This window comes from Solea senegalensis, linkage group LG3, assembly GCF_019176455.1.
Source record: "Solea senegalensis isolate Sse05_10M linkage group LG3, IFAPA_SoseM_1, whole genome shotgun sequence".
Taxonomy (NCBI): Eukaryota; Metazoa; Chordata; class Actinopteri; order Pleuronectiformes; family Soleidae; genus Solea; species Solea senegalensis.
In genome coordinates this window covers 33,127,013-33,197,722 of record NC_058023.1, presented here as the reverse complement: position 1 = coordinate 33,197,722, position 70,710 = coordinate 33,127,013, and the positions used below count along the sequence as shown (strand labels likewise).

Below are 70,710 nucleotides of genomic sequence, written 5' to 3'. Positions count from 1 at the left end.
AATAATGACCGCTTTATTAGTACACAGCTGCTGTGTAGAAACTGCTGCTCACTGGATTTATTTTATCGTAAACATTAGAGAACAAACATATAGAAAAGTGTTAAAATGTACTTTCAACATGTTTTAATTAATTAGATGAGAATTATATAAACGTATATATTTTTCAAACTCTTTTAAACAAAGATTTCTGCCGTGTTTTGGGACAATAAATCATATTTATCTCTAACACAGTTTTTAACGATAAACAGGTGTACCTAATAAAGTGGCCAGATAAGTTTGCGCTGAGCTGTTGTTTTTACCTGACCGGTTTTTAAACCTAGTTAGTTAGACGTAAGCAGCAAGCGAGCTAACAGAGATAAAAACCATCAATTCTGGACGTAAACAATTGACAGATTTTTTAACCTGGTTACTTAGAGGTTAGTCAAGCTAGCTAGCATGTTTCAAATCTAAAGATGCTATATCATGAGGTGTATTTCTAGGAAATTGTAAATGACAGCGTTAATTCTGGACATTAATGAAGACCAAAAAGATTAAATATAGTTTCCCAGGCTAGATTTTGGGGAGTTTACGTTCGTTAAATAGACATTAGCGGCAAGCTAGCTAACAAGTTGACATCTTAAGATGTTCTGACTGAGGTTCTGAAAGTAAAAACGTACCTGTAGGTTTAATGGCATACATTAAGATTTAAGAAGATAAAGTCGTGTTTATTGATAGCTTGTGAAATGTATCCACAGAATATCTGACGTTTAAAATTCTGAGGAAATTGCAACACAGTTTGACGTGATTTATTTCCAGCTGCACGTTCATAAATCACCATTTTTACATTTCATTAACATTTTTTGGGTTGTTTTGTTCATGTTGAAGTTTAATAAAAATGCTTCAGTATTTATGATAAATGAGAAATGTCCGTTTTAAACAAACCAACTCTGTCGTGCCTTAAGCGTGTCCGTTAAAAACAAACACTTTGCTTTTGATTAATGGCCTCAGCTGTTTTTATCCTCCACACTTTAAGGACGGGTCACAGATAAAGGCAGCACACACACACACACACACACACACAGTGTAATAAAATAGTCAAAGTTATTGGTTTCTGTGGGAAACATTTGCTGAGCGAGAGCTTCTCATCTTTCAGCAGTGAACAAAAAAGAGGAAAGAAAACAGGACGTTGTGTTTTCTCGTGGTTTAGTTCAGGTCCATCTTCATCAAGGACGAAGGAAACTCATGGTTTCACTTTTATACAAAATTCATTAAACCTCAGTGTTACAGTCACAAAGCTGTTTATACTGTACATGAATATATTTATATGCAGTGTGTGTGTGTGTATATATATATATGAATATATATTAGTATCTTTCCAAGTTCAAATGCCTTGTGTGAATAATGAGAGTTACTCTATATTTAATTATATATGTGTGAAATCAATTAAAAAACATAAAACTGCAGTTTATTTAATGTGAGATTATGAAGTATTAAATGTTTTTCAGTCAACAATATTAGTGATAAACTGATTTCTGACAACTGTCGCTGATCGCTTTGCTTTAGTTATTCTGAGATAAAAGCTGGGGACATTTCTAGTTCTGATGTCTATTTTTCATAAAATATTCAGTTTTATTGTCTAAGAAATGAAAAGGTCAACACGTTCAGGGTCATTTATTTTCACATTTGTCACCATTGTACTGTAAGAAACTGTAAAATAAAGTTTGAGTGAATCTATAATGAACCGTAATAAAACACCCCATCACTCCTCTAATAAACCACAAATATCACAGTTTTCATAACTTTATTAACAATTTCAATCATTGTTAGTTTATTCAAGTAACATACATACAATACTGACAACGGGGGAAGCTCTGACAGCTTTTAACTAAAATATAATCATGTTACTTTTAATATTTGAGTTAAGGCAAACCTCAGGTCAACCTGATCACGATCATAGCACGCCTTACGTGCGCCCTCTGCTGGACTCTAAGGGAACTGTAATTAATCACATAAAATACAATTCCAAAGTGACCTTTACGTTCAGTGACAGCCCTCAGGCACTAAGTAGTGACATGGATTAATTTGACACTTGCTAATGCTAAAATCTGTCACTTCCTGATCTGTACCGGAAATGTACGTAGCTACTTCCGGTCACAATCTTCACCTTAAGCCTAACTTTAGCCGCACGTTAGCATATGTGTAGCTCAGGAAGCTACAATTTCTACAGAATTTTCCTTTAAATCACAAGAGTGTTGTTTTTTTACCGATTAGCCCCCTCTGTTGGTGAAAACAAGCACAATGCTGATGTAATGCTAGCACTGCTGCTTGATCTTGGCCCTCATGTCCCATGATACTTTGCGCTGGAATGATTAGCGCTTTGAGTTTGAAAGTTTGTTTTTCAAAATGAAAATGTAAACACACGAAAAAACGTCAGCATTCACTCCAGGGTCACATGACTCAGTAATATAATCTGATTAGCTTCAGGGGGGAGCGTAAAACGTGCTAATTGCTTCTCTATTCTGCTTCCTTTCTGATTGATGCAAATTCCTGCGTCATTTTTAAGACATTCATATTTTGGGTGTTAGCATAGCCGTTAGCCATGAATGTCTTACTTTTCTCAAACTGGACTCGATATTTTCAATATTTCTTTTTCTATAGTGGGTTAAAATTAGCTAATTAGCGCTAGTTTACATGCTAATGTGTCCATGGGCAGCGTGTGAATGAGTGTGAAACAGTGAATGATAGAAAATTGAAAGTAATGTCACGTCGTGTAAAGCAGCTTTGAGCTTTGTCGTCGAAACTCGATACAAACTATTTCCCTTTTATTTCATAAAACAAAGTGTGTCGTTATTCCTTTAAAGACACGCAAGTGTTTCCTGTCAGAAACAATAACCAATAATCAGAGCAGCATCATTATTTACTCACAGAGATCAGGGAAGTGAACCTGTGACCCTGACTGTGTTAGTGCCTTGCTTGGACCTGGTGAGGTGTGTGTGTGACAGACAGAGAGCAGGTAGATTGATGATTGATTATCCGCTGCTCTCTCACTGACTCACACTCATTGGCAGCCGTCACTTTGATGAATTACAGTGCTGAGAAAAACACACTGCTCTCTGATTACTGCCACCAACACTGCTCTGTCTGTGTGTGTGTGTGTGTGTGTGTGCTGCTTTAATCGCACGGTTTCTGCCAGCCTTGTTTCCGTGTTAATCCTCCACCTGAAACATCTCATTATACGACCACAGAAGAAGAAGAAGAAGAAGATGAAGAAGAAGATGAAGAAGAAGAAGAAGAGAAACGTCCTCAGAGTCAGAGTCAAGGTCCTCGCCCGGCTCCTCCTGAACAAAGGCCGATTTGTTCTGATTTAACAGGATGGATGACAGGCGCGCCGGTGTTTGTTGTCGTCCCTCAGCTCCTCCTGTCACAGGAACAGCTGAATATTTTAAAGCCGATAAAGGCCACGTCAAAAAAAACAACAACACCCAGAACAGAACAGAGACTCGACTCGGGCGATGAAATAATTGGCGACTTCTTTAATGAGCGAGCGAGCGAGCGAGCGAGCGGGAGGGAGGGAGGGTTTGGACCGACATCATGATGTTTGAAGCTGCTGGTGCTTTAGTTTCTGAGCTGAGAGTGTTTTTGCACAATGTGCACATATTTAATATGAATATGTGACTTTTACTGTGAGAGGCAACAAACTTTGACCCTGAGCTGAGGCCACCTTAAAGATACTCTACGTACATTTTATTCAGGGAAATCTCGTTGTTGTTGAACGTATGTCGAATCAAAACTCAAATCAAAAACTTATGTTTTGCTGTTGATTTACTACTATCGTTTTAAAGTGGGTGGAGCATACTGAGTGAGTGAGGACTGTCAATCTCACCGTAGCCACGCCCCCAAACCACCCCTTTTTCCAGTCTAATTGACTCTCAAACACGATCATATGAAAAAAATGAAAGACTTAAAATCTACAAAAAAATAGTATACATTCGCCCCCTGGTGGACATTTAAGAGAATACACTTAGGCACTTTCTACATTTTCTTATATTTCGATTTTCGCTGCACACGGACCTGTTGTTGACATGTAGCGCCATCATGAGGTCGTCCACGTCTTTGCCTTTTGACCAATTTTAATATGATGAAGGCCTCTTCATCTTCCTCTCTGTCAGATCACATGATGTCAGCGTGTGGCATGAGGAGCGTCTTTACCGATGAACGCGTCATGTTAACAAGTCTGCCATCGACGTATGTGAAGGTTTTTCTATTTGTTCCTTAATAGACGCGGAGAACCACTTCATTTGTTCCTGCTATAATTGCACTGAAGATGAACCACAGTGTGTGTGTGTGTGTGTGTGTTTATGATTCTCTGCGATCAATACTCACTTTGGAGTGAAGTGGAAAAATGGAACGTCAGCAAAATCGACTTCATTTAATATCGACTTTGTTTGTAACTATAAATATGGGAAGAAATGTGACACGTTTTTATCTGTTTGCGCTAAAAATAAGATTATTTCTTCACGTCTTTTCACCGTCTATGAGACGTTAAAGCAGCGTTTTGTGATGTTTGCAGTTTTAACACACAGAGAAGTGAAGTGTGAGGAGGTTTCATTTACATCAGGACACGCTGAAAGTCAGATTATGAAACGCCGGCTTGATTCACCTCCGTGTGTCTGACGCTTTTTTTCTTCCTTTCCATTTCAGTCCGTGAGTGAGATCGATGGACTGTAAACTGGTCCGATGATGTATGAGCTCAATATCTAACCTTAAATATGAGCCGGGCAGCGTCGCAGTGGAGGTTCAGTGAAGTGCAAACGTTCCCCGGGGATGTTATTACACAGCAACACAGAGAAATTCACTCACACCACGTTCCACGTTAACGCAGGTCGACTTAAAAACGTCTCCATTTGTTCTTTGCTCGCATGAAAAAAGCTGAACGTCAGGATGTGGCGCGTCTCATTTTCCTGCTTCATCTGCAGGAAACCGAGCTTCTCGTTCAACACAAGTGTCTGAAACCGGTGCTGTCTTAAATGTCCACCAGGGGGCGACTCCAGTGTTTTTGTATTTAAATTGGTAAGAAAAAGAAATTGACTTTTAACGTCAGTAAACATTTTCCTGACAAGTTAATCACTAGTTTCAGCTCTTGTTGTTCTACAGTCGTCACATGACTCAGTTTGTTTACGCCGCCATGTTGGCAGGAAAAGCTTCAGTTTCAAGATGTCGATGTTGACTGCAGTGATCATTTCGTTGATGAAAATATGAACAATGATAAAGTGGATTTGACAATGACTTAAAAACAAAATTTACCGACTTTTTCGTCAATGAATAAAAACTTGACAAAAAAGGGGCGTGATCCACACCAACGCTGCTTATTTTGACTGAATATACCTGATCCTTATACTGCCCCCTGGTGGTAATCATGAGTATGGACAACACCAACAAACATCAACAATAGTTTCTTCAAAGGTGCATTCTGTAACATTTGGGAGCGTTTGTTGTCAGAGTGACAATTCTTCTGTCTATTTCATCACAGGGTCTTGCTGTACGTAGGCGGCCATCTTGTCCCGCCATGATTCTACGGCAGCCTGAGTGGATAAACGAGCCAGAGTGAGTTTTACAGTTTTAAAGGAATACACTGTATATACATTTATATATAAGAGTGTATGTAGGAGCCTGATCAGATGGTTGATCTGGTCAGTGAACATCGTACCGACATCGTATTTATCCATCCGACTATTTCTGCTCGAGGCGTGTGTGTGTGTGCGTGTGTGTGTGTGTGTGTGTGTGCGCGTGTGCGTGTTTTCCTTCATCTTTGCTGTCCTTCAACAGTTTAACAACCTCATTTACATTCTCATAAATCATTCACATGTGACATCTCCATCACACACACACATACACACACACAGTCACAGCTGTCAATCTAAAGGTGGGTTTCTGTTCCATTTCCATCACTCTCTGTGTTTTTGAGCCAATAAAAATTCTCATCATTATAAAAACCAAACTGTTTACATTAGAGACTGAAGCTGAATTTAAATTGAATCATTTCCAGGAAACAATAAAGGCCGATTCCGTGCTGTGACAGTCAGAATGTGCCAAAGACACATTTTAAAAAAAGAATTGTGTGTGTGTGTGTGTGTCCACATCCATGAATATAAATGTGAAATATTCAACAGTTCATATGTGACTCACCACAGAGAGATAATGTCCCGTCTTTAAAGTACAAACATATTCAACAGTGATCCTGATATTCACTCTCACATGGTCTCGTCTGCTTCTGTCATGCTTAAGTCACTGTTTGATGCTAAGTCTTCATTAGCATGTGAAAACTCTACTTTCATTACATGTAAGGAGAGAAAAAAGGACTTTTAGCTAAGAACAAGTTTAGAAATAAGTTTCATTTAATTCCATCTCACACTGTGTTCATGTTTTAGCTTTGATAACTTACACAGTTACTTCATTTAGCAGTACCAACAGCTAACAGCAGTGGCTGATTCAAACTAACTAACTTACAACAGTGGCTAATTCACACTAGCTAACAACAGTGGCTAATTCACACTAGCTAACAACAGTGGCTAATTTAAACTCGCTCACAACAGTGGCTAATTCAAACTAGCTAACAGCAGTGGCTAATTTAAACTAGCTTACAACAGTGGCTAATTCAAACTAGCTAACAACAGTGGCTAATTTAAACTAGCTCACCACAGTGGCTAATTCAAAATAGCTAACATCAGTGGCTAATTTAAAGTAGCTCACAACAGTGGCTAATTTAAACTAGCTAACAACAGTGGCTAATTTAAACTAGCTAACAACAGTGGCTAATTTAAACTAGCTAACAAAAGTGGCTAATTTAAACTAGCTAACAACAGTGGCTAATTCAAACGTATTGTTTTTTCCTCTAAAAGTGACAGTTAAAGCTAAAAATATGCTTTTTAACGAAACGTCTGTACTTACATCACGTCAACATTATTCTGTGCATCATTTTTAGTTTAATAAAAAAAAATCTTTGACATTCAGAGAAGGAGAAACCTGGAGAATTTAAATAAAGCCGTGTGTGTGTGTGTGAATAATGACCTGCTGCATGAAATTCAAATGTGATGAATGAGTGAATTGTAGAGTGAACATGAGAGTCATATTTTATACTTTATACTAAAATATAAAGCCATTTTTCAGACCTTGATCTTGTTTTCTGTTTAGATCTTTGTTTTATTTACTGATTCTTACCAGCTTTCTATTATATGTACGTCGAATACGTCGTCGCGGACACTGTATTTGTTATTTTGTTGTTAATGAATGATATTTATACAACATAGGAGTCTAAGATTTTTACTGTCACTTGCTCGTGTGTCATCAGTCGTAAACAAATGGACAGTTTTTATTTGTCAACATGTTGTTTTGCTGTTTTTGTGAGTAAAAACTTTTCGTAGTTCCTAGCTGTTGTTGTTGTTAGCTTTTGTTAGCCAGAACGTTTGATCCGTGGACGAGTCACATGTGGAGAGGTGACCAGACACAGGGAGTTAAAGGTCAGAGGTCAACGTCAGGCTTTGATTCAAGGAGAGAGACGGACAGACAGAGACACACACACGCACACACTGGACATTCCAGTGGTCACTTAGTGAAGCAGTCAACCCTGAAGACACCAGAACACTGTTTGATCAGCAGGACAGATACATGAACCACACACACACACACACACACACACACATTTTAACTCCTCGCAGTATTTCTGAGCAGAACTGCTGACTATGAGTGTGTGTCCTCTGGGACGTCCATTTTTTATCCCCACTGAGACAAGAGTCCCCACACACACACGTACACTCTGAGACGAGTCCCCACACACGCACACACACAGATTTTAATGAAAGTTAAAGTTACGTTTTAATCATCAGTGAGCTCAGGATTCACCCGCAGCGTGTATTTAACTACATCTCCCATGATTCTTAGGGTCCAGAACACAACGTAAACGCTCTTGTACGACGTCGGAGGTTTTCTGTCGAGGAAAGACAGAACGTGAAACAATAAAGTTGACATTATTTCTCGTTTAACCTTTAACCTCTGTCTTTATGTACGCGTGTGTCAACTCTCATTCTTTCTAATGGCAACCTGAGAAGCTCCTCCCCTCTGGAATTTTCCTCCTGTAGGCTGAAAAAAACCCCAAACCCAAACTTTGTTAAATTGAAATTCCAAATTTTGGGGATCACCTTTAAAAAAGTGCATTAGGAGCTTAAAAACTCATGGAAGTCATGTAACAACATGTGGACGTTAACTGTGCTGAAGTGAAGCAGAGTCAAATTACACAGGTTTTAGTGAAGAGATGCCTCGGCGACTCTAGTTTGGCACACATATATATATATATATATATATATATATATATATATATATATGCGTATGACGTAGTTTGACGGACATTCGCCCTTCTCCAATCAGAACGAGCTAATGTCCGTCTGGAATGACCAATCAGACCAGTCCTCAAAGCATGCTGGGAAGTCTAGTTTGGTTTTGTTGCGGTGAAAACAGCTCGTTTAGCTCAACAACAAAGGTAAGACAACATTTCCGGTTGTATTTCTTGAAAGTGAGTTGTTGTTTTGCTCTTATTTTGCGGCTGGATCCGTGACTTTTGGTCTTCGAGTGATAGAAATGGTATAAATCTGTGAAGTCTCTATTATCGAGCAGACATGTTGTTTTTCAACATTACGGCACATGAAGAATGTTTTTTCTGAGCTTTGTGTGGGTATGCTGCATGTCAAAAACATGCCTTTGATACGTGCCCGTGAAGAACAAGTGTAACTGTTTATATACATTATATTTGCCACGGTGTCAAATCTTATCGTTACCTCGTCTATTTTCTGTTTAAAAAATAACAGCTGCGGAGAAGACAAACTACTTCCTGTTTATCGGAATAAAAGTCGCGAAAAGTTCACGACTCTGAATATTTGCTCTTTTTTCAGTGTTGACAGAAACAAAACAAATAAAGTTTCTCTGTGTTTCTATCAAAGTTTCCTACTCCATTCCCTGCTCTTGACCTTTGACCTCTCTCTACACACCCACCTCCTCAGAACACACACACACACACAGTTGCAGCTGCAGCATCGCTGTAACATTGAACAGAATTATGAAACAAAAGCTTCAGCTCAGAGTCTGGGATTATTTCTCAGACTAAAAATTCTCCACAAACAAAGTGTCCATTGTTCGGCGCCGAGCGCTTGAATTAACGTCGGAGGCCAGTTCCACTTTCACTTAACTGAGTGTGACAGCGTGAAAAATCACCTCAAACATCTGCAACACGAAAAAAACATGAATCTAATCCCAGTCTGCAGGGAGTATAAATGGATTATTTTCTGTTTAAATTAATCCTTTTTAATAAAGTCTGGATTAGGGCAGAGGCATCAGCATTTTTTTTTTTGTTTCTCAGTTAAAGGAACATTTTTGTGGAAAAAAAACCACTCAGTCGTTAAATGTGTTATTTTTTTCATTTCTTTAAAGACCTACTGGCTTTTTCTTTAATAGCCTTTAATGTAATCCTTTGAGTCCGAGTTTCAGCTTTCAATGTCAAACACAAACAAGGAAGCAGACGCTTCCTCTCACACGCTTTTCAAAATAAAAGTACCTTTCACATTTGTGTTCATGGACCTCAAAGTTCATTCAAACATTTCAAAACAAATTCAAGATCAGAAACTGTTTAAAATAGAAGAAAATCAACAGAACCAGGAAGTGAGCAACGAGAATAAAATCTGTTTTATTTACATTTTAGCTTTGAATGGAATTGAAACAGCTAAATTTAATGTTCAACATAACGGTGCAAAAACAACGTATAATGTAAAATAAACACATGTAATTAACGTAACATAGCGTTAAAATCTAAATGTTAAGTAATGTAAAGTAAGATTATGTCACTTAAGTATTATTTTTATTGTGGTAATTATATATTAATCTATTGTGACATTATCTAACAAAAGTCAGTTAATGTAGCACAGAATAATGTAAATATTGCAACTTAAACTTTACATTAAGCTACATTTTATGACGTCATACTTTGTATGTGACATACATTAAGTTATATTTACGTTGTAAATATGAAGCTATATCCTGTAAATGACATTCTGTTCAAGTTTGTCTAAAGTTAATAGTCGTTAATCATATTGTATTGTACATTCAAAGACGAGAAAAAGCATTTTTATTATTGATTACCTTGAATTTTTAGTTCACGTCTTCATATGGGATTATCTTAAATTAGATTTTAGCATTAGAGAGCAGAAGAAAAAACACAGATTTGAAATGTGAATTTACTGAAATAACGATAGACTCTCATAATATGACTTTTTTCCTCATAATATTGTGACTTTTTCAATCACACAATCTTAATATTGAACGATATTAAGACGTTTTATTACTTTTTAAACGTTCGCTTGTCGTTTTCCTGCTTTTATTATGAAACAAAGTGTGAGCTACATCCGGTGTTAGTGTGATAAACTTGGGTGAGGAGGAGGAGGAAAAACGCACCTCCTCACTCTCTCACTTCTGTCGCGATCACAGCGCAGATCACTCACTCACTCACTCTTACACACACACACACACACACACACACGCGCTGCTGCTGCTGCTGCATAAAGCCGTGTGAGAGTGTGCGCGCGTGTTAATGTGAGAGAGTGTGTGTGTTTGTGTGTGTGTTCCACCTGAGCCTGTTTCCTGGGCGTGGAGAGGAAAAGAACACGCAGAAAAGCCGCTTGTCGACTTTTGTGATTCGTGGGAATTTTGAGTTTGCGGTGAAAAGTTCCAGCTGAGCAGCTTCTCCTGCTTCTTATTCTGCTTCTCCTGCTTCTTATTCTGCTTCTTCGCACCAGGATGTAACTGTGGGAACTTTTCTTCTTCTTTTCCCCAAAGTGGACGAGTTTTACTTGGAATAATCACAGGGAAACAAACGCTGCATCCACAGGGAAACATTCAAAGGTAAGAGGCGACAATGTCGCTACTTTTTTTTTTCTTCTTCTTCCACCGCTGGCAGGAATGTTTGGCTGTTTATGCTGCTATGTTTTTCTTGTGGGTTTTTACCCATAATGCTTCACTCCTTCTCCTAAAGTTCCCCACAACAACAACAACAATAACAAATTATTGCTGATTAAAAAGATTCACGAAGGCCACACGTGATTTCTTATCAAACGAAGAAAGTTTGTCCTCTCTCGTTGAACGTCACACCAAACACCACTCGCAAAACGTCGAATTCAAGAATAGATCGAGTACTGTGCAAACTTACACGCACCCTATGACACAATTCGTGATGTTTCATACATAATGTGTGCTTATTTAATATTCGGCATGTACATAATCATCATAAGTAGAACGTAAGTTGGAGAACAGCGAGTCCGATGGCAGATTTCGGGAACGCCACGCCAAAGTCCGCGTATGAAACCGCGAATTTAAGGATTTATTCACCACTGTTAGAATGCACACGCGCTATTTAACTAAATATGTGTTGATTTGTAAAGGACATGTTGCCCAGTGATAATCGGCGCATAAAGTATCACCTTAAGTAGGGCGTAATTAACAGAACGACTTTAAACATTGATTTAAGCTAAATTGCTGGCTGCCGTGTGATGTAAACCAAAATGAGCCATTCCCTCTCCCAAGATTATAGAACGTCACACCGAACTCCGCGGACAAAACCTCCAAGTTTGGGATAGATTGATCGTTGCGAGAAGGCGCGTGCACCGTGTTACACCGTTTTTCATGGCTCACACGGGGCGTGTTAGTACTTTATATTCGGCATGGAAATCAACCCCCAACCATAGCGTTATTTGGATAACGAGTTTAATCATTAAGTAAACAAACGCCCGCTCCAGTGTTTCTAGGAACGTCAGGCCAAACTCCACTCACTATACACGCGAATTTAACAATGTATCGATCACTGTTTAAAGGCAAACGCACAGTGTCACCGAGTGAGTGATGTTTTACATAAAAGGTGTAGTTGTCTGTTATTCGGCATGTGAGCTGTTCCATAAATGGCACGTTTTTGGGAACAACTTAAGAAAATGATGCCGAACGACCGGCCGTCGCGTAAAGAAGTTCCCTCCTGTGTTTGGAGAACGTTGCGCTTAAATCCCTCCATAAAACTGCCAATTTAAGCATTTATGGATTACAGAGAAAGGCATCGTGTAACACAACCGCCGCTGTTGTACACGGAGGACATTCGACTCCTAAAGTAGAGCTGTTTGGAGAAATGAACCATCCAATGTTTTATTTTAGAGAACCTCCGCCAAACTCCGCTGCTGAAGTCGCGAATTTAAGGATTTATTGTCCGTTGTTAAAGGGCGCGTGCGCGGTGAAACCTAATGTGTGATTGTGTTTTACTACATTGACTACGCTCCCGAAGTGAAACAACAAGCTGCTGTTCTAATACACAGCTGTGTTGCTGTGTGTGTGTGTGTTTAAAGCCGAATTGAAGGCTGGACTGTGTTGATCTGTGACACGGGTTTAAATCCGTGCTGTGGTGTTTGTCTGTGCTCGTGGACGAAGGTGAAATGTAAATTCCAGGGTTTTCCAAGGCGAGTTTGGGGCGGTGGTTTGTGACAGGGGAGGGGAATGTGTTGAGACTAATCAATAGTGTGTGGAACATCTGGAGTCTCAGTGAGTGGGCTGATCCCGTTGAGTGACTGACACTGGCTTCATTAATGTATTCCAGACCAGACTTGAGTGTTAACTTCTCGCACTCCCATTTTCAACAGCTGTTCAAAATCCATTATCTTTTTATTGATTCTCCTCATTAGGCAGCGACTGGTTCCCACTGAAGATAATGGGCTGTAGTAGAAGAATTCCAAAGCCCTGAGCTGTGAGGGAATGTAACTCCACATCAGTTAAATATGTCCTCTCTTATATCGTGTGTTTGTTTGGTGTCGTGCGGTTGGAGCAGATGTTTTTACCCCTCATATTGATCAGAAGATTAAACTGTTACAACATACAGTCTCTGTACGACTGACTCATAGATTTGGCTCCAAAGGTCTTTGACGTCTCACGTGTGCAGCGATGAATCTCTAGAAACGCCGTTGTTGGCCATCTGCTTCCACGCATTGCTGTACACGATGGGGAGGTAATTGCCCATGTTGTCAGTTAATGGATTAGAATAGCCTCCACTCTGTGAAGCTGTAAAACTATTACAGCCACAGCCGCGCCGCTCTGTTTACACTCCGGTTGTCTGACGTTACGGCTAATGGAACTGGAGCCGCGCGTTTCCCAAGGCCGCCGCTCCTCATCCCGCCGTGTTTTATCACCGCTGTCACAGGTGGAGAGTTTGGACTTTTTTTGCAGTAATTGCTGTCGATGTTTGGCGTTTGTTTTGTGTGTGTATAAAAAAGGAAGGAAACAAAAGTACACATGCTGTGGGGTAGTAGTGTGTGTAGTTACAGTTTGATGCGTTTCAGCTACTCCAGGTTCAAACTGTATATGTTTATTTTTTGACTTCTTGCTCTGTCCAGAACACAGAACTTGGTCCAGTTCGGGAAATTGCGATGTAACTGGAACATACTTTAAAATAAACAATAATGTTATATTTGAAGATGAATACAAGAGCATGAATATCTCTGTCTCTGTTTGGAATTGCATCACAGTGGACGTTTTATTTGTACCCGTTTTTACTTAAAGTTAGTTCTTTTTAGTAATACATAATAGATATATGTATACCGGTAATAAGTCATACACACAACACGTACATCTGTAACACCATGTCATGTGTTTATCAAATGAACCAACTTAGCTCACTAGTGGGTGAACCTAGCTGGCTAGTTAGAGGGAACCTAGCTTGATAGCTATCAAACTTAGTGTGCTAGTTATGAAATTTAGCTTGCTACTTAGGTAAAGCACCTAGCACTATCTGACATGCAAAGTTATGTAGAAACTGGGAAAGCATTTCCAAACCTACTAGTTAGTGAAGACACCTAGCTAGTTGGGAACCTAGCTTAATAGTTAATGAACATAGCTCTCTGACTTGTGAAGTTTTGTTCAAACTGGAAAGTGTTTCCAAACTTAGCTCACTAGTGGGTGAACATGGCTGGCTAGTTGGTGAAACTAGCTTCCTGGTTAGGAAAATGAGCTGCCTAGTTAGGGGAGTCTGGCTTGATAGCTATAATACTTAGTGTGTTTAGTTATGAAATTTAGCCTGCTACTTGGGTAAAGCAGCTGGTTAGTTGTCGAACTTAGCACCATCTGACATGTGTGAATATGGAAAGCATTTCCAAACTTATCTCGCTAGTTATCAAACTTACTAGCTAGCTAACTAACTAACTAGCTAGCTAACTATTTAGTGAAGGCTTCCGTTAGCTGACCCGTGAAGTTCTGTGGACACTGTAAAACCCTTTAATTTAGCTGGAAATGTGAGTATTTTTCTGTGATTTTTGGACGTTTGACGCTGAATTGTCGTCTCTTAATAAACAGTCGCTCTAAACAGTTTTTCAGCTTACGGTTGTTTTGAAGTTTTGAAACGCTTTAATAAATCCTTTTATTAATGTGTTTTTTCTGTGTGTGTGTGTGTGTGTAGAGTTTATGTTGAACAGCCTCAGGGACAAAACGCTCGGTGTCACATTATTGTCTGACACGGATTTAAACACTAATATTCTCTGAGGAAAAAGGATTTTTGTTGAAGCGCGAAGACAAAAGATGATATTTTTTATTCAGTTTTATAATATAGAAAAAACCAAAACAAACAGAAACATGTTAAAGCAGTAAAGTTTATTGTGTTAAACCTCAGAAGAATGTGAGTTAGTTAGTGAGACGATCAGAAACCAGTTTGAGTGGAATGTAGACGAGTGGTTGAGTAACTCTGTGACTGTGAAACTGATCCACAGTCACTTTTTAAAATTTGTCATATTAGAAAGTTTAAGAAGAAATCCGTGGGAAAAAATCTACGCATTATTGACTGTTTATTTAACAGATTTGTTTGGAACAGGATGCAGGTGCATGCAGATGCTTTGTGGTGTTCCTCAAGGCTCCATTTTTGTCTCCATGCTTTTAACTAACTTTATTTTTGATCAAGATGCTAAAGTGGCAAATGTCAATTATTTTCATTACTCATTAATTGATGTATTATTTTTTCTATTAATGGTGGTCTTATTTCGTAAACATCAAACACTGTTGTCCTCTAGTTTCTTGTTTAGTTTCTTTTTTACAAACTTAATTTAAAAAAAGTTGAAAATCAGAAAGTGTTTTAATTTAAAACAAAAACTCTTCTATTACATAGTTCATTCTAATTTCTTCTTCTTAACAGAGAATTTTGACTAATTAAATTCTGGTGTTCCTCAAGGTTTCATTAAGGGCCCCATACTTTTTTTTAACCTACTGTCCTTTTTTCAAGTTTCTTTGTAGTTTAGGAAGTTGTTACTAAAGATAATAAGAAAGAGTTATTGATTAATCTGTCTATCATTTTCTCTGTTAATAAGTTGTTTGGTTAATTTAATGACAGAAAGTGGTTAAAGATTCACGTCTGTCGTTTCCTTACCCTCAAAAACATCTCATTTGTCCTTAAACCAAAGATTTTCTCGTTTTTCACGTCGTAGCTGTAGTTAGAAGGATCCGCCTTCTCTTTTTAAAGGGACGGGTACGTTTCGCAGAACAGCCAGTGGGAGGCGCCCTCTCTGAGTTAACTTGTCTGTGATTGGTCAGATTTTTGCATCACGTTCTCTGTTTTTACTTTACTTACGTGACGTTAAAAGCTCATTATGAGGATTGTTGATGAATAACTGTACGACAAAAACCTTCCCTGCCGTGCCTTTGATTTGCAGGGATGAATTTAGTTTGTTTCTAATGATTCTGGCGTTTTTAAAAGCACTAAATGTCGTCACCGTCGCTGCTGAGAGCGACTGAGAGACGACGTCTGTGAGCGACAGCCTGAACCTGCGGCTGCTCCACTTCTTCTCATCTGTGATCACAGGCTGTGAAATTGAAAACATCATGTTGGAGATAAAAGTGTCTCCAGCAGATGGACATGGTGTCGCCTCGACTGTCCATCCGTCTGCTCGCAGTCACACACTCGTCTCGCAGAGTGGATTTAGTTTGAGTTTATTTGTTCACTTGTTTTAATCTCAGAACTCTTATCGACTCCTTCAGAGTTCACAAAGTCCCACAAATTGTGTTTATTTCCTCTTTTTATAGCAAATTCCAAACCCTTTTGTCGTCGCTACAGTTTAGAGCAGAAATAACAGAAGTGTCACGTCATAACTTGGCAGAAGCAGCGAGAGAAAGAAGGAGAGAGAGAGGAAAGAGGGGAGGAAAACGCTCTGAGAAAGTTTGTTGTCCTTTCCCCTCCACGCCGCAGTGATTTAACACAGGAAGAGGCCACTCGTCGCAGGGGTCAGAGGTCAGAGAGGCAGGGGTCAATGGCAGCCGGAGCACGGACGCTGAGTCGCACAGAGATTCTCACACTTTTTCAGCAGCAGATTTTTCTGTTTTTGGGAAATGAAACCGCATACATGTCAGGACGTGTTTGTCGAACTATAGATTTCTCTCAGTATTTGTCACATGACCACTTGGTCAGAGTTCATGTTTACGGCGTGTTAAAAATGTAAACCAGAGACATAAAATACAGCATCATGTGTTTGGTAAACATGCGATAAAGAGAAAAGACAATAAAGAACATGTTTTTAAAAACATGGAAAGAGCGGCGTTTAGTTTTTGGTTTTCTGAAAGTGATTTTATTAAAATCCATCACTCCAGAAAAAGATCAGAGCTGAAGAAAATCAGACAGAATGATAATGATTGCAGATTCTGATCCTGGAAATGAAACGTGTTATCAGGACGTCATCACTCTTCATGTTTGACGGTTTTAGAGGAAACTTGAAGAAATGCAATTATAAATTTATCTATGACCGACTTTATTACCATTAGAACCAGTTTCTGTCATTTTTCAGCTTCTTAAATGTGAATATTTTCTGATTTCTTTGCTCAGTTTGGTTTGTGTGACGAACACAATGTTGGATACTAAATAATGTAAATAACAGAGTGGTTCCCAAACACTGGGTCGGGAGCCACAGATGGGTCATGGGAGACGTTTTTTGGGTCTCTGCAGAATTTTCACCACCTTTTAATTCAAGTTTTAACTGACAGAAGTTTTTTATTCATTTAACAAATGTGACAGAAAGTAGAAAATATTCACATTTAAGAAGCTGAAAAATGACAGAAAGTAGAAAATATTCACATTCAAGAAGCTGAAAAATGACAAATTAGAAAATATTCACATTTAAGAAGCTGAAAAATGACAGAAAGTAGAAAATATTCACATTTGAAGCTGAAAAATGACAGAAAGTAGAAAATATTCACATTTAAGAAGCTGAAAAATGACAGAAAGTAGAAAATATTCACAAGAAGCTGAAAATGACAGAAAGTAGAAAATATTCACATTTAAGAAGCTGAAAAATGACAAAAGTAAAAATATTCACATTTAAGAAGCTGAAAATGAAAGAAAGAAAATATTCACATTTAGAAGCTGAAAAATGACAGAAAGTAGAAAATATTCACATTTAGAAGCTGAAAATGACAGAAAGTATTCACGTTTAAGAAGCTGAAAATGACAGAAAGTAGAAAATATTCACATTTAAGAAGCTGAAAAATGACAGAAAGTAGAAAATATTCACATTTAAGAAGCTGAAAAATGACAGAAAGTAGAAAATATTCACATTTAAGAAGCTGAAAAATGACAGAAAGTAGAAAATATTCACATTTAAGAAGCTGAAGAAGAAAAGTGTTGTGTAAGTTTGATGACGAGCTTCATCTCTGAGTGAAATGAACGTTGGTTCTCCGTGTGATAAAAGAGTGACACAAAGGCGAGTGATTAAAGGCTTTTGTATGAAATTAAGTTTGAATAAAGAAAGAATCATTAGACTGAGCGACACTGACGTCCTCTCCTCGTCTCCTCATCTCCTCGTCTCCTCCCACCTCCGGCTTTTTGTCTTTTCTCTTTTCATGTTTTCTATTCTTCTCACCGAGGCCTTTTATTCACCTCGAGCGAAGAGGAGAGGAGAGGAGGCAGGAGAGGAGGCAGGAGAGGGGAGAGGAGACAGGCAGGAGAGGGGAGAGGAGACAGGCAGGAGAGGAGAGTGTTGCATCTTCAGAACAACAGAAGACGTGAACATGAATTAACCACGAGAGAAAACCACAGGTCTGATAATTGACATCATCTCCTCCTACTGCTTTATTCATCAGAGACACATCAGAGAGAGTGTGTGTGTGTGTGTGTGTGTGTGTGTGTAGAAAGTGTGATTACTAGGAAACAAATTGTTTCATCAACAAAACAATTTGAGACGCTTTTTAAAAGAGTCAAACTATCGTGACCTAAATCCTTAAACTAAACTATGACGAGCAAACAGACACTCATTTACTGCAATATCATATACAAATTAAATTAAACCAGTTTCTGTCATTTTTCAGCTTCTCAAATGTGAATATATATGTATGTGTATATGTATATATAGATATAGATATATATCTATATCTATATATATGTATATGTGTATATATATATCTATATAGATATAGATATATTCGTTATGAAGGCCTCGCTGACCTCCTGAAGCAGCAGAGTGGTTTTATAGGCGTGTGTGTTTGTTCAGAGAGGTGCGGCAGATAACGGTGAAGTTAGCGACACACTTCACTTTCATTTTAAAAAGTAAAGTCTGTTATTTTTCCAGCACAGCTCAGATTTTCTGAATATGTGGCTATAGTTGTATTCTACAACATACTGTACATTATTATATAGTATAAACATTGATAAAACCTGATCTGGTTTATTTGACTAAAGTTTAATGAGGAACTTAAACACAGTATGTGTCGGTTACAGAGTTCAAGCTTTAGGGAAGAGGTTTTAGACACTTAACTCAAGCTAAGATGATCAGATCAGATCTCCACCAGATTAAGTCTACGACGTCTACATCACATGTTCACGTCTTTGTCTCACTGTGAGACGGACTTTTCCAACAGGAAACTGAAGTTTGTAAACCACTCACTCTCCCACACCAAACCTCATAGAGAAAACCAGTGATTTTAGCTGGCGGGGACACAGGAGCTGCTGGTCCTCTGCTGCCTCGTGTGGTGACTTTGTGTCACTGACGTAAATCCAAATGAAGGATTTTAAAAGCCGAACACACAAATGAAGACATTTGAAGTTAGTGATGGAGGCAGCAGTGGATCAACAACTCCTGTGTGCTGTGATGTTAAAATCACTGGTTTTCTCTGTGGGGTTTGGTGCGGGAGGTTTTGTAATGTATGAGGTAAATAACAATAAAATAAACATAATAGGAATAAAAAAATTAGTATGGGAGACTATTCACAAAGTTATTACATATTTCCCTTCATTTTAATCACATATTACAGGTTTAAATTATCCATGCACAGTTTTTAAGATGCAAAAAAAAACCACATTTTCTTTTTAAAGGCTGAATATTTATAATATCACCACTAATGAGTTTGGAAACTCTGGTAAAATAAAAGTGTAGTTAATAATAGAAGAACAATCCATGTTTTTGATATCATTCTGTACTTTTTAAAGAGTTATTTGTGTCAGTGGAGGCTTCACATAATTGGTAACTGTCATTTCCATCTTTTCATGTCAAAAACTGACATGGTTGAACCATCTCAGTGTCCCTAATAAACTGGTACTGAATCTTTAAACTTAATTAGTCTCAGTCCGGATAAAAAATGGCGGCCATTTTGTGTTTCCGGGCAAAATCCCTGGACGTCAACTGTCGAGGAATCATAGGATTTATTTTGTGGTGTGTGTTTTTCTTCCATAATTCACTTCCTGTTGCTCTGCAGCTCTCACGTTTCACTCCGACGTCGTTTCTGCATTCATTTTGTGGTGTTTTTCTGCCTTTATCACAAAGTTTGGTTTATTTCTGTGACGTTTCTCTGTGGTTGTGCGGCGTCCGTGGCTCCGAGCGATTGTTTGAAATTGAATTTAAGGAGGCGCTGAACTGTTGAACTGCACATGTTTTTCATTCGTCTCGTGGGAAACGCTTTTAAAGCTCGGCTCGCTCTGCTGGGAGTTTTCAAGTCAGAGTCTTTGACCTCAAATGTCTTCTTGTGACAGGAGTCGAGCTGAATATTAAATATCTCACTTTTTTAATCCATTTTCAAAATTCTTCTATTTTTATTACAAGATAAAAATGCAAAATATTAACAAAAGTCTTTTAAAACTGATTTTCTATGAATATTGAGCTGAAATTTGTACTAGTTTATACTAGTATTACTACAGTATTACAGTACTACCACAGTACGACTACAGTAGTACTACTACAATATTACTACAGCACTACTACAGTATTACAGTACTACCACAGTACGACTACAGTAGAACTACTACAGTATTACTACATTACTACCTCAGTACGACTACAGTAGTACTACAGTATTACAGTACTACCACAGTACGACTACAGTAGTACTATTACAGTACCACCTCAGTAAAACTACAGTTGTACTATAGTATTACAGTGCAACCACCGTACGACTACAGTAGTAGTACTACATTAGTGCTACTACAGTACTACCACATTACGACTAATACTACAGTATTACTACAGACGGAGAATAAATAAGCCATTTCTGTGAATGTCTAAAAACAGAAGTTTGTCGTCTGCATAGAAGAGAACAATAATCCCAAAAAGCTGCATAATGATCTTAAATAATCATTTTTTGAACAAATCTTAACGACTTTCATGATCACAGGATAATATTTAACATGATTTAAACATGTTAGCGTCATCGTTGCATCTTTATTTTCACTGTTTTCCTCTCGTTCTTCGCTCGTTTCCTGGCGACGGCAGAAGAAAGTGAAACTGATCCGGGACAAACGTTTGTCTGTCACTCGTGGCAACGACGACGTCACATGACACATTTCACATGATGATTCAGTCGTGACGACGAATTAAAAAAGAAACTGAATTTAAAAATAAAAAGCTGTTCTGTTTTCTGAACTCATGGTGGACAGACTGTGTGTGTGTGTGAGTGTGTGTGTGTGTTTTATCACACTCACTGCTGTGACATGTCACCGACACGTGTTGAAGTGTGTGTGTGTGTGACATAAAGTGAGTGTGAATTGCACAAATACCTGGTGACACATTCACACTCTGTTTGTGTATTCATGTCCTTATGAGGACATTTTGCAGGCGTGTCATGATTGTCTAACTTTAGATACTGAAATATCATATTTATCAATAAATCTTATTATTTCACTGTCTTTTTGTGACCCAGTGAGACACTCAGTGACCCCGGGTCATTCAGGGTTAGGTGTGAATGCATTATTAATGCGTTCCATTTTGTAGTCGCAACTCGGAATTTCCAACTCTGAAAACTTGGAGAAAAAACCTCACCAAACCCTGACCTGGGACTCTAAGATGGCTGCTCTGAGAACAGTGACTGGTGTGTGTTTGTGTTTCTGACTTCACTGGAACTCTGTGACACACACACTTAACACTTCTGAGTTTGTCTCTGAGTGTCCACACGAGGCAGCGTAAAACATTTATAACTGTGTGTGTGTGTGTGTGTGTGTGTGTGTGTGTGTGTGTGTGTGTTCTCATGGCTGCAGTTTAACCTCTTGTCCTCACCACAGGAAACCACCAAAACCTCCGTCCTCTCCTCCACTGTTTCTTTTCCACACCATTTTCTCTCCATCATTTTGGTGCAGTTTAACTTTTCCCACACATCTGTGTGTGTGTGTGTGTGTGTGTGTGTGTGTGTGTGTGTGTTGTTTTTACCTTTTTTATTACGAGTTATTAATTAGTGTTTGTTCTGTCTTCAGTCTAGAGCCGATCATGAATGCACCACTTGTTGTCTGTGTCATGTGATCAATGAGTTCACGCAGGGATGGTAATCATGGACACACACACACACACACACACACACACACACAGACACACACTCACTACTGATTGCAGGACGTTATAAAGCAGCAACAATCAGCAGAGGTGACTTGTCATTTGTGTTTGTTGTCGTGGTTAAATGCTGAAGACTTTACAGTTTTTCCTTGGACGAAAGGAACTGCAGTGTCCACGAAAACTGCACACACAAGCAGACCGACAAATGTCCTCTGTGAGGGACAAAGGACTGTGTTTGTCCTCAAAGTTAATGGAGCCGTGGACATATGAAGACTTGTCAGACAGTGAAGACTGAAATGAAGCCTGAGTCTCAAAAGATGGCTATATGTTAGCCAAAAGATGATTAAAAGTTAGCTAAAATATCTAGCAAAGGATGCCCAAATGTTAGCTAAAAGATGGTTGTATGTTAGCAAAAGATGATTAAAAGTTAGCTAAAATATGCCCAAAAGAAAAACTGAGTTTTAAATTAATGTTGGCACATTTACAGACAAACAACTGATGTCACTCTCTCGCACACACACACATATACACACACAGACACACCCTGTCGTGTATCAACAACCACAGTAACTCTGTTAAACTGGTTTATTCATGCTAACGCTGCATCCCATTCAGTGTGTGTGTGTGTGTGTGTGTGTGTGTGTGTGTGTGTGCGCGCGCGCTCGTTCGTTCATTAACCTGCTGGCTGAGCAGCTGTTCTCTTCACTGTCGTCGTCATCTTATCTCTAACTGTGAACAAATATACGATCCAGAGTTTAGACTGTGTGACCTTTGACCCTTCAGTTTGCGCTGTCTGTTTTTCATGACCTTGACATTTAATATGTCAAATGATCGTACAGTTGTCCGACGGTAAAAATATTTGTTAGCTTTGGAAGCTAAATTAGCATGAATACACACACACACACACACACACACTGTTAGCTTAATGCTAATAACATAAGCTAAGAAAAAATGTCTTCAGAGATTATTTCTGTCAAAGATTTATCACCAAAACGTTAGTTGATTGAATCTGTTCAATCAGTTTTAATAAGACTTTTATTTTGAAATAAATTCACCCACATCTTTATTTTTAGACGACAAACAGAAAAAATTATGATGTTTGGTTTTTTTTGTTTTGTCGTCATTTATGGTTTGAGACGACCTCGGAGTGCTGAGTCGTGTGTGCGTGAAAACAAACTTCTGCCTTTTTTGTTTTCATATCTTTATATTTAGTTTGAAAGTGATGGTTACAGTTACACTGTGTGTGTGTGTTCTTTTTTTCTGTCATAAACACTGACCTTGTCAGGACCAGTCGCCCTCATGGAGACCAAAACCTGGTCCTAATGAGGCAGAAGCTCATTTCTGAGGAACTGGTTAAGATTAGAATTGTTGGTTAAGGCTTTGTGTCGTCTGTTTAAATGAATGGACGTCAGTGCAGAGTCCTGAGAAGAATAGCTGCACAAACCTGTGTGTGTGTTTCCAGTATTCCTCATGTTGTCGGGACCTACTTCTGTTTACCCTGTCACATTATGGAGACATGTCTTCCATAATGTGGACAAAATAATTAGTCGTAGTTGTGGCTAAAGTTAGACTAAGTAAGTTTCAATGTAACGTCCTCTGAGGTGATGGAAACCAGATTCTCTGTGTGTGTGTGTGTCATGTCCTTCACTTCCTGTATTCTGGCCTGCTGCCTGTTTGATCCCTGTGTGATTTGACTCTCTGCCTTCTTCTCTCTTCTTCTTCTCTTCCTCCTCAGATCTTCCTCAAAGTTTCCTTCTAGAAACGTCCACTGAGCTTCTCTCTCTCTCCCCCTCTCTCTCTCGCTCTCTCTCTCTCTCTCTCTCTCTCTGTGAAAGGATGACTGTGAGTGGATGACTGAATGGGCAATTGTGAATGGATGACTTTGAAAAGATGACTGAATGAATGACTGTGAGTGGATTACTGTGAATGAGTGACTGTGAACGGGTGATTGTGAATGAACGACTGAGTGGGTGACTGTGAATGGATGACTGTGGAAGGGTGAATGGGTGACTGAACGCCGCATCGGCGTTTCCTGGTTCAGACGCTGACACTCGTCACTGCGGTGTTTTCTGTGACATTAATCAGAAGGTGATTAAAGCTGCGGTAGGCGACATGTCTTAGGTCTTAAAGCGTTACACATGTTCCTCCTCCTCTCACTAGTATCTCTTTTCCTCAGTCGCGTTGTTTTCCATGACTTCATAGCCCCTCCTCAACGTGGGCGGAGTCAAGTTAGTCATGATTTATTATAAACAGAGACAAACTCAGTTCCGTGAACAGTTCCAGGTTCATGTGTTTGTGTTATTTTTGTTGTTTTTGTTGATCGTCTGCGTTTGTGTCAGTGGAAAAATAACCTACAGTTACTTTGTTTCTCCTAAACAAAACCACATGTGACCAGATTGTGTAACTTTCTGGCTAAAGACTTGTTCCATGTGATGCTCGACATCAGCTCTGATTGTGTTTGTACATACATTTTGGTGTGTGTGTGTGTGTGTGTGTGAGACCCACTTTTAAAACCATTGTGACCCAAATTATAATAAAAAAATGATCACAAGAGCAAACCTGTGCAGAATGTAATTACTAAATTATTAATCTGCAAAATCTAGTATAATTATTATTTAGTAAACAAATAATTTCCCAAATATTTAGTAAATTCATTAAAACTTAATTTAATGTACACTATTTAAAACACATACACATAAATCTGAGGTTAAACGTTGGGAAAAGACCCAAGAACAACCTCCTGCGATCCATCTGTGGACTCCGACCCACTGTTTGGGAACCACTGTGTTAGATCATCTCAGACTAAAACAGGCATCTGAGTGTGTTTTAATCATAAAAGATCAGTCACAGGTTTTACTTATAAAATGTTTATTGAGTGGGAAAGAGTGACATCTGCTGGTGAGACTGCAGAGTGTAACCGGAGAACTACGGTGGCCTTCACAGACCATTATTTACTGCTTCAAAACTTAAAACTTTGTTTAACTGTTCGATCACAAGGAAAAACCTGGCGACACAAAATGGCCGCCGCTGTAAAGCAAGACTGTAACTACATTTTAAACTTAGCAATTCTGATTTTTAATTAATTTTACACTCATGACGAGTACAAAATGGCCGCCTCATGAAGAAAGACCCTTAACTTAACTTATAAAAGTCTAAATCCAAGGTGACAAAGTAAATAAGCCCTGTCTGTTACACTCAAACAAACATGGTCACAGGCAGGTGATTCAGTTTCTGTTCATAAAAGCTGGATTTTTAAAGTTTTCTTTCTTATTAAGTGTTGATTCAGTTTCTGTTCATAAAAGCTGGATTTTTAAAGTTTTCTTTCTTATTAAGTGTTAAAAGAAAGAAGAAAGACCTTAACTTAAAGGTGACATAGAATGCTTGTATCACACATATATGTTAGTTATGGAGGTCTACTTACATATATTAACTTGTTTTCACGGTCACACATATATGTTAGTTATGGAGGTCTACTTACATATATTAACTTGTTTTCATGGTCACATATATGTTAGTTATGGAGGTCTACTTACATATATTAACTTGTTTTCATGGTCACATATATGTTAGTTATGGAGGTCTACTTACATATATTAACTTGTTTTCATGGTCACATATATGTTAGTTATGGAGGTCTACTTACATATATTAACTTGTTTTCATGGTCACATATATATGTTAGTTATGGAGGTCTACTTACATATATTCTACTTACATATATTAACTTGTTTTCATGGTCACATATATGTTAGTTATGGAGGTCTACTTACATATATTAACTTGTTTTCATGGTCACATATATGTTAGTTATGGAGGTCTACTTACATATATTAACTTGTTTTCACGGTCACATATATGTTAGTTATGGAGGTCTACTTACATATATTAACTTGTTTTCATGAACTATGGGTCTACTTACATATATTAACTTGTTTCATGGTCACATATATGTTAGTTATGGAGGTCTACTTACATATAGTAACTTGTTTTCATGGTCACATATATATGTTAGTTATGAGGTCTACTTACATATATTAACTTGTTTTCATGGTCACATATATGTTAGTTATGGAGGTCTACTTACATATAGTAACTTGTTTTCATGGTCACATATATATGTTAGTTATGAGGTCTACTTACATATATTAACTTGTTTTCATGGTCTTTGTTGCTGACCACAACAAATAACAATAACGACTGTCTTTACGTCGACGTTTTTATAGTCAGCTGAATTCCCGGGGTAATGAAATGATCGGGAATCAACGAGAATCACAGACGAGGCGTTTGTGAGTCCAGGACAAGGAGACGACCTCGTGCTTGTATCTTTAGAGCGACGTGTCGTACGAGTGCTAAAAATCTACGTCCGTTCGCGTCTTTATCTCAGACTTTTCCAACGGGACGCTGAAGTGTGTGAACCACTCACTCTCCCACACCAAACCCCATGGAGAAAATCAGGGATTTTAACATCCCAGCACACAGGAGCTGTTGATCCACTGCTGCCTCCATCACTGAGTTCAAATGTCTTATTTTGTTCAAATGTTCTTAAGCTGAAATCACTGATTTTCTCTATGGGGTTTGGTGTGGGAGAGTGAGTGGGTTTTTACCTTTTCTCCATCTCCAGCTTAAATGCTTAAAGTAGAAAATCCGAAGAACCTATGGAGGAACCTCAAGGAACCTCAAGAACCTCCCACAATCACCTTCAGAAACTCCTTTAATCCAGGCCTGTTCCTGAGAAGAGTTGTCATGGTGACACTCCCTGACCAAACAACAAGAACCAGGGTGGAACATCAGGCTTTACGAGAAACACCGAGGTTAAAATATAACTGTGTCATATTTACTGAGCTGTAAACTCAGCTCTGCTCAACGTAACGACGTGAACGCACGTCCATCACGTTCATGTTGACCTTCAGATTTAAAGGTTTCAGACTCGTGTTCTCTCCAGTTTGTTCTGCTGAACGGGAAAAAAAAAACAGCCTGTGGCTGAAATCAGATCTGTCATTTACATAAGTGCCTGTCCACACACACACACACACACACACACACACACACACACACACCCTTAAATCTGATTATACTCCACAGATACATCAAACACGATGATCACCAGCTCACCTGCGCTGAACATTTACAGCTTCCCGTGGGAGAGGTTGAGTGGGCGGAGTCAAGGCAAGACGCAATCGTAAAAACACGTGACGGGAGAAAAATAAATGATTTTTTTTTTTTTTACTGATTTGCGTTCCATTTATAGTTGGAACTCGGAGTTTTCCCGAGGACGTCTTTACGGCCATCGTCGGCTAGTCAAATCACAGCATTAGCTCATATGCTACGTCGTGTCCAAATGGAGCTGTCAGACAAGATTGACAGCTTCAGTGTGTCATCAAACATCTTTATCACTTCAGCAGCATTAGTAACTCTTACCATGTAGCTAATCAAATCACACTGCGCAAACATTAGCATTAGCTAGGGGTGGAGTGGCGCAGTGGTTAAGACCTGTGTGCGAAAGACATCATAATCGCAATGGTCGCAAGTTCGATTCCACCCCTAGCTGATTGTACTCAATTCAATTGTAAGTCGCTTTGGATAAAAGCGTCTGCTAAATGACATGTAATGTAATGTAATGTAATTAGCTCATACGCTACGTCATCTGTCATCGGCCATTGACAGTTTTTGTGTGTCCTACATAAATAGCTATGGCGCGTTCCGTTTGCAGTTGGAACTTTCCGAGGACGCCCTTACCGCCGCGTTGGCATTGGCTGAAACACTTCTCGTTCACATTGAATGGGAACCAGCAAAAAATTGGAGGGGGAATTTTTAAACTCGTCCCGAAATAACGAAATAAGGCAGTTGCTGGAAAAGAAAACCTGCGTAACGCGTTGAATTTGTTCATATTCAAAAGTTACGTAGTGCAGTTTTACGTTGAAAAGCCATCGCTAAAACCCACAGTGTATGAAATTGTACGATGTTTGTGTTTGAGTCTACAATAGAGAAACAAACACACAAAAAAATCATATTTGTACGATATTATCAAAGAACCTGACGTCACTAAAGTCAATACACGGTTAAATACACGATGTTCGTTTTCTATATGACACCATTGTAATACCGCGCGCGTGTGTGTGTGTTATTGATGTGACGTAGTAAGTAATTCCTCCTCCTCTCCCGTCTCTCCGTTGCCTACGTGGGCCATGTTCGTGTCCTGCGCCTGTCCTCACTCCGGTCCGCAGGTTCTGCTGCGGTTCTGCTGCTGTTACCAGGAGGACAAGCTCAGTTCAGTCCCATGTTCGTCTGTGCGCGTCCCTCCGTCGGTCTGTCCCGCCGACTGTGCCTCCTCCGCCGGTTCGTTTGTCTTTTTCCCGGTCCGTGTTCGTTTTATTCCGTCTGTGTCCGTCAGTGGTTTTTCTGCGTCGCTTCCGTGAGGAGGAGGAAAAAAACGTCGACGTTACACACACACACACACACCTCCGTGTTTCTGTAGCTCCGCCCACACAGAGAGAGAGAGAGCGAGGACATCAAAATAAAATAATGCAATATTCGTTTGTAGTAATGTTTTTTAAGACATATTTTAATAAAACAATTCAAAAAATATTTTATGGATTTTTTAAGGTGAAAACCAACTTGCCAAAACAATAATAGGTTTTGTACAAAACCGGTAACTTAACATTACATGTCATTTAGCGGACGCTTTTATCCAAAGCGACTCACAATGATGTCTTTTACACACAGGGTACCGGTCTTAACCACTGAGCCACTCCACCCAGTAACTGCGTGAACAACAGAGGGACAACGGTTGTTGAACAAATAAAAACTGCACAAACATTTGAGCTAACTTCCTGTCATTTACATTTTGTTTTGACATTTCTACAGCCATAAAATCAAAATAAATCCACACATATCAGGGTCAAGGTCATTAGAGGGCGAAGAGACACTGACTTTGAGTTTACTCCCGACTCCCAGCATGTTCTGGATCTCCCACATTCTCTCAGTGAAGCCTTTGATGCGAACGCCACTGCTGTAGTTCATCTTGTTGCCAACGTATGGGATGGCACTCTCAGGGGGGAGGTTACCTCTGAGGGGGAGGAGACAGGAAACCAGAGAGAACCACTGATGGACATTCTAACATGTTCTGATCTTTTACAGATATATCTAATTTTATACATTATATATGTGGACATACATTAAAAATATACTCTCTGAAAGACACTGACATTCTCAAATGTTTTCTTTTTTATACTAAATTAATCAGAAACCCTGATTCATAGCAGATTTTTTGTCTTTTCTGGCCTGACATTATTTTAATATTTGATGTATTATATTGTAATTATAATGATAAGTTACCTTTGTTTAGAAATCACCTACAAAAACAGTTGGAAATGTGAACTTTGAAATTTAAACCAAAATACAAAGCATAGCAACGAGACCAAAAATCCTATTCATGGTTAATATTCAATGGAATTGTTTTTTTAATCATCATAAAAGTACTTAATGTTGTCATTATTTATATATAGAGAGTTTTGTGACACCAACATTTTCTATTTTACAACATTTTTGATGATTAGCATACAGTATATCAGTGAATAAAAATGAATTAATAATATTTATTATTTGTTGTTAATTATTTGTTTTTTTTATTATTTCTTTTTTCTTTTTTTGTTAGTGTTAGTGTAGGATTTTTTAAGTCCAGGAGATGGCAGCAAAGAACCACCATAGATCCAAGCTGCTGTTGCTGACATGTATTCTGATGTTAAAAAGCTTGTGTGTACAAGTAGAACATGGTTATATATTGTTTTTATATATTACATATCTAAGAGGTTACTTAGATTATAACCTAAACTGTAAGTATGTATTATGACAAAAACTTAGTATGTGCTATAGAAGAGGTTTTAAATCGTCTCAGAGAAAGTGTGTGGCTCTTAAAAGAGCCGTTGTTGTGTTGAAGGGTCCGCGTTCACTTCTTGGACGCGGCCTTCTCGGTCTTCTTGGGCAGGAGAACAGCCTGGATGTTGGGCAGGACTCCGCCCTGGGCGATGGTGACTCCGCCCAGCAGCTTGTTGAGCTCCTCGTCGTTGCGGACAGCCAGCTGCAGGTGGCGCGGGATGATGCGGGTCTTCTTGTTGTCGCGGGCGGCGTTTCCGGCCAGCTCCAGGATCTCAGCGGTCAGGTACTCGAGCACGGCCGCCAGGTAGACGGGGGCGCCGGCGCCCACACGCTGGGCGTAGTTGCCCTTCCTCAGCAGCCTGTGGACACGGCCCACGGGGAACTGGAGCCCGGCCCTGGAGGAGCGGGTCTTTGCCTTGGCTCTGGCTTTGCCGGCACCGGTTTTACCTCTTCCAGACATAATGTCGTTGTTGTTGTTTGATTTCAAGTGTCAGACAAACTGTGACTCTCACTCAGCAAAGACTCCGTTTTATCTCGCTGGAAAACGCGGCTCCTCCCGGAACTTTTGGCGGACATTTTCAAAACTCTTTTGTCCAATGAGCAGCGGAGCTTCACAAAGAGGCTCGCGCCTCTGGGCGGCGCTGAGCTCCAGGAAGAGCCGCTGACCAACCAGGAGCCGGAGGACTGAAGCAGCGTCACCGCCCTCACGGCCGCTCCAACGCTATAAAACAAGCGCGCTTCCTTTCCTACCCACTACATTTGTCTTTCTTGTCAAGTGACGCGTCTCAGTCTAAAATGGCCAGAACCAAACAAACCGCCCGTAAATCCACCGGAGGCAAAGCCCCGAGGAAGCAGCTCGCCACCAAGGCTGCCCGCAAGAGCGCCCCGGCCACCGGCGGCGTCAAGAAGCCTCACCGCTACAGGCCCGGCACCGTGGCCCTGCGCGAGATCCGCCGCTACCAGAAGTCCACGGAGCTGCTCATCCGCAAGCTGCCCTTCCAGCGCCTGGTGCGCGAGATCGCGCAGGACTTCAAGACCGACCTGCGCTTCCAGAGCTCCGCCGTCATGGCCCTGCAGGAGTCCAGCGAGGCCTACCTGGTCGGTCTCTTCGAGGACACCAACCTCTGCGCCATCCACGCCAAGAGAGTCACCATCATGCCCAAAGACATCCAGCTGGCCCGGCGTATCCGCGGGGAGCGAGCTTAGATCTCACAACAACAACAACGGCTCTTTTAAGAGCCACACACTTTCTCTAAAAGAGCTGATAATCTTAATTGAAATAGTTGTTTATAGTAAATGTCATCCTATGATGCTAGTGCAATAACAGTCATTATGAAATCATGTTAAATGTCATTACAATTAACCATATTTGATAGAAACACATCACCTTGTGTTTCACACACACGTGTATATATACATACATACATATATGTGTCATATATAACAATATCTACATGCAGTATATATACACACATATATATACTGCATGTAGACATTGTTCCATTTCAATGTATACATGACCTGTGTTCTGTGAATCTCACAGTTCTCATCACGTTAACATTTGATAAATCACTGAGTTTATGTTAGTTGATTATTCCTAACATCAAATATGTATATATATATATATATATATATATATATATGTGTGTATATATACAAGTCTAAATGAAAACATGGTTTCACTTAACAGCTTGTATTCTGACTTTCTTGTGCACAACTTTCCGTTTAATGAAGAAGGAAGTGAGAGCAGGACAGGAAGTCTGTGTACCTGTGTTTTTTTTTAATCTACGATCACTGGTGAGTGCTATTCTGTGTTTCTGTGAGGATGTTTTATTGCCTCACTTGCATGTTCAGGTGGCAGTTTGGTAAGTTGATAAAGTGTGCGTCTGTTTCCTGCATTATTTGGTTGTCGAGCACAGTCTATGGTCCTTATTTAGCATTTTGTGAAATGTATTCATCTGTGTGAATTAGAGAAATAGTTGGAAATGTCCTTTATTTCTTCTTGCTTATTCCAATTTACATATCTGAACGAAGTGGAATGTATTTAATCCCCCGGTTTAACATAAAGTCTCCAAGATTATGAACATAATCCATATTTATTCTCTTGGTGTCAGAAAGTATCTTCAAACGTTTTCTACCTAGACTCTAGGGAGTCTAATTTTTAAACAAGGAACAACACATTCTAGTCTGTCATGAGTTTTATTTTTTTAAAAAGTCAGAGTCTGTAATTCAACAGCGACGGCGGCAAAAAACAGACAAATGTAATGGGTTGTCACAAAAGCACAGGTCAAAGTTTCCAAGAAAACGTTTTGTTCTTTCACTTCCTCGCTGAGCCACAAGGTGGCATCAGAGACGACTGCTGAATACAAATACATCAACACATTTTTCCACGGAAACTTTCATCTGTCACTATCTGTCATCCGTCTGTCCTTCATTATCTGCCCTTTGAAACAACTATTTTATTTTTCATCTATGAGGAACTGGGACGTTTCTGTCACCAGAGACCAGTAAGTACAGTAGAAACGCAGCCAACCCTCAAGAGGAATCATTCATTGTTGGATGTCCTACAAAATGAGGGCACTTAAAAGCCTTCACTTCTGTTTGCGACGTAACCGACGCTCATTTGTCCGCGTTGTTGTTTCGGACGTCTTCGCCGCCGCCGCTGCTGCCGGGTGCTTCTGTCTCACCGTCCTCGGTCACCGACACTCCCTGGAAGCTGTGCTCAAACTCGGGTTCGGGGAGCTGCAGGGTGTCAGCCGGTGGAGCGGGCGATATCCTGGATTTGAACCGAGCCAGGCCCCGCCTCTGCCTCCCCAGGGCTTTGGGGCTCGGCAGGCTTCGCACGGACGCCCTTGACGTCTGCCTGGAAAACTGGACGGAGAACTGGCGCCCGCGGGGATGAGGTGGCGGACGATTCAGGTTGCTGCGCGTCGTCCACCGGAATTCCTTTGGTCCGAGTTGGGTTGGGGAGCAGCAAACTGAAGAGTTGGCTCTGGAAACACAAGTAAATCAAAGCAGATTTCATTGAACAGAGAATAATATCAACAAAAGAAACTCAGAAATAATTGAACTCCGAAAATGTCAAATGGATCACCTTGGAGTTTCCACACTGGGTGCTTCTTGCGTGAGTAAATGATCCAGTCCATTCTGAATTTTTGTTACTTCAACGCCATCCGAACAATCCCCACTGTGACAGACATTGTTCAAAAACAACGGGCTAACGGCGAGTTGGGGGAAAACCTCGCCGGGCGAGTGTTCAGGAGACGGAGGGTTGCTGCTGACCTCCTTCAAGGTGGACAAGGTGTCGACGGGGGCCGGCGGCGTGACCAACCAGGAGGGCGGACTCCGGGCGTCTGCACCTGGACTGAGTCTGGATGAAAAGGAGATTTCATCTTTACTGTGAAGTCTGGATGTAGACTACCAGTGGTAGACGGCGCTGCCACCTGTACCTGAAGTCTGGGAAGAAGCCTCCTGTTGCATCGCTGCTGTGGCGTTTGAAGAAGGGTCGAGGAGGTCGCAGGTCGGGAGGTTCCTGAACGCTGAGCAGCCGACGGACTCGACCAAGAACCTGCAACCCAAGGGCATGAAGACGACCAAGAAATGAAAGTCAACATTTTAAAAACCAATTCCCTATAAGAGGACCGAAGAAAATTCATGAATTCTGAAATTTTGAATTGATAAATTGAAACAATACTCTTTGATACTTTGATACTTTGAACAAACAAACATCGTATTACCGACTCTTGACGCCGAGCCAGAATCGACTCCGGTTGTTGTGGACAGTTATTGCTAACTTCAGCCTCGTCAAAATTCAGAATTTCGGAGAGTCTGTAGGAAAAAAAGGAGTTGAAATAATCAAGACAATATCACTTTTATCAGAGGTCGATAACCACCTAATGTTACTGTTTGTGTATCAACCCCATGTCGGTGGTGGAGCCGAGGAATGATGGGATGCAGTAGTCGGCGGCGGCCAGCGTGTACGGCGGACGAGCGTCGCAGTCGTTCCAGTACATGTCTTTAGTCAGAGGCGGCAGATCCATGTGCATCTCGTCCACAGCCAACAGCGACACCTAGAGGAGCGGAAAACAGGAAGTGATTGTCATTATTAGCAGCAGTGGTTTGATTAACTAACCCTTCTTCATTTTTGTGAGAACGTTTTAAAACATGTAACATTGGTTTGTCCGTTGTGACTGCTGTAGAAAGTTAACAAAGCCCGAACTTTACAGCTATTCCTGTAAACAAATACATTTTCAGAGATGTTTGGTAACTTCATTTGAAAGCGTAATGTTATGTAAACACTTGGTTAGTAGCAGTTAAACTGTAGTTAAAATTGGGAAAAGTCTCCTGCGACCGTATCAACAAAACAAATGTAAAAACCAGGCGCCGAAAACAAGGGATTATACACTGGTCTCCAAAGCCTTTTTATGTTTTTTATACAGAAGATTAAGTTTATTTTATTCAGTGTTTTGTCTGCCAGAGTTGAAAATGTTGATAAAAATAATCATTTAAATTTGGATACATTTCTTCTAGTTTTCGCAAAAAAAGTATTATTCTATTTAACGCATAACACCGGAAGTTGTTTTTGTAATCTAATCCAAACCAGACTTCTGTTTCGTTGTAATTGAATTTTTCACCAGTGTGTGTATTACCACGAGAAGTTTTGAATCTGGGCTCTTAAGCGCTGATTGGTCACTGCACAGAGTCCGCCCTCTCGTGGTCACATGATGTGCCGGCAGGATGAGGTCACTTGTGTTTTCTATCACGTCCGCAGTCTGGTAGTAAATACCGGCGCCGACTGAAGTTCTAACAAACGAATTCTCTCACCGACAACATGAGTGGACGCGGCAAAGGAGGCAAAGGACTCGGAAAAGGAGGCGCGAAGCGTCACCGCAAAGTTCTCCGCGATAACATCCAGGGAATCACCAAGCCCGCCATCCGCCGTCTGGCTCGCCGCGGCGGAGTCAAGCGTATCTCCGGCCTCATCTACGAGGAGACTCGCGGTGTGCTCAAGGTGTTCCTGGAGAACGTCATCCGTGACGCCGTCACCTACACCGAGCACGCCAAGAGGAAGACCGTCACCGCCATGGACGTGGTCTACGCTCTCAAGAGGCAGGGCCGCACTCTGTACGGCTTCGGCGGTTAAACTCTGGAACCTGAACGCAACACGACACTGAACAACCCAACGGCTCTTTTAAGAGCCACACACCGAGTCTGTAAAGAGCTGATCATCTTGTTCGTTTTGTTGAGTACGCTAATCAAATATCACAACATTAATATAAATACAGTTTATATGGATTTATGAGAAATTTGATATACACGTGGTGCTGTTCGGCGGTTAAATCTAGAACCTGAACGCAACACTACAAATGACCACAGCCGCACACATACAAAGAGCTGATCTTTGATGAAAATGAGTTAAATATTTAAGTTCCTTTGTGAGAAGGAAAAACTTAGCAACTATTTCTGCTGACTTAATGAAGAGCTTTAGTGAGAATGAGTTCATTATTCTCTTCTGAAACAAGTGAAAACGTATAATTAGGTGTTTATTATTTGTAATTCTTCTCCCCTGTGATTGATAAGTCTGCTTCAATGACGGTGGCCACGTTTTTCGTTAATAACGAGCTCTTTAAACCTATTTTAATTCTTAAATATTGTGATAAAATTAAACTGTTCACAAGAACCAAAACTTTCTTTAAAACAAATTTAAGATAATCCAAGTGTTACAGTTGCCCCAGTATAAGTGCAATGCATTTTTTAATGTTTTAATATTTAAATATGCAATAGTATTTGTTTAATCAAATTCTACTTTTATCACGTCATTTTGACCAGTTCATATTCTGCTTTTATTTGCACATTTTCCTTTTAATCACCTCACTGTTTTAACACATTTCTGACATTTTAAAACACTTTCAGACATTCTAGAGATTTTATTTGTGTTTTAACCTTTCTAACCCGCATTTTTAATGAAACTTCATTCATCATCATTTTTATATAGTATGTGATAATATTTGTATATATTGTACAGAGGAGGATTATAGAGCCACATGTAAACTATTATTTGGAAACTGGGAAAAATAACCTGACTTCTGAGATTAAAAATTAGAATTTTTGGCACTGGGATATCGATTGGGATAAATTATACACATTTTGAGAGGAACAAACCCAACCAAGTGTTTTGTGAACAGAGGAATAGTTGATAGAAACCGTTTTAATCTGGTAATCTGGTAATCTGGTAACCGATTCACTCATCTCCAGTTTCTGTAGCTTTTCTTACATTTCCCTCCCTTTGCAGTAAAGAAAACATTATTTTATTAAACACTTTGACTCTTAAAATATATATTTAGCTCATTATGGGATTAGGATAGTCTAATCCAAACTCTGTGAGTAAAATCAGCTCATTATATATCTTATCTATAGTTAAAATAATGATAGGGTTTGTCATATTCCTGTAACTGAGGCTCATAAAACTGTAAACTCTTCAGTTTACTGTGTTTTAAATCCATCTTCTGTGTTTTGTTGGTTTCTTTATTTATAACATGAGATAATAAGAGTATTGATGATACAAACAAGTGTTTGTTTTATCCTGTTTGTAAAACTCCTAATGAAATGGGCAATTTAACAGATTCAAACACTAAAAAAAAAAAAAGTACATAACTACACAACTCAGTATATGTACTGCATTATTTTCTTTTCATTGTTTTTTTTTCCCAAATATTCTTTTTGTTGACAACATTTTTCCAATATTTCTTTTACTTAAAAAAACAAAACTAAAAAAACGTGTCAACTAAAAATGACATAAATATAAAATCCAGAGTGTTTGTGAAAGTGATTCTTGAAGGAAATGTGTTTTATTCCCACTTGATTTAAATCACTTCATGTACATGGCTGAATATTACATTTATATGAGTGTTCAATATATCTATTACTTGTGTATATATGTATATGTATATATATATATATATATATATACATATATATACATGATAAAATGTTTAATCTTCTGTATTTTGTTGGTTTCTTTATTTCCAACATGAGATAATAAGAGTATTGATGACATCGATGAGTGATCAGAGAAGAAGCAGCAGCTCCACGAGCCTCCATCACCTCTGTGTTTGCTGTCCACACATCGGCGTCACGTTTTCACACAATAATCACCGGCAGCTGCTTGTTTTTGCTCCGAGACCCGAAAGGAACGTGTGGAGCAGCCGGTGGACGGGTTCTGACCGAGCCCCGGGACATTTGGACCCGTTTTAGGAGACAAAGAAGAGGGAAAAGACGCCGGTCCGCGTCGCTGACGGCGGCGATCAGACGAGGTTTGGAGTCTCCGCAGACAGAAAGCCGAGACTCCCGGAGCTCTGCGCGGCTCCTCCATCAGCACACACGCCGCAGCTGTCGGCTCCATCCACCGCCGGCTTTCAGCGCATGTTCTACCGTCATGTTATCGCGTTTTATCGGTGAAGAGAAAACACAAGTGTCCCGGTGTTCAGAGAGCACGGACGGGGAGCAGTGTCGGGGTTGAGTCTCTACGGTTCTCATGGTGTGTTTAAGGACAGCCCCCTACTCACGTCAAGTCAGTTCACTCTGACTTTTCATCAGCGAACATTAAACATGGCAGAAGAAGCACCAGCCCCCGCCGCGGCTCCGGCCAAGGCTCCAGCCAAAGCCCCCAAGAAGAAGGCAAGCAAGCCCGCGAAGGCCGGACCCAACGTCCGCGAGCTGATCATCGCAACCGTGACCGCGTCCAAGGAACGCAGCGGCGTGTCTCTGGCAGCCCTGAAGAAGGCTCTGGGCGCCGAAGGATACGATGTGGAGAAGAACAACAACCGCATCAAGACCGCCGTGAAGGCTCTGGTCGCCAAAGGGACTCTGTCTCAGCCCAAGGGATCCGGAGCCTCCGGTTCCTTCAAGCTGAACAAGCAGAAGGCTGAGCCTAAGGCCGCGAAGCCGGCGAAGAAGCCCGCTGTTAAAGCCAAGAAGCCCGCCGCGAAGAAGGTCGTAGCAGCCAAGAAGGCAAAGCCCGCAGCTAAGAAGCCAGCGGCCGCCAAGAAGTCCCCGAAGAAGGCGAAGAAACCCGCGGCGGCGGCGGCCAAGAAGGCAGCCAAGAGCCCCAAGAAGGTCGCTGCTAAGAGCCCCAAGAAGGTGGTCAAGAAAGCCGCTGCTGCCAAGAAGTCTCCCGCCAAGAAGGCGGCGAAGCCCAAAGCAGCAAAGAAGACCGCGGCCAAGAAGAAGTAAACTGTCGTAAAGTGTCGGAACTCCTGCAAATACAAAGGCTCTTTTAAGAGCCACACAAGTGTTTCTATGAGAGCTCAAACACTCTGAACTATCTTAGTTTCAAATACAAGAATAGAAGAAGTACCTAGTGTATATATATATGTATATATAGAGAGAGAGAGGTAGTGTGTGTGTATATATTATATAGTATTATATTATATAACGTCTGGGTAATTGTTGCTGTTATTTCTCGTACTAGTAATGTTTGGCATAATATGAATAATGTATTTGATGTTGGCAACTAGCTAACTACATTATTTATATAATTAACTAGGATTAATTATTGTTAACATTATTTATATAATTAACTAGGGTTAATTTAATGCAAACGTCTCACAACAAAAACAAATAATAAAGATAAGATCAGATAAATCCCTCCATTTGTCATTTAAACTAGTTTAAATAGACCTGTATTTTTCATAATCTTAATACATATTATTATCACTTGTGTTATTGGCATTAATAAATAACACAAGTGTCATTTTAGATAGTTAACAATTGTAATTATAGTTATAAAAAATATAATTACACTCATTCTCATTTACTTGACTTATTTTATACCCCTTGCTTAGTTGTTATCACGTGGTGTGTTATTTTAACTTATTCACAATATTTAAGTCTTTTCTGTCTTTTACACATTATGTTCATGTTTTGCTACATGTCATTTAAGAGACTTTAAGTGAACAAAGTGGCTTTTTCGCGCTAACTTTACAGATCTAAGTTGTGTGTATTAGTTATTGAAGTCTATGGAAACTGAAGGAATTATTATTATTATTATTATTATTCTTGTTCTTTTTCCTCAAAATGAGTCATGTTTTTGAGGCCTTTGCCAGGACCCCAAAGTCAATATTGGAAGTGGGAGGGGCTTGTCTAATCCAAACTCTGGGAGCAAAATCAGCTCATTATATATTTTATATAATAATGATAGGGTTTGTCATATTCCTGTAAGTGAGGCTCATAAAACTGTGAACTCTTTAGTTCACAGTGTTTTAAATCAATCTTCTGTGTTTTGTTGGTTTCTTTATTTACAACATAAGATAAAAAGAGTATTGATGGAAATAAACCTTTGGCTAATCACAACTGTATGCTAGCTGCTCTGTCCTTGTTAAGATAAGAAATACAAACAAGTGTTTGTAAAAATCCTAATGAGATTTTAATGAAATGGACAATTTAACAACATATTTAAACACAATACAACAATTCTTTTTGTTCTTTTTGTTGCCAACATTTTTCCAATATTTCTTTTACTATTTTAATCCTCCCTTTTAACTTATTTACAAGATTTAAGTCTTTTCTGTCTTTTACACATTATGTTCATGTTTTGCTACATGTCATTTAAGAGACTTTAAGTGAACAAAGTGGCTTTTTAGCGCTAACTTTACAGATCTAAGTCGTGTTTATTAGTTATTGAAGTCTGAGTATTATTATTATTATTATTCTTTTTCCTCAAAATGAGTCATGTTTTTTGAGGCCTTTGTCATGACCCCAAACTCAATAATGGAAGTGGGAGGGGCTAAAAACTGACCCCAAAAACTTCTATCAGGTCATCTGGTGTCAAATTTAACGTATCTGAAAGAAACTTGTTACGCAAGTTCATAAGGTTGGTACGGTCAAAAAAGATACCGAAGACCTATGCTCGAAACCCAACGGGAAGGCCGTGCTTCTTTGCACATATAGTGCACATTTGCACAACTTTCCTGGCAGTTACGAAACTAAAGTCACTTGTTTACAGAAAATAGAAAGTCTGGCGTTGTATTTTCTTGTTTTCTTTCTTTATTCACGTTCAGTTTGACACACTTAGTGATTCACTTTGAAAATGTGGTGGTGGGACTATAGGGGGCTCTGGGCCCCCATAAAGGTTTGGGCCGGCCCTGGTAAATCACATCTTACTAAATTCTTGTTATGTTGTCTCTTATACACATGTAATTCATAAGCACATGGTTTCAAAACATAACTTTGTTAAAATGTTTAGATTACATGATTGGGTTTTTGAACCGTAGATTTTAACATGACTACATTTTATATAAGTATGAGAGGTTTGTGTTGTTCAGATGTGAAAGTGTGTGGCTCTTAAAAGAGCCGTTGTTGTTGTGTTGTTGTTGTTGTGAGATCTAAGCTCGCTCCCCGCGGATACGCCGGGCCAGCTGGATGTCTTTGGGCATGATGGTGACTCTCTTGGCGTGGATGGCGCAGAGGTTGGTGTCCTCGAAGAGACCGACCAGGTAGGCCTCGCTGGACTCCTGCAGGGCCATGACGGCGGAGCTCTGGAAGCGCAGGTCGGTCTTGAAGTCCTGCGCGATCTCGCGCACCAGGCGCTGGAAGGGCAGCTTGCGGATGAGCAGCTCCGTGGACTTCTGGTAGCGGCGGATCTCGCGCAGGGCCACGGTGCCGGGCCTGTAGCGGTGAGGCTTCTTGACGCCGCCGGTGGCCGGGGCGCTCTTGCGGGCAGCCTTGGTGGCGAGCTGCTTCCTCGGGGCTTTGCCTCCGGTGGATTTACGGGCGGTTTGTTTGGTTCTGGCCATTTTAGACTGAGACGCGTCACTAGACAAGAAAGACAAATGTAGTGGGCAGAAAAGGAAGCGCGCTTGTTTTATAGCGTTGGAGCGGCCGTGAGGGCGGTGACGCTGCTTCATATCCTCCGGCTCCTGGTTGGTCAGCGGCTCTTCCTGGAGCTCAGCGCCGCCCAGAGGCGCGAGCCTCTTTGTGAAGCTCCGCTGCTCATTGGACAAAAGAGTTTTGAAAATGTCCGCCAAAAGTTCCGGGAGGAGCCGCGTTTTCCAGCGAGATAAAACGGAGTCTTTGCTGAGTGAGAGTCACAGTTTGTCTGACCCTTGAAATCAAACAACAACGACATTATGTCTGGAAGAGGTAAAACCGGTGCCGGCAAAGCCAGAGCCAAGGCAAAGACCCGCTCCTCCAGGGCCGGGCTCCAGTTCCCCGTGGGCCGTGTCCACAGGCTGCTGAGGAAGGGCAACTACGCCCAGCGTGTGGGCGCCGGCGCCCCCGTCTACCTGGCGGCCGTGCTCGAGTACCTGACCGCTGAGATCCTGGAGCTGGCCGGAAACGCCGCCCGCGACAATAAGAAGACCCGCATCATCCCGCGCCACCTGCAGCTGGCTGTCCGCAACGACGAGGAGCTCAACAAGCTGCTGGGCGGAGTCACCATCGCTCAGGGCGGAGTCCTGCCCAACATCCAGGCTGTTCTCCTGCCCAAGAAGACCGAGAAGGCCGCGTCCAAGAAGTGAACGCGGACCCTTCAACACAACAACGGCTCTTTTAAGAGCCACACACTTTCTCTGAGACGATTTAAAACCTCTTCTATAGCACATACTAAGTTTTTGTCATAATACATACTTACAGTTTAGGTTATAATCTAGTACTGTGAGTATATGTATAACCTTTAATAATACAGTTATTTTCCAGGACCATAAGTATTAGTTTGATTCTCATGTTTGATTGTCATGTTTTTCCACAACAACAAAAGGTCAAAAATAAGGTTAAGTTAAATTAGAATAGTAAAGTTACACATTAGGGCTGCAACTAACGATTATTGTCGATTAATCGAGAAATTGTCAGTGTTTGTCAAACCTGGAAATATTCTCAAAAGTCTAATTTTTGTCCAAAAAAAACAAAAAAAAAATCAGTTTTAATGATTTCTTTATATATTCTTTATATGACCTAAAGAAATACTTATACTTACTTACTTATACTATATACAAGCTCCAAAAACGTCACTTTTAGATTGTTATATCGTATTAATGAGTTATTTTTCTTATATTTTGTTTGTTTTTATCTTAATTTATCATTTATTATCCATCTTTATTCACCTCCTGCAGCTTAAGTCATTTCAAATTTCCCTCCTTTTTTTCAGCTGGCTCGTGGCCGTTCAGCGAGCCCACGCTCGTGCAGCGTCTCAGCCAATCACAGCGCAGAGACGGCACAGCCTCATTTACATGTGCTGTGTTTAAGTACAGTCGACGTGTGGCGTCAGTAAACACGTCAGGAACGAGGAAAATTAATCATCATCATCATCATCATCATGCCTGAACCAGCAGGTCTGAAGTCCGCGCCCAAGAAGGGCTCCAAGAAAGCCGTGACCAAAGCGGGTCCCAAGACCGGCAAGAAGAAGAGGAAGACTAGGAGGGAGAGCTACGCTATCTACGTGTACAAGGTGCTGAAGCAGGTGCACCCTGACACCGGGATCTCGTCCAAGGCCATGAGCATCATGAACTCGTTCGTCAACGACATCTTCGAGCGCATCGCGTCCGAGGCTTCCCGCCTGGCTCACTACAACAAGCGCTCCACCATCACATCCCGGGAGATCCAGACCGCGGTCCGCCTGCTGCTGCCCGGCGAGCTGGCCAAGCACGCGGTGTCTGAGGGAACCAAGGCCGTGACCAAGTACACCAGCTCCAAGTGAACTGGTCTTACCAGTTTCAAACCCAACGGCTCTTTTCAGGGCCACCCACTTTCACTCTGAAGAGATTTAAATCCTGTGTTTACAATAGTACATTGTTCTGTTTATGAGTTGTGTTCATTGCTATTGGGTGTCTAAACATATGGATAGTGGGCCATATGTAGACCTCTGTTTAATTTTCTCTGGCCCCACATTAATATTTTACTATAAAGGTGATGTCACACCTTCAGATATTTTGTATAAACCCAATCTAAGCACTGTTGCTAGGGGAAACCCCAATAGAGGGCGGAGCCTACTAAAAGGTGGGGCCCTTTGTAAGCACACATGGATTTTTAGACTGAATATATTACTGAACATACTGGCTGTGTATATTTATAGATTCAGTTTTTTAGATAAAGTCAGAGCTCTCAAACATGGGGCTCGTGGACCACATGCGGCCCTCAAATGGATTTTGTGTGGCCCTCAATTTGTCAACAAAACTGATCTGTGAAAAATATATATATATATATACACATATGATTAAAAATAGTGATTTTAGATCAATTCAAAACTTCTCCAAAGAAGAATAAGCAGAAGTCTTTTCGTTCGTTTTCATTTTAAGCTCATGTCACTCACCTTCTACCCCGAATGACCAGAGTCGACGCTCATTGGTCTCCAGGTCATTTGAGGTCAAATGAAGTTGTGGCCGCTCACCTGAAGGTTCCTGTCAATGATCCAGTTTGCCTCAAAGTCGTCGTCGTCCTCTCCAAACGGGTTGATCAGCTGCTCTGCGACCTGTCAATCGCACAAAGGCAACAATAGAACAATAGAAGTTACAGCTCAAAGTGCGTTGAGTTATTCATAACTTTATACAGAGCGATATGAATAGAACGGAACAAGGTCAGGACATAGACGAGAGGTCATCGTGTTTATGACTCGGCACAGAAATAGGACAGACGTCCCATAAAGGACTCGCACTGCGTTCCATTTACATCGGAACTCAAGCGACGCGCGTCAGTTATTCTACAGTTTAAGGAAAGTGTCTGTAGGCCCGCGGCCGCCTCGTTAGTCTCACCTTCAACCACCCGGCGTAGAAGAAGAACTGCAGCAGGGTGAAGACGGGCACGAAGAGGTCCAGCTCGTGACCATGGTGACCCTGGCTGGGGTCGAGGAACTGTCGGCCGATCAGACAAGCGAGGAAAAAGGTGTAGACGGCTAAAGTGACCACCTGATGAGGACGAGACACCGTGAGTATATACGTACATGTTTTATTTAACATAAACATCTTTTTAGACTTTTCCATCCCACACCAAACCCCATAGAGAAAATCAGTGATTTTTATCTCGCGGGCGACACAGGAGCTGCTGGTCTACTGCTGCCTCGTGTGGTCACTTTATGTCACTGTCAATCTAAATCATTTCAAAACGCAGAATTTACAAAATAAGACATTTGAACTTAGTGATGGAGGCAGCAGTGGATCCAACAGCTCCTGTGTCTCTGTGGTGTTAAAACCACTGATTTTCTCTGTGGGCTTTGGTGTGGGAGAGTGAGCGCTTTACAAAACTTCAGTTTCCTGTTGGAAAAATCTGTCTGACACAACACAACACAACACTATAGCAAGTGTGTGTCCCTCATCCTCTCTGATTCAGTTACAGTAATGGTGGAGGGTTGATGTGATTAGAACATCTGTTTCAGTCGTGATACAACACAGACCTGTGTGTAGACCAGCGGGATGCCGACCCAGTCGTAGCCGAACAGAGTGGCACACCAGGTCCTGAACAGATTCATCTCCTGAACAGACACGAGGAGAAGAGACAGAACGTCAAAGCTCCGTCAGCTCGGCACCAGCCGCCTCGCTCAGATTTATGGAGCTCGGCAGACAGAAGGAGTTTGAGAATGAGCCGAGTGTCACGTTACCCACATGTCAGCGTGATGTGCTCACAGAGCTCTAAAGTGGTTTCACATGATTCAGTGCTTTATGAAATGAGGTCCTGTTGTGTCCGCTCTGATTCTTCCTACAGACCACGTTTTTGGTGTTCCCACTAGCCACGCAGCAAGTGTCTGGGTTACAGCGGCAGTGGTCCTCATTTGCTAATTATTGGTGGTGTCTCTCTAGCGTTCCATACCCATGGGAGGGGATGTCTTTTTTTGTCATTCCGGTGCTCCCTCTTTAGGGGGCGCCACCGTGGATGTTTGTACGCCGGATGCCCTTCCGGACACAACCCACCAATTTAGGCAATGGGGATTGGATACCTTGCTCGGGGGGAACCCCAACCCTGGACCTAGCAGGGGACCGGTACCCTTCGGTCACCAGCCAAGTTCTCTTTCCACAGCCCCCGTTATCCTTTGACATACAATGTGCTAAAACATATTTTAGTGTGTTTACATTGAGAATGCTCTGCAGGTCGATGCTGTCTTGGATGCGTCCCTCTTGTCTTGCTTTAGACGCCAGGTTGGAGAACCACACCACGGGGATCCAGTACTTCAGGTGAGGGGAGCGGATGTTGTCGAACAGCTTCCTCTCCTCTGGAGTCATGAAACCTACAGGTGAGGAGAGAAAACCAATCAGAACATTCTGGAGGATTGCTAGCACTTTAGAGGCTGAACACACGAGAAGGAGTTTGGGAAAATCCGCAAAAACATTTGTATCGTGAAGGCTTTTTATTCACATGGAACCCACCGAACTACCTAACTACCTTTGACTCTGGTTGAACGTCTTGTACGTTTTTCACCGTTTTTTTCCATCGTAGACGAGTCCCACGTTCTGACCGTCGCCTGCGGTCATCCTCTCCGGGTATTTACCAAACCAAATGTGATCAAACGAAACCTCAGGAGTGAAACTGCTGCTCCTTTACCTCAAAACGAGCCAGTAGAGATTCAGTCGTCTCATCAGGATTCTCCAGAGGAACCCAGAATTAGCAGGAAAGAAAAAAAACAAAAGTCCAATCTGTTCTGGGAAACCGTCAGGAGGAGCCGAGCGATAATGAGAAGAACAACCCTCATTAACCTGGTGCCACCTCCACACACGCGCTCTGTGATTAGCCGGGAAGACGGACAGACATTACAGAGACTGAAGAAAACCTCGCTGCAGAGCCAACGTTTGTTTTCGACGCATTAACTCTGAGCACAGTCAGGTCATCACCTCCCCACTGCTCCAATTAGCCGATAATGAGACGATCCCGCGGGATCACATTAGACCATACAGGAAGGAAGCGACACAGCCGGGAAGGAGCTGAACTCTAACTGACTTTATAGTTCCAGACAAACTGATGCTGCACGCACGTCTGTACCTTGGTTTAAAGAGACAGAATGAAAAAAGAGCCGAAAAGACCTCAGAGAGACACGTGAACGCCTCACCTGCCTCCACCACGTGGTCCATGGTCGGGAAGCGCTTACAGACGGCGGTGCTGACCGAGCGGAAGATGAGGAGCGACGTCAGGTTGACGTAGCGTATCAGAGTTCTGCGCAGCAGGCGTCCGTACTCGTCTTTTCCCTGAACACAGCTGCAGGAAACATGAAGCGTGAAGGTGCTGGAAAACGACGTCACAGATTCATTCACTTTCTGCTTTATTTGGTACCTGGAGATGTGGAACATGAGTCGGTCCGGCCATGGCAGGTTCACAAACTGGTTCCACCATCGATTCACCACCAGAGTCACATAAAAACCTGCAAAATGAATTTATATTAAGATTTTGTCCTTTTTCTGTTTGTTTGTCGTGCCAAAGAAAGATGTGTTTAGTCTCCTTTACTTTTACGTCATGGTGACGCATCTCCTCAGTCACGAGGAAACACAACATCGCATATTGTCATTTAGCGGCGTAAATAGATTAAGGCTGAAAATGATCTGAAAGAAACACACAACTACCTCAGAAAGAGTAGAAGAGAATTAAACACAAAGGAACCAAACAAAATGGACACGAAACCTTTAAAGGACTGAAAATAACCACAATAATCACAAGTATAACGTATAACATGATTTTAACAGCGTCAAAGTGACAGAAAATAACAATAAATAAACATTAGAACCAAATAAAAACTCGAAAACATTCAAAAGAGCCACAAACTAACTAAATAAACTAAATAAGACGTAAAATGGCCACAGATATTAGTCTGGTGGTTCTGTACCAAAGTGACCGACAGAGAACATGAGGCTGTTTCCTGTTTGATGAAGGACACACACACACACACACACACACACACACACACACACACACACACACACTCTGCTTAGCTTTTAACTTTCTCTGCCCGTTAATGATCCGTTTCCATTAGCAGCTAATGAGGGAATCAAAGTGTCCACCTGCCTCCTCAGGCACAAACACACACACACACACACACACACGCACGTGTTTACTGTGTTTGTTTACTGTCAGTCAGTGGACGGTCAGACGTACCCAGGACGAAGGTGACGGGAATCTGCTCTGCGTATTTGTCACAGTACATGGAAAGTTTCTCAAACAGCCTCTTGTGCTGGTTAGAGAGACTCTATTTGGAGGGACAGAGGACGCACAGAGAGAGGACTCCACAAATGAGAGACGACAGAGAGGACTCCATAGAGACGCATACAACAGAGAGGACGACAGAGACGCATAACAGAGACGACAACAGAGAGGACAGAGACGACTTACAAGAGACGACAACAGAGAATAACGACAGAGACAAATAGAGACTACCAACAGAGACTAATAACAGAGACAACAAAACAGAGACACAACAGAGACGCATAGAGACAAATAACAGAGACCTATTAAATAGAGACAACAACAGAGACGCATTTACAGAGACAACAGAGACGGACACAACAGACAAATGAGAGACACAGAGACTACGTAACGGAGACGACAACAGAGACAACGACAGAGACAAATAGAGCAAATAAAATAGAGACGCATAATAGAGACGCACAGAGACAACAGAGACGGAACAGAGACGCATAGAGATAACAACAGAGACGAAGCAACAGAGACTATAGAGACAAATAAATAGAGACGACAACAGAGGACGCATAGAGACGACAACAGAGACGACAACAGAGACACCCACAGAGAATAGAGACAAACAGAGACAATACAGAGACAACAGAGACAAAAAAACAGACAGCCAAAAAAGAGACAACAACAGAGACGCATAAAAGAGAACAAAAACAGAGATGCATAAAAGAGACAAATAACAGAGATCTACAAAAAGAGACAAAAACAGAGAGACTCACAAAAGAGACAACAACAGAGACTACAAAAGAGACAAAAACAGAGACGACAACAGAGACAATAGAGACAAAAACAGAGACGAATAGAGAGAACAGAGACCTACAAAAGAGACACAACAGACAAAAGAGACAACAACAGAGACGCATAAAAGAGACAAAAAACAGAGACTTCCATAAATAGAGACAGAGACAAAACAGAGACAAAACAGAGACGACAACAGAGACAACAACAGAGACAACAACAGAGACAACAGAGACAATCCAACTTTAGCACCTGACACAAAATGAAACAACATTCAAAGAGATCGAACAATGTTTCCATGGAAGTCTCTGCAGCGTCACTGATGCCAGGCTGCAGTTCCTTTAACTGCCACTAGACAGCGCTCTAAGAAAACAATGAACGTAAAAGCACTTCTTTTAACGTACACAGATTCTGCGATATTTTTTGTTCCGTTTAGTTTTTGTTTGTTCGCTTTTTTTTAAGATTTTAAAGCGTCACTCAACCCGAACAACTGCAATCAATGCCTGTGAGTGAAAGGGGCGGGGAAAAAGCACAGCAGGGGGTGTGGTCACCTGCAAGACAAAGTCGTTCATAGCCGTTTTGAGTGCGATAGCATTTTTTTGTTTGTGACGACTCCAGTCACAGGAGTAGCGTTGATACATTTGCGACTTATACGTCGTTAATTTCCAAGGACTTTTCTGCCCCCAAATTAGCGACAGTCAATCCACTCGCTACTTTGGCTAAATGAGCGGATTTAGTTTTCAGGATGAATCCGTTTTCTTTTTTATTTCATCAACTTTTTGAAGCTTTGTTTGAACCGGTAAAATCGGTTAAAGTATCTACCCATACCGATATCAGTCCGGTCATTTTTAAGTATATGGAAGTTAACGTAACATTTGTGCTAGCCATTTAACGCAATTTCAAAGAAATAATACTCAAACTTTATCGAGTGAAAATGCTGCAGAAAATGCTGCAGTAAATATTAAATCCTATCAGATTTAATATTTTTATCTTTCCGATATCCAATCCAGTGATTTTGACCAGTATCAGACCGGTACTCTGACATGACCGGTCTAATGACATGTACTCGGTATCGAGTTCAGCCCATCCCGAATAAAAGGCTCTTTTTTTTATTGTGAAATGGGAGCTAGCATCACGGTCACGCCCACTCCATCCTGTAATGTTTGGATTTAGCCTTGTTGTTTCCATTAGGAATAGTTCCTAAATAACCGGCTCCGACAGGTCCATTCTTTGGCGGCCTTCCCCCGGTGTACCAAATTAAAATGGTACGGTACGGTTGAACTGGCTCCACCCACGACAGTCAGCTGACTGGGCGACAGAAAAAACGTCACTCCCTCTGCGGTTGTTCGTTGTCATGGCACTGGTACGATGCTGTGCTACACGGCCCTCCTCCCCACGTAGGCCTGACCCAGGACTTTACCGTTCCAAACTGTGCCCAACTGAACCGTACCATGATGGAAACACAGCAAACTAGACAAAAACCTGGTCCTAATGAGGTAGAACCTCAATTGACTCTTGTGGTTAGGTTTGTGGTGTGTGTGTGTGTGTGTGTGTGTGTGTGTGTGTGTGTCTCACCTGTAGACCAGGCTCAGGCTGCTGTACAGCAGCACAAACAGGGCGAACTCTCGGTACAGCAGCTTGTAGATGCTTCCCTTCCAGCGCAGCAGCAGCCGGTGGAAGCTGAAGAAGGTGGCGTTGGCGACTTTGCTGGAGTACGGGACGGTCATGATGAGAGGAGGGACACACAGGCGTGGACGAGCAGGAGACTCTTCTGTCCTCTGATGTTACATCACAGTGTGTGTGTGTGTGTGTTTGTCCTCACAGATGATTCTCAGCTCGAGTCTTTGTTCCTTTATGTGTTTTTGCCAAATGAACAAATGAAAGTAACAACTGTCCCTCCATTATCTCTCTCTCCCTCCATTATCTCTCTCTCCCTCCCTCCCTCTATCTCTCTCTCTCTCTCTCTCTCTCGCTCCCCTGTGTGGTTGATGCCCTCCCACTTACTGTTGCCCAGTAATGTCAAGCAACACACACACACACACATGCAGAGTTATATTGATGAGCTAAATGCTAAATGTAGTGTGTGTATGTGTGTGTGTGTGTGTGTGTGTGTTATAAACAGAAACACCGTCAGCCACCACATGATGCCACGCCAGTAAATGTCCTTGTCAGGTATGACGCTGAAGCTGCCACTGTTTTATTTTGGTTGCACTTTAAATAAATAAATAATACATACATACATTTTAAAGAAGAAAACAAAAGCAAACAAACAGGTCAATAATTAAAAACTCAAAGTAGAGGAAAAAAAGGTTTTGCAAATGACGACCAAAAGGTAAAATCAGGGCTATTTGGTCCAATTAATTTAATTTAATTTAATTTAATTTAATTTAATTTAATTTAATTTAATTCAATTCAATTCAATTCAATTCAATTCAATTCAATTTAATTTAATTTAATTTAATTTAATTTAATTTAAATTACGTTTCGTTTTAATTTAATTTAATTTAATTTAATTTAATTTAACTTTATTTTATTTTATTTTATTTTATTTTATTTTATTTTATTTTATTTTATTTTATTTTATTTTATTTTATTTTATTTTATTTTATTTTTCATAGTTAGACATATTGTTCACCCTCCGGACCAGCAGGTGGCGTTGATGCGTCATTTCAACAGACAGTGACATCATGTAGACTTCAGTGTTTGCCTTCAGCGCCGCTCCACCCCGGAAGTGAAATAGCGCGGCAAAGTCGAGTCTGACGCAGAGAGAAAACCAGAGAGAAACGGAGGTGAGACGAGTTCATCTTTATCTTTATCTTTATCTTTACACGTTTATTTGACGTCACAGCGTAAAAACACAGCTCTTACGTTAAAATGTTCAACGCTTGCTGACTCGTTTTCTTCTTGTTTAAATTATGAACGAGTCTGAAAACACAGGAACTCTGCGTTGGTTCTTTCACATTAAATCTCCAACAAACAAAACTCTGACGTATTTCAGTGTAAATATGTCAAATGTTTAAAAAAATAGAATAAAATACAGTTTAAAACAAAGAAAGAAAGAAAACAACTGGAAAATAATACATCGCTTTGTTTTTATTAATTTAGATGAGAACATTTTCTTGCTGCAAAAAAAAGCACAGGATTAAAAGAATAAACTGTCATAGAAAACACAAACAACAATGTAAAATACAACAATAATGAAAATAGCAATAATTTAGGTTTTAACCTGCAAATAATGGATGTAATCAGTCACCTGGTGTAATATCTGTTTATATCTGCCTGGGCTTTTTTAAAAAAAAAAACATTTTTTTAAATAATGTTTTCTAATAATAATTGCTGTCTGTACACTGGACGGTTCACTGCTGCCCTCTACAGGCACACCAATGCCACAGCTCCTCAGAAAATCTGCTTCTAATAAAAATGAAACCGATAAATCGATCATAAAATTGGTTGCTGATTAATTTAGTCATTAATTCATTGATACATTTAATGTTTTTTTGTGACAGGAGTCATGAGAGCGTCGTGATTTGTAACATTTCGCGTGGGAAGTTTTAGATCGTGAGTTCATGTGTTCATACAAAATCGTGCCTTCAGTTTACAACACGAGCCCGCTCGTCCACTCCCGTCTAAATCCGACTCCACTTCCTGTTGTCGTCTGCTCGCGCTCAGTAGAGTCATGCCGTCCAACGTGGAGATCAAAGCCAGAGTGAGCGACGTGGCGAAGTTCGCGGAGAAAGCGGCGCAGCTCAGCCAATCGGAGGGCACGATCATCAGGCAGCACGACACCTTCTTCAACTGCACCAGCGGACGACTCAAGCTACGAGACTTCATGGTACGAGTGTGTGTGTGTGTGTGTGTGCGCGTAAACATGAGTCAGCAACAAACTGTTTGTTTGTTTGTTTGTTTGTTTGTTTGTTTAGAACGGATCAGGTCAGCTGATCTTCTACGAGCGTCCAGACACAGACGGACCCAAACTGTCCCGGTACTCCATCAGTCCAACCACCGACCCACAGAGTCTGAAGGTGAAACACTGTGTGTGTGTGTGTGTGTTCTTGTATTTGTCACTTTATGAGGACCAGAACTCGTGTAAGACGAACATATTGAAAATACGATTAAAGGGTTAAATTCCAGTGTGTGTGGTTTTGATTATTGCTGATTGTGTGTAGACGGTGCTGTCAGACGCCCTCGGGGTCAAAGGTGAGGTGAAGAAGGAGCGGCGGCTCTTTCTGATCGGTCAGACCAGAGTTCACCTGGACACGGTGGAGGGACTGGGACACTACATGGAGCTGGAGGTACACACACACACACACACACACGCGCGTCCTGAACTTGAACCAGTTCCTCAAAAATGAGGTTCTGCCTCATTAGGACCAGGTTTTGGTCTCCTGGGGGTCGGCTGGTCCTGAAAAGATCAGTGTTTATGACAGGAAAAAGGTCTTTAAGAGCTCATACAAACCCTTACACTGAACCTAATTCTCACCCTAAAACCAGGTTTTAACCCTGAAAAAATCTTTTTAAAGTGATGAGGAACAGACACAGTGTCCTCACTTCCTGTGGTTTAAGTACACACACACACAAATGTTCACGGATTAACAGTTAATAACTAATATTTGATGAATTATCGGCAGTAAATGATAGAAATACTCGCCGTGCGTTACTTTCTCGTGGAGATCGTACGCGTCACACGGCGCTCTCCAGTCTTATCTGGTTTGACAAAATGGCAGTGAAGAAGAAGACGGTAACCATGGAAACCTACTCGAGGTTTTATGATGAAGTAAGCGAGCCATGGTGAGTGTGACCCGGACACAAAAACCGAAATGACGTTACGTATGATGTCACTTCCTCCCTGTGTCTTCACACTCGTGTAAAAGACTCGCTTTGTTTGTGTGTGTGTGTGTGCGTGCAGGTGGTCATGCGACAGGAGCAGACGGTGGAGGAGGGACAACAGGTGAGTTTTTATGACCCGCTTTAAAGGGACAGTTCAACCGTTTCTGTCTCAGTAACAAACATGGCTGCCAGGAAGAAGGGGGAAAAAACAGCAGCAGCCTTTTAACAAAAGAGTCATCTCATGAAAACTACGTCAGTTTAAGTCGACAATGTCTTAAGAACACGTTTCACATCTTTATCTCACTGTGAGACACACTTTTCCAACAGGAAACTGAAGTTTTTTAAACCACTCACTCTCCCACACCAAACCCCATAGAGAAAATCAGTGATTTTGACTCGCGGAGACACAGGAGCTGCTGGTCTACTGCTGCCTCGTGTGGTCACTTTGTGTCAGTAAAGTTAATCCAAATGCAGGATTTTAAAAGCCGAATTGACAAAATAAGACATGTGAACTCAGTGATGGAGGCAGCAGTGGATCGACAGCTCCTGTGTGCTGTGATGTTAAAATCACTGCTTTTCTCTATGGGCTTTGGTGTGGGAGAGTGAGTGGTTTAAAAAGCTTCAGTTTCCTGTTGGAAAAGTCATTCATTTATTTGTTGTTGTGTTTGTTCAGGTGGCCGAGGACCTGATGCAGCAGTTGGACGTGTCTCAGCAGAGTCTGGTGACCGGCGCGTACATGGACCTGCTACTGAAGGGACCGACCGAGACGTAAAACAAACGCACACACACCTGACAGAGTCATGATTTGTTTGTTTGTTTGTTTGTTTTTTTTACTGAATAAACCTGAGCTCAGTGTTTAAACAACAGAAGTTTATTTGTGTTTAAATTCACGTGAAAATCTAAATTTAAATCTCTGCTGAAAACGGACGTCGAGGCTCTGGATCTTTATTTTTTTTATCCCTGTGGGTGTTTTCACAGCTGTGGAGCTTCCAGCACCTGAACACACCACGTACAGGATTATCTCCTGCAGGCGGGTGGTTGCCGTGGTAACCAGTCAGTCTGTCAGTCAGTCACAAGCTTGTGCTTTTAAATCAACGCGTAAAATCCAGACGTAGGAAAATCAGACGCAAAAAATTCATGAGATTTGAATATAAATTAGTTTTTTTTGGGTTCTTGACACAAAAGTCATCCGTTTCTGTTTTAATGTCAAAGTGAATGTAAGTGCACGCGCTGCTTCAGTCCAGCAGAGGGCGCTGTGACTTTTCACAGCAGTTTCCCTGCGACCGCCTCACAGAACATCAACAGTTTCCTGTTTCATTTAAACACATTCACATTTGTAGTACACTAGATATATAATTGTGTGACCTCTGACCTCTCAGTCATGTGTTTTAGCTGCTTAACCAAACATTATTGATTCATTCATGAGTTATGAGGGAATTTTTGACAGTTTTCTTTGTTGTTTAATGTTTTTAAACAGCAAAATGTGGAATTGTATTCATAAAAAATTTACATATGTGGAAATAAATGATAGTGTTTTTGTCATGCATTTGTAATTTTGGCAGTTTGGGTCTAAAAAGACAGAAAAATGTAAATATCTCTCGATTTTGTGAGGCACGCAGGAAGAAGGCTTGTTTTTTTGAAATGATGAAACCACAGGAAGTGTTTGTGTTGTTTTTTTATTCTCATCACAATGATGATGATGATGATGAGAGCATGTGACGGGTTTGTTGCGATCTCTCTGTAACTGTCTGTGCTCGACGACACGGACGAGCTGGCGATTGTCACAGACGCTGCAGATGGTCGGTGAAGCCGCCGAGCCAAACCTTTGTCACAGTCCAGACCCAGAGGGACGTTCTCGTCACTCACTCTGGGCCTGAAAACCTCCAAACATTCATGGTTTCATTGAACGTCTTCACTCACCTGTGGTCCAAACGTGATGGTTCACTCTTTATCTCACTGTGAGACGGACTTTTCCAACAGGAAACTGAAGTTTGTAAACCACTCACTCTCCCACACCAAAGCCCATAGAGAAAAGCAGTGATTTTAACATCACAGCACACAGGAGCTGTTGATCCACTGCTGCCTCCATCACTGAGTTCAAATGTGTTACTTTGACTTCAGTGACACAAAGTGACCACACGAGGCAGCAGCAGACCAGCAGCTCCTGTGTCCCCGCGAGTTAAAATCGCTGATTTTCTCTCTGGGGTTTGGTGTGGGAGAGTGAGCGCTTTACAAACTTGCCGACACACTCTTAAAAAAAAAAAAATCGAAGAACTTTGTTTGCGTCTCTGCTGGCGGCCATTTTATCAGTTGGAGTGAGCCTCCGTGCTGCAGGGGGCGCTGCTGTAGCAGCACCGCGTTCGGTCGCGCTGAAGTGCGAATGAACATTTTCGGCTCGTCTGCGTTTTCTTTCTTTTTTTCACGTCACCGTCGTGACGTCTTCACGTGAACACAGCAGACCTGTTTCCACTCCCACTCGGTCATGTGACGGGTCATGTGACCGCTGCCACGTGTGCTCTGATTGGCCGACATTTGTAAGATGCAGAGGAAGAAAAAAAAAAAAAGAATCACCATCATTGATGCTCGGACGCTGAATTCCCCCCCTTTTTACTCCCTCGTTGCGCCGTTGCCATGGTGACGGGGCCGCTCCACCACACCCACGCTGCTTACTCCCCTCTCTCTCCGTCTACCTCTCTCACTCATAAGTGAGCAAGAAAGAGAGAGAGAGAGAGAGAGAGAGGTGTGTTTTCTAACCCACGCATTGGAGTGGGAGACAACGTGCACACACACACACACACACACACACTTGTGTACACAGTGTGTGTCATGCTAGTGTGTGGGCTGAACCGACCAGCCTTCCACTCATCCCTCTCTCCCTCTCTCGCTCTCCCTCTCTCTCCGTCTCTAGTACACCTCCTCTTCCTCATCTTCTTCCTCCTCTTCTTTTTTTTCCCCGTCCTCCATCATCATCATCTCTTCCTCTCCTCCGTCTCTCTCTCTCTCTCCATCAGTCCTTTTTTCTTTTTCATTCATCATCATGGAGAACGAGTCGCTGATCTCTCTGGGTGAGTCTCCCTCTCTCTCCCTCTCTCTCTCTCTCTGCAGATGTGTGTGTGTGTGTGTGAGACTTTACTGCCGCTCTGTAACTTTAAAAGTCGTGACTTAAATTTCCTTCATCGTTCTTTCTCTCATTCTTTCTCGAGCTCCTTTTTCTTTCGCTTAATTCTAACCTCTGCTTCCTTTCCTCGCCCCCTCTCCTCATGTGCGTCCCCTCCTTTCCTCGCCTCCTCTCCTCGCTCGCTGACTTTTCTTACTTTTCATTCCCTCCGTCTTTTCCTCTTCATCGCGTCTGCATTTCCTTCCCTATGCCCTTAATCGCTTCCTCTCCTCCCCTCCTCTGTCTTCTCCTTCCTCCTTCCCTCTCTTACCTTCTCTTTTTATTTCCTGTCATTTCATTTTTCTGTCTTTCTTTTCCTTCCTCTTATAAACTTCCTTCCCTGTCTTTGATCCTTCCTTCACTACACCCTTGTCTCCTCCTTACCTTTGTCTTTGTCCTTCATCTCATCATCTCATCTATATTTCTTATTTCCCTGTTTCTTCCCGTCTTCTCGTTTCCTGTTTGTTTCCTCCTGCTTCACTGTATCGTCCTTGGCGTGCGTGTGTGTGTGTGTGTGTGTGCATGTGTGTGCGTGTGTGTGCGCGCGTGTGTGTGTGTGTGTGTGTGTTATGTAAGAGCAGCAGAGTGTGTGTAGGCTGTAATCTCAGACCGTCTATCTAAAAACATGATCTGTCCTCGCTGTCACTCCAATTAACACAAAAAAGAAACGTCAAACCTTACAAACATCACGTGGTCGTCATAGCAACACAAACGTTTAACCCGGACCTAACGTGGGTATCTTATTTTTTTTTTAAATATTTTCACGTCCCAGTGACACAAGAATAAAACAGTTTCTGTTTGCGGTTGCGGAAACTAAAGGAGAACGAATCTTCGTCTTATTTTGCGATTTTTTTTTTTTTTATTAGGATCCGATAACGCGTCCTTCAAGGTCTTTGGAGCAGTGGGTGTGGCCACAGCAGACGTGTGATAAACATCGCAGATGCAGTGTGTAAACTAAAGATCAGAGATCAACCGTTTATATTGAGCGTACTGGCCCTTTAACTCCCTTATGACCGTCACAATATTCAGGATAACTTTCACTTTTCCATATGTGGCGGTTATTTATTCAACTGTTTAGGAATTACGTAACCGAGACGCGCCGGTGAATCTCGTCTGCGATCGGACGCTAGTGGAAGTCCTGAGGTTCTAACGTAATGACACGTATTCTCTGCTTTCCAGTATCCGTCCGTCCGTCCCATCTCAGCTGACATAGGCCAGTCAATAGTTTTTTTAAATTTTCTAGATATCGCAGGATCCTAGGTTTGGTCTTGGAGTTACGGTAATGTCCTGACGGCGATGACAGTATTGTCACAGAAGGTTCAGTGTGTAACCTTTACACGGGTTTATTCGCAAAAATAAGATGCGGTGTGTTCGAGTTGTTGTCAGAAGTCGGGAATTTCCAAGGTCATGCGGGCGTTCTGAATCTGGATTTCCAACTCGGGAAGTCGGAGAATCCCTCAGAGCGCTCCGTCTTTCCGATTTGAAAATCCAACCCGAGGGGATGTTCCAGTTAAAACTAGGAACTCGGAAAGTTGGAGAAACCCTACAAACCCCCAACACACGATTCCGAGATGGCTAAACCACTAATCGCACTTTTGTACGTACACGTTAGCTACGGAGTTTGTGAGCTTTGTTTTCAACTGCTATTGCTATCGAAGGCTAGCCCGAGACCCCCGATTTCTCACCTAGAACACGATGAACTCTGAGGCGACGTCACTCCCAGATCCGACATCCAAGCTCCGATGTAAATGGAAAGCACAAATTTAGACAAGCGCCTCGCTCTGTGGAAGCCGCCATCTTGTGTTGTCATGTTTCTATAGCAACCCGAAGAGACAAACCAGTCAGAAAGTGCGTTGCGTCATCTGAAGTAGAAGCTCACTCCCCCGCGGGCCACCGTAGTTCCCTGACTCACTTTGGAAAGCTCCAAATGTACGAACCTAACACTGGCTCCACTTTTTGCGTCATTATTGGCGAAGGCCACCGCAGTTTCAAGCCCTGGACGCGAGGCGTATTTAATCTGCATTCATTAATCCCGTCTCTAGGGGGCGTTTGTAGAGATTTGAGTGGGTTTTTCCTGAGAGAAGAAAAACTGGACATGTTTCATCTCGTCTTTTCGTTCCCAGTGATGTGAGAAAGTTGACAAGATAAAGTGTGTGTGTGTGTGTGTGTGTGTGTGACAGAAAGAAACAACAGTGAGTATTATCAGATCCTGCCATCGGTTACCATGGTAATGGCCAAGGGAGCACTGTTTCCAGGACACACTCTCTTCTCTCTCACACCATGTTCACACCTAACAATGAAAGCTATCTTCAGAGATCCGACCACCCTGGACACCAAGCACAGGGTCCATTTCTTTCTCTCTCTTTATTTTTTTTTTTTAAATTCGCATTCACTGCGACGCGTTATTAAAAGACGCGACGAATGTCGAGTTTCTCTGCGCATTAAACGTCGCGTGGAATTGGTGTCAGAGACTCTAAACTGCGAGTTTGGATCCGGACGATAAGTGAAAACAGAAAGTGGGCATCGTCTCTGGGTCGAAAAAAAAGTAAAAGTAGGAGTGTCGTCATCCTGTATTACCTTGTGTGTCCATTAGGGGGCAACGCCACTCGTTTAAATTCACACCAAAATGGCAGTGACGTAAACTTTGTTGAGTTGATCGCTTTCCAGTTGTTGCACAATTAGGGGAAAAAAATGAACACGGACACTCATAGAAAAGTCTGTTTAGTTTTTTCGGAGAAAAGACGACTTAAGTAAACATTCGCTCTACGTGAAGAAGTGTTGGGGGTTTGTAAAGTTCCTCCCACGTTTTTCGTGTTGGAAATCTGACCTGAGGGGACATTCCAGTTGAACTTCCAACTAGGAACTTGGAAATTCAGATTTCTGACAACAACCGGAACTATCGTGTTCATTCGTGTTATCTAAGGTAGTAACTGGAGTAAAGCCACACGGCTCAAGCTAATGCTAGTGCTAACCACGGAGCGAGTGACCAGCAGCTTTAATCAAGTCACGTATTTTTAAAAACAGATACATTGTGGTGTCGTACGAATCTCAACACGGATTCACTTTCACAAAAGTCCGAAATGTAAATTGTGAACATTTCACATCATGACTGATGTGAAATCCGAGAGTAGAAACAAATTCAGTCTTACTCGTGTCTACTCTACTTCACTGTTTCCCAAACACTGGGTCGGGAACCCACAGATGTGTCGCGGACGATCCTTTTTGGGTCCCCAAATAAATTTGCTGAATTTTCTCAACCTCAGATTTCTGTGAATATATATTTAAATTTATATTTAAACATATATTTGATTGTTTTAATTTATATACCAAACACCTTTTGGAAATTGTTTGTTTACCAATTTATGGATATGGCTGAAAATTAGTCGTTATCATATATTATCGTCAAATTTGCCTTTTGCCAGGATTGATATTATGATTTGGGTCGTGAAATTTTTCCGTCTTTAAAAAGCTAATCAGATTAATAACGTTTCAGGTGTTCTTCAGTTCTAATGTGTGGGCCCGTTTAGAGTCAAACGGACCATAATGCAGTGGGTGCTTTAGGGCGGGGCTACGCTGTGATTGACAGCTCGTACCGTCTGACAGGTGCACGTGAAACGGAGAGAGTGACGCGTCGGCGCAGCACGTTCCAAACTCTAAATGTAGAATCACGTGTAGGAAATGGAGGGAAAAGTGAAATCCAGTAAAAAAAAGAAGAATTTATACGGTCGGCACGCAGGGACAGAACAGGACGTAGTGTGTGTGTGTGTGTGTGTGTGTGTGTGTGTGTGTGTGTGTGTGTGTGTGTGTGTGTGTGTGCGCGTGCACGCGTGTGTGTTATCAGTGCTTCTCAGCTTTTTCCTGCCAAACATCCATTTCCTTGGCAACCCAGACTGGAAACAGGAAGTGTGAGTGACGGGAAGTTCCTCTAATCTTTGTCAAGACTTTTTTTTGTCCTCCTGCTGTATTCATGTTGTCATGAATATGTACTGGTTCCTCACACACACACACACACACACTAGCTGACTAGCATGCCACCTTAGCAATTACCATGCAAGTGATTACCAGCAAAGTAGAAGTTTGCTAACCGTGTAAGCTAACAGGAAACAAAGGTCTGACAGCTGGTTACTGTCTGCGTCTGAATCAACAACAACAACAACAATAATGATGATAATATGTATTTATTAATACAAGTGAAGGACTGTGATGATGTTAGCAGGCAACTCAAAAACCCAGGATACCTGTTCTGGAAAAGTCCCTGTTCTACGTGCTGCCTCCTAACATTCGGACATGCTTCCAAGAACATCCAGGATCAGAATCCAGATCCAGGATGATCCGCATTAGATTTCCAAACTCTTTAGACATTTGACCCTGAACTTCCTTCCGAAGTTTAAGTCTAAGGAAGACGACGACAAATAGAGAGTTGAGATTGTGACGTCAGTGTTTTCCCAATTTTCCGGGCTCCAGAAATGCTGTTTCCATGAGAATTAAACTTTGAAACTGGTTTCCACGGGAACGGTCCCTGATGAATGACGCCCAGTGTTTGATTTTTAAGTTTGGTGACGGCTGATAAAAGAGCAGACGGACGATCGTTGAGCTCAGACACAAACTAAACAGGATTGTGTTCTCGTGATCGCGTAATCCCGCGCTGACACCGCTCTTGTCTGTTTGCACTTCACTCATCTCTAATCCCCACAACATCTGTCAGGTGATTATTCTCAAACATCAGTCGTGTCATAAATAAACCGCTCACTCTCCCACACCAAAGTCCATGGAGAAAATCAGGGATTTTAGCTCGCGGGGACACAGGAGCTGCTGGTCTACTGCTGCCTCGTGTGGTCACTTTGTGTCACTGATTTAAATCTGAATGATGGTTTTTAAAAGCCGAATTGACAAAATAAGACATTTGAACTCAGTGATGGAGGCAGCAGTGGATCAACAACTCCTGTGTGTGTGTGTGTGACGTTAAAATCACTGGTTTTCTCTATGGGCTTTGGTGTGGGAGAGTGAGTGGTTTACAAAAGTCGGTCAAACAGTGAAAAAAAAACGTGAAACATGTTAAGGCATCGTAGACTTAAGTGGACGTTGATTTTATGACGTGAGCCTTTAGTGAAAAACAGTTTTTTTAACCCCGGTTATGAGCTCAGCTGACGTCCGTCAGGGACAACGGGAGAAGTTGCTTCCTGTGTCTTCTCTAACTCGGCCCCTAAAAATAAACACACAAATATAGATTCTGCCGAGGTTTCAGCACGGAAAGAAAAAAAAACCCCGCTGCACATGTGTGCGCTTGATAAATGACTCCCACCATCTCCCAATCTGAGGATTTCAAAACTTTACGTAACACTCGAGTGCCGGCCGAGCGGCACTTCCACGCCGGAGCTTCGCCGCCGCTGCCGCTCCTCCAGTTGCCAGGCAAACACACACACACACACACAACGGCGTGATATTGTGTAACAGACCTGAACCTGAAATGGCCTCCACAAACTGCATCTGTGTCTGACCCACTTTAGACTAAAATACTCTGTTGTCTCCGTAAAAACATCCAATCTTCTTCTCTCCTGACATGTTTTTTTTTAAATTCTCCTCCACCCCTCCTTCACATCCTGGTCTCCTTTACCTCCCACCCGCCTCCTCCCTATCTCCCTCTTCCTCCCTCTTTTCCTCCTTTCCTACAGGATGGGCAGGGCAGCTCCCAGAATACGTCCTGAACCTCTGAGACCTCTCGCTCTCCTGCAGGATTACTCCACGTTCCACTAGAAGCACCTCAGCGTCTCCATAGAGGAACTGCACGACCTCCTCGGGCGACTTCATCAGTCACAGGATTACACGCCGGCTCCACCTCAACGAGAACCCAACTCCAGACGCAAGAACCTGGCACCCCGCACCGGACCAGAACCGGAAGCCAGAAGACAGCGGCGGTCCACGGCCAGAACCCAAGTCAGCCGGACGAGCAGAGCCCAGCAGGAATCGGAAAAGGCCGTCGGAAAAGTTTGATGGGACTGCAGACGTTAGGTGAGTGAACGCCAGTGACGGCACAATCAGTCACAGAGGATTTTTCAACAGTTAATTATTTACAACGGGGTTAAAAATTAAATGGGACGACGGTGGCGGCTGCGATTCCCACAGGAGTTTTCTCAGCAGTGAGGAGACGGTGGAGCTTGTACGTTTACAGAGAGACTCCCGTGGTGTCACAAGGTCGTGGTTGTGTTGACTCGACAGGAAGGTCCAGATATGAGAGAGACGACCCGGCCACAGAAATGTTACTGTGTTTTCACACAAACAAAATCATCTTTAAATGAGACTGAATGAGGACGCGGGGGAAGTTACAAGAGTCTTAAAGTGATAGTTCCTGTGGTTGTGTGTGAGCGCCCCCTGTGCCGAGAACCTTAAGTCTCATCAGCTTAAGTCAACGACATCTTAAGAACACGTTTCACGTCTTTATCTCACTGTAAGACAGACTTTTCCAACAGGAAACTGAAGTTTGTGAACCGCTCACTCTCCCACACCAAACCCCACAGTGAAAATCAGTGTTTTTAACGTCACAGCACACAGGAGTTGTTCATCCACTGCTGCCTCCATCACTGAGCTCATATTAGTTACTTTGTCAATTCGGCATTTGAAATTATTTGTTCAGATTGATCTCAGTGACACAAAGTGACCACACGAGGCAGCAGTAGACCAGCAGCTCCTGTGTCCCCGCGAGCTAAAATCACTGATTTTCTCTATGGGGTTTGGTGTTGGGAGCGTGAGCGGTTTATAAAGTGACACAACGTTCAACGTATGGTAGCCTATGATACATTAAGTATATGCTAATGTCTTTATCTCACCGTTAGACGGACTTTTCCAAAAAGAAACTGAAGTTTGTAAAACACGATATGAACTTGTACAACAGACGTCGCACCGGGATTCTCTTCTTCTTCTGCCAGTCATTTACAGCAGGCTGCACAAGGACACCCTCCTCAGTTCGAAGCTCGCAACCACATTCTATCCTCCTGGTGGTTCCTCAGAAATTCAATGTCCTTCTGCCTCCAAAAAAAAGAACAGGTTTAGGTCATTTTATGCTCCTCCTCCTCCTGCTGAGGAAACTAGAGGACGAGAAGAACCACGACAAAGATCCCCGAGCTGAAGAAGAAGAAGAAGAAGAAGACACAACACAGCAGGCCTTCAACCCTTAGACTCTGCTCCTGACCTTTCACCACTTTTTGCACGTGACGTTTCTTCAGTGTATCTCAGATCATGGGAATGAAACGAAATAAATGATTTTTTTTCATTTCAGAAATGTTTGTTTCGGTGTAAAATCCCTTGAAAATGAAATCTTTTTAAGTGTGCATGTATATTTTATTGCATTGGAAACCTGACCATACGTTCATTTTCAAGTCAAAGTAAAGTAGACGCAGGATGTTGACACTGTGAGAGCAGTGAAAGGGACTCGAACGCTTGTAAAAACCCCAACAATGAGCTGGAACTTCACTGAAATGCTTCACATAACTGAACGTCCTGTGGTCACTGTTCGATTTACATTTAAGCGGTTAGCAGACACTTTTATCCAAAGGGACCTACAAACGAGGAATGCGCTACGTAGAAGTGGAGAGAAAATCCACGAGATAGGAACAGTGGACTGACAGAAGTGTGTGTGTGTGTGTGTGTGGGGCGGAGTTAAAGGTAAGTGCTAGGGCAGAAGATGCTCTTGGAAGAGCTGGGTCTTCAAGATAAACCCTCAACCAAACTCTCCACATGTTTCTTTTGACCTGCAAAACAGCTGATGGAGGGGAAGAAGCAAGCATGCGGCTTCTCCCCTGAGGCGAGCACACTTTCATGTGTTCACAGGGTCAGTGTCAGAGAGTGAAACCGAACACTAACAGATGACCCCAGCAGCAGCTTCTGGGGGTTGGTGTTTGTTGGCCCGAGGCAGAGTTCAGGTTCTCAGAGGCCGGCGAGGTGAACGACACCGACTCCAACGGACGCCCGACATCTGGCTCGGCTTAGTCGCCCACAAACACACACACACACACACACACACAATAATAACACACACACACAGAGGAAGACTTCAGTTGTTTATGTGAGCATGACAATCCTTTTGGCCTCTCTGTCAAAATGCTTTGGTGAGTCTCTCTCTCTCTCCTTTATTTTACCATCTGCTCGTTTTTGCTCGTAAATCACAGTTAAACTCCGCCGTCTTAAACTTTAGGACACATTTTGCTACAATCCTCGTAACTGCATATTTTCCCGGGTGTTTGGACAGAGCGGCTTTCCCTCTCTTTTTCTGTGTGTGTGTGGATTAGAGGCCTGTGATCATGTGCTTCACGTTGTGTTTCGTTGCTGCAGACGACGCTGAGCAGATCGTGCAGGTGACGCCGCGGCGACCAACTGCACACGTGAGAGTGGATCTGATCAACTGAACATATCTGAGAAACCTGGTTATTGAATCATATATTCTTCTTTTTTTTTTATTCTGCAAGGCCAGCAGTGGTGAAAATATTTGGACTCTGGATTTGGAAAGATAACGGCAGCAGAGGGAGAGAGAGAGCCTGCAGACATGAGCTGCCACAGTGGATTTAGATGTGAACGTCTCAACACACAGGAATGCACAGAGTTTACACACGGCTGATTCCTTCATGATCTTTAACGGACGACGACTCATTTTGCACAGTGAAAATCACGTCTCAGTCTCGGTGTTTCTCGTTAATGAGCGGGACAGACACAGATCCCCGCAGCCACGTTTTCGCTCGTCACTGCGGAGTGATTTTCCATTTTGTTCTGGTGATTCTGATATTGGTGCATTGACAGGAACAGTTATCGTAGTTGAATCTAATCTAATTGACTTCAAACTTGGGCAGGTGACTCACTCAGGGCACCAGTGTGTGCAGTGCCCAAACAGTTTGGTTTCCATAAAACTTGATGTGCTTCAGGTTAAATCCTCAATTTAGCTGAGAAATCCCTGCCTTTCAATTCCAGAAGGCAAAAATGTGACCTCTTATTACACAAGACCTCTGAAGGTTCCTGTTTCAGACTTTCAGACCATGACTGGTCTGAAACTCCACTGAGAGAGCAGTAACAGTTTGGATGTACATGACAGGTATAGTTTGCGCTAGAAAACCTAAAATTTAGCTAATAAACTGATTTATTTCTATTAGATTTTGAGAGAATTTCTTATTTTAAACCAACAATGCTGCCATATTTTTGTGAAAAAGGTCATTTTTTTATACAAAGCAAAATGTACGTTTCAGCACAGATTATTTACCACAAGGTAAATAAATGCACATTTTTATTTTCAAACCTAAATAGACAATAGAGCAGCAGGAGTCTCAAACTTAAATGACCTATAGGCCAGTGAGCATCTAGTCTGGACAGTAGGGCGCTAGGCAATTTCAAAATAAAAACATTTGTGTTGAAATGGAACACTAAATTGTTTACAATATAAATGTCTTTATGATGCGAATGACACCAGTCCTGGACATTCCCTGGGTGACAGTGTCAATAATATAAACGTGTGTGTGTGTGTGTGTGTGTGTAGGACAATGTGTGCTGGTGGTGTGTTCTCCAGCCTGTATGTTGTGTCTCCATGTGGGACTCCAGGAATCTCAGTTCTGCCGCGTTCCCAATCCCGGGACATTTGCGCTGCAGTCCTCGAGACGTGAGCAGTCCCTTCAAGTCCCGTACGGTAACTTCATAAAAGGATCTCTGAACTTCAACCAGAGTTAAACTGGGACAAAAAAAAACAGGATGTTCTTCTCTTAAACTCTGGTCCACTTGTTCTGTCTTTTCTGTTTCCAGCACACCAGCTCGAGACGTATCTGGTGGTTTTTCCGGTGCAAATCGCTCGCACATTTCCCATCATTCACTCGTTGTCGTATTGTTAAAAATGTCACGCTGATGGGACACGGACGTACCAGAGATGCAAATATTCCGTTCCACTGTTGAAGAAGTTCCCAGTGAAACACTTGTAACGTGGTAGCTGTAACCCTGAAAAACAGTCTAACTAACACAGGAAGGACATTAGGTACAGATGTCAACCAGATTACATGCTAAACTAAGGAGGTTTTGGCAGTCAGGGATTAAAGAACCGTAAAGAACCAGAACCGGTTTTCTTCTTTTTCTTCGTGTTTGGAGATGGATCAAGGCCCCTGCAACGTTATCATGTAAACACACACGTGTGTGGAAACATCTGCGTTATCTGCGATTACGTGACACTTTTGTAACGTTAAAATCACCCATTACCCCTGAGAGCCTTCAGTCAGTCAGAGGCTGCTCATCATGTGCTGCCCAGATGTTTCTGTTTTCAAACATACGTGTGTATTCTCATTATCATTATTATTTTTTACCTTCTTTTCTTATCTGAGCTGTAAATGTCACTTCAATCAACAAAATGAGGTGATTCTCTTTGTGGTCAGGGGCCAGGTCTTTGTCGGGTCAATGAAAAGATGTTCCCGTGTTGGTGTTTTCTTTTTTTTTTATCTACTGTGTGAGAGAGGAAAAGGTGATGCAAAGAGTTGTAATCGTCAAAGAGCAAGAGGTATTTAGATTAAAATGAAAAATCTAAATTCTGACATTAATGTCAAACTGGGTGAAAAATAAACTGCCTTGCAGCCGCCTTTGCAAGAATGTAGGGTAGCAGTGCCACCTAGAGAGCAGTTACAGTACTGACGTACATGAAAGGCATAGTTTGCACTTGAAAACCTAAATTTTGTTAAAAAATTGATTCATTTCTGTTAGATTTTGAGAGAATTTCTTATTTTAAACCAAAAATGCTGCCATATTTTTGTGAAGAATTTTTATACCACAAGGTAAATAAATGCACATGCTGATTACATTTTTATTTTCAAACCTAAATAGACACTAGAGCACCAGGAGTTTCAAACTTAAATGACTTATAGGCCAGTGAGCATCTCGTCTCACAAAATAAAAGCATTTGTGTTGAAATGGAACACTAAATTGTTTACAATATAAATGTCTGTATGATGCGAATGAATAAAAAAAACAACATTATGACCTGATATTAAGTGGTGGGCAGCATGAAATCAATTGGAGGGCCGCATTTGGCCCACGGGCCGCGGGTTTGGGACCTCTGAAGACATAAATATTGTGTCGTGACCTCACACATGAATCTGTACACGTGAAGAAAAACACAGCCAGGTTCATATTTGTTTAGACAATATTTAATTTCTAATTTCCCAAGAGCAACACAGAGATCAGGACAAACGAATGTTTTCTAAAGAAGCGAGCACAGCAGTCGGCGGAATATAATTATGATTTTAAAACGGCACCATATTTATTATTAGAGGATGGACTTCACTCTGGAGCCGTCGGGGGTTTAATTCGTTTCCTGGAAGCAAGAAAACAGCGTACAATTCTTCGCGGAAGGATTAAAAAAAAAAATCCTACGTATTTCCTGACGTCACACGACACCATGACACGTGCGCCTCAGACACACAAACGGAACGACACACACGGTAGTGCGGAAGCCGAGAAACGCTCGGAGAGGGACAGCGCGCGTGCGCATCGTCGCTGCTGCCTGGTGGCGAAGCGTAAAAGAGAGAGAAAGAGATAGAAGAGTTCGTACGAGTTGCAGAAGCGGAGACGAGCTTTCAGAGAGACATGCTGAGGGAACTACACACACACACACACACATTTATATATAGATATAGAACACTCTACGTTGTGAGCGGCGACAGTCGTCAAGCAGAAGAGGAAGAAGACAGAGAGGACAGAGAGAGTCAGATAGTCAAGCGCGGCGAGGTATACAGAGCGAGGCGAGGTTATAGCATGCTGGCGGCACGGAGACACACAAGTTTATAGAAAGCCCGAGACACAAGAGATCGACGTAAAGGCCAGAGCGACAGTGCACTAATCTACAGGCTATAGAAGCTACACACACCGGACGCTAATTACAAGCTAATTACAGGTGGCTACACATACTGTATACATATATATGTATATATTTATAGGTAGATATATAGAGGACACGCGGAATATCAAACGAGCCGGAATAAGCAAGGCGCGGCATGCACGTGCAAAAGGAAGCGAGTGGAGCAGCGAGAGGTGCGACACGTCGGGCCCGCCCCCGAGAAACTACCACAGTGAGGTTCCTTTGTCGTCATGACAACAACGACAACCTGACGTCGCCCGTGTCACAGTGTGCGTGAGTGTTTTTAGTCAGGGAAAAGCAAAGCAACAGAGCTCAACAAGGGCACACATACACACACATACCAGCGGAATCCAAACAACGCCATGTTGGCAGGAAAATCTGGCGGGGAAACATCGTCTGTTTGGAGAAGATGGACGAGAGCGGTTGTTTTTACCACGAGTTACTAATACAGAAAGAGGAGAAGGCTGTGGTAACAGCTTCTTGTCGGATGAGGTAACTTCACTGACTTCACTGATCCAGACTTCTCATGTGTCGTTCCACGCAGGTGGAATGACCTACCGAGCGCTACCAGAACAGCGGCGTGCGTCCCTGTCTATTTTCAAGAAGCTCTTGAAGACCCAGCTCTTCCAAGAACATCTTCTGTCCTACCACTGACCTCACGCCCTCCCCTGCACCTGGATCCATCTCGGCACTCGGTTCCTATCTAGCAGAGTTCTTTCCAAGACTTTGGATAAAAGCGTCTGCTAAATGCTTAAATGTTAAATATTAATGATCCTACATGCTTTTCAACTATTGCAGAAGTCTTTTTATTTTACTTGTCTTAATAAGAAGGAGCTTGACCGTCTGCAGACCTGGTGACCAGTTCATTTTAGAACACAAGTCATTGTGACTACTTCATTCAAGCTCCTTCATTCACTGCGGATCCCCAATAGAAAAAGTCATAGTATAGTATGTTGTCCAAAATCACCCGAAAAACTCATAGTAAAGTATGTCGTCCAAAATCAGTTAAAAAAGTCATAGTATAGTATGTCATCCAAAATCGGTCAAAAACGTCATTATATGGTATATCGTCCAAAATCACCCGAAAAAGTCATAGTATAGTATGTCATGAAAAATGTTGTCCAAAATGGTCAAAAAGTCATACATGTCGTCCAAAAAAAAGTCATAGTATAGTATGTCGTCCAAAAATGGTCAAAAAAGTCATAGTATAGTATGTCGTCCAAAAATGGTCAAAAAAGTCATAGTTGTAAGTTTTTGAATGAAATGTAATTTTAATATTCAATCAGGGTTTTTATATATATTTATATACATAAACTTTAACACGTAGAAACATTATTTAAACTGATTCACACTCGTTCTAAAGAGCAAAATTCTGAAAGACAGGAAAATGTGAAACAAACAGCTTTAATATAAAGTTATAATTTTTAACTTTTCTTACAATGAGAAAACAATAGAAGAAAATGCAACTTTTCATCATTAACGTTACGTTAATCTGATTTCTATTTCGTCCTGGAGTGAAAAATTTCCATCGCAGTTTTCCTGAGCGTCTCCGTTGTTTGTTTTGAACGTGACTCATGTTCCGCGTTTTGTCTAAAATCATCCACAGCTAGACGCATCGTCTTCTAACACGACGTGATCAGCATCACGACGGGATCAGCATCACGACGGGATCAGCATCACGACATCTGCCGAAGGGGGTTGAGATGACCGGCTGCACGGTGGGATTAAAAAGGAGGAGTGGATCGATGAAACCGGTGCCAGGTCTGTCAGTCCAGATCCATGTGATCCACTCTCATTAAAGTCTGGGACGTTTTTTTCACGGAGCCCGCGACGAGTCACTTAACCTCCACACGAGAGGACGCTCCGCTGAGACTCGTCACGGCAGCGTGTGATGGACACCTGCGGGGATCGAACTGCCGTCTCCTGCTGCGTCTGCAACTCCATCACTTTACACTGAGACAAACAACAAAACACAAACATGAGTCAGAGAGAGAGAGGGGGAGAGAGAGAGAGGGAGAGAGAGGCTCATGAGACAAGAACAGAGAGAGAAGTTCACTCTCTACTCTCCCACACCAAAGCCCATAGAGAAAATCAGTGATTTTTACATCACAAACACAGCAGTTGTTGATCCACTGCTGCCTCCATCACTGAGTTCAAATGTCTTATTTTATGACTTTGGCGTTTGAAATCCATCGTTGAGACTTAACTCAGTGACACAAAGTGACCACACGAGGCAGCAGTAGACCAGCAGCTCCTGTGTCCCTGTGAGCTTAAATCGCTGATTTTCTCTATGGGGTTTGGTGTGAGAGAGTGAAAATCTGTCTCACAGTGCGATAAAGACATGAAACATGTTCTTAAAGATATCGCAGACTCAAACTGACGTAGCTTTTTTTATTTGTTTTTATTTTTGTCATGCGCCCCCTGCTGGCAACCAAGCTGTCTTCACTGAATCCAGCTGCTTTGATTGAATTTATTAATGAAGTAGAGATGAAGTGAAACTGTGCGTAGTTATTGTTCATTCACCAGCATGTAAACACAAAAAGAGCCCAGTCAAATAAAAACACCTGTAAGTGCTGACATTAGAGGTTTCATTAATTGATGAAGACACACACACACACACACACACACACCTGGCTCTTCATTAAATCTTGAGTCCGTCCCCCCACAGTGGTTTCATGAGGGACGTAGTGTCTCTGTTGCTCTCTGGAGGAAAACAATGACACGCGCACACACACACACACACACACACGTCATGTGACCAGTTTAAACATAATAGAATATAGAGGACATATAAACACACACAAAGATAAAAACAGAGCGTCTCCCACGATCTCATCATCACCCTGGAGATTCAACAGGAAACTGTGTGTGTGTGTGTTTTACCTCTTAACGATCCTATTTGTACGTTAGCAGAGTTGCTCTGCTCAGCTGTAGATAAACCCACATACACACCACCATAGTTTCTGTCACACACACACACGCACACACACACACGCACACGCCCAGTTATGTCACAAGTGAAATTAAAAAGTTAGGAATAAATTGTTGTATAATAAAAAATGACTTACGGTTTGTCGTCGTCGTTGGACGACTCATTTGTCCTGTGGACACACACGCACGCACACGCACGCACACGCACGCACGCACACGCACACACACACAGGAAAACATAAAAAAGGTGACTTGTTTGAAGTGTGTGTGTGTGTGTGTGTGTGTACTTACTCCTTGGTTGACACCTCGTTGCGACCTGAAAAAAACACAAAAGAAAA

At 41.8% G+C, this 70,710-nt stretch overlaps 9 protein-coding genes across 9 annotated transcripts in view; 5 read left to right on the top strand and 4 right to left on the bottom strand.

The window, feature by feature from the left end:
• Positions 1-29,566: 29,566 nt before the first annotated feature.
• LOC122767297 (histone H2A-like) lies at positions 29,567-30,294 on the bottom strand. Its single transcript, XM_044022745.1, has one exon. It carries the CDS (start codon positions 30,154-30,156, stop codon positions 29,767-29,769), a length of 390 nt encoding a protein of 129 aa, XP_043878680.1. The 5' UTR covers positions 30,157-30,294; the 3' UTR covers positions 29,567-29,766.
• A 175-nt stretch (positions 30,295-30,469) lies between these two features.
• LOC122767296 (histone H3) lies at positions 30,470-30,913 on the top strand. Its single transcript, XM_044022744.1, has one exon. It carries the CDS (start codon positions 30,492-30,494, stop codon positions 30,900-30,902), a length of 411 nt encoding a protein of 136 aa, XP_043878679.1. The 5' UTR covers positions 30,470-30,491; the 3' UTR covers positions 30,903-30,913.
• A 937-nt stretch (positions 30,914-31,850) lies between these two features.
• On the bottom strand, positions 31,851-49,482 carry LOC122767304 (bestrophin-3-like). Its single transcript, XM_044022752.1, has 14 exons — positions 49,167-49,482; positions 49,068-49,073; positions 46,758-46,846; positions 45,942-46,029; positions 45,721-45,866; positions 44,750-44,904; positions 44,077-44,154; positions 43,439-43,591; positions 43,078-43,158; positions 33,615-33,766; positions 33,434-33,524; positions 33,146-33,264; positions 32,791-33,066; positions 31,851-32,688 (listed from the first exon to the last, which is right to left on the bottom strand). Exons 1-14 carry the CDS (start codon positions 49,316-49,318, stop codon positions 32,316-32,318), a joined length of 1,959 nt encoding a protein of 652 aa, XP_043878687.1. The 5' UTR covers positions 49,319-49,482; the 3' UTR covers positions 31,851-32,315.
• On the top strand, positions 34,520-35,583 carry LOC122767299 (histone H4). The gene has a single exon (XM_044022747.1). It carries the CDS (start codon positions 34,528-34,530, stop codon positions 34,837-34,839), a length of 312 nt encoding a protein of 103 aa, XP_043878682.1. The 5' UTR covers positions 34,520-34,527; the 3' UTR covers positions 34,840-35,583.
• On the top strand, positions 37,282-38,063 carry LOC122767294 (histone H1-like). Its single transcript, XM_044022741.1, has one exon. The coding sequence runs from the start codon at positions 37,305-37,307 to the stop codon at positions 37,926-37,928; it is 624 nt and encodes a 207-aa protein (XP_043878676.1). The 5' UTR covers positions 37,282-37,304; the 3' UTR covers positions 37,929-38,063.
• On the bottom strand, positions 39,686-40,501 carry LOC122767295 (histone H3). The gene has a single exon (XM_044022743.1). It carries the CDS (start codon positions 40,487-40,489, stop codon positions 40,079-40,081), a length of 411 nt encoding a protein of 136 aa, XP_043878678.1. The 5' UTR covers positions 40,490-40,501; the 3' UTR covers positions 39,686-40,078.
• Positions 40,811-41,381, top strand: LOC122767302 (histone H2A-like). Its single transcript, XM_044022749.1, has one exon. It carries the CDS (start codon positions 40,823-40,825, stop codon positions 41,210-41,212), a length of 390 nt encoding a protein of 129 aa, XP_043878684.1. The 5' UTR covers positions 40,811-40,822; the 3' UTR covers positions 41,213-41,381.
• On the top strand, positions 41,936-42,467 carry LOC122767298 (histone H2B 1/2-like). The gene has a single exon (XM_044022746.1). The coding sequence runs from the start codon at positions 42,007-42,009 to the stop codon at positions 42,385-42,387; it is 381 nt and encodes a 126-aa protein (XP_043878681.1). The 5' UTR covers positions 41,936-42,006; the 3' UTR covers positions 42,388-42,467.
• Positions 49,483-68,831: 19,349 nt separating the features above from the next.
• The window catches only part of LOC122767301 (overexpressed in colon carcinoma 1 protein homolog), a 2,499-nt gene continuing 620 nt past the window's right edge, over positions 68,832-70,710 (bottom strand). The window contains exons 2-6 of the mRNA XM_044022748.1: positions 70,664-70,688; positions 70,510-70,542; positions 70,325-70,404; positions 70,072-70,144; positions 68,832-69,394 (exon numbers count right to left, since the gene is read on the bottom strand). Coding sequence (XP_043878683.1) covers positions 70,083-70,144; positions 70,325-70,404; positions 70,510-70,542; positions 70,664-70,688 — 200 coding nt within the window. The 3' untranslated portion in view covers positions 68,832-69,394; positions 70,072-70,082. The remainder of the gene's footprint in view (positions 69,395-70,071; positions 70,145-70,324; positions 70,405-70,509; positions 70,543-70,663; positions 70,689-70,710) is intronic.

What these genes read in the sequence shown, in the direction of transcription:
- LOC122767297 (XM_044022745.1), bottom strand. Translation starts at nt 30,156, where the DNA reads ATGTCTGGAAGAGGTAAAACCGGTGCCGGCAAAGCCAGAGCCAAGGCA.
- LOC122767296 (XM_044022744.1), top strand. Translation starts at nt 30,492, where the DNA reads ATGGCCAGAACCAAACAAACCGCCCGTAAATCCACCGGAGGCAAAGCC.
- LOC122767299 (XM_044022747.1), top strand. Translation starts at nt 34,528, where the DNA reads ATGAGTGGACGCGGCAAAGGAGGCAAAGGACTCGGAAAAGGAGGCGCG.
- LOC122767294 (XM_044022741.1), top strand. Translation starts at nt 37,305, where the DNA reads ATGGCAGAAGAAGCACCAGCCCCCGCCGCGGCTCCGGCCAAGGCTCCA.
- LOC122767295 (XM_044022743.1), bottom strand. Translation starts at nt 40,489, where the DNA reads ATGGCCAGAACCAAACAAACCGCCCGTAAATCCACCGGAGGCAAAGCC.
- LOC122767302 (XM_044022749.1), top strand. Translation starts at nt 40,823, where the DNA reads ATGTCTGGAAGAGGTAAAACCGGTGCCGGCAAAGCCAGAGCCAAGGCA.
- LOC122767298 (XM_044022746.1), top strand. Translation starts at nt 42,007, where the DNA reads ATGCCTGAACCAGCAGGTCTGAAGTCCGCGCCCAAGAAGGGCTCCAAG.
- LOC122767304 (XM_044022752.1), bottom strand. Translation starts at nt 49,318, where the DNA reads ATGACCGTCCCGTACTCCAGCAAAGTCGCCAACGCCACCTTCTTCAGC. An exon ending in GGCTCCACCACCGACATGGG is followed by an intron (nt 33,525 to 33,614) that starts GTTGATACACAA and finishes TTTTTCCTACAG; the next exon opens with ACTCTCCGAAATTCTGAATT. An exon ending in CCCAGTGTGGAAACTCCAAG is followed by an intron (nt 32,689 to 32,790) that starts GTGATCCATTTG and finishes TTGTGTTTCCAG; the next exon opens with AGCCAACTCTTCAGTTTGCT.